This window comes from Bactrocera tryoni, chromosome 3 (genome assembly GCF_016617805.1).
Source record: "Bactrocera tryoni isolate S06 chromosome 3, CSIRO_BtryS06_freeze2, whole genome shotgun sequence".
Classification (NCBI taxonomy): domain Eukaryota; kingdom Metazoa; phylum Arthropoda; class Insecta; order Diptera; family Tephritidae; genus Bactrocera; species Bactrocera tryoni.
In genome coordinates this window covers 11,044,094-11,116,182 of record NC_052501.1, presented here as the reverse complement: position 1 = coordinate 11,116,182, position 72,089 = coordinate 11,044,094, and the positions used below count along the sequence as shown (strand labels likewise).

General features: G+C 35.7%; 2 protein-coding genes across 3 annotated transcripts; one reads left to right on the top strand and one right to left on the bottom strand.

Annotated features, from left to right (window-relative positions):
• Positions 1–26,260: 26,260 nt before the first annotated feature.
• Positions 26,261–71,041, top strand: LOC120770869 (multiple C2 and transmembrane domain-containing protein). Of its 2 annotated transcripts, XM_040098494.1 has the most exons (13): positions 26,261–26,691; positions 44,835–45,508; positions 46,887–46,995; positions 47,212–47,354; positions 52,555–52,746; positions 66,864–67,015; positions 67,123–67,638; positions 67,869–68,049; positions 68,162–68,340; positions 68,427–68,546; positions 68,615–68,821; positions 69,932–70,139; positions 70,217–71,041. In XM_040098494.1, the coding sequence occupies exons 1-13, from the start codon at positions 26,649–26,651 to the stop codon at positions 70,295–70,297; spliced, it is 2,805 nt and encodes a 934-aa protein (XP_039954428.1). In that variant the 5' UTR covers positions 26,261–26,648; the 3' UTR covers positions 70,298–71,041. The 2 variants fall into 2 exon arrangements, with proteins under 2 accessions (XP_039954428.1, XP_039954429.1); XM_040098495.1 differs by lacking the exons at positions 26,261–26,691; positions 44,835–45,508; positions 46,887–46,995; positions 47,212–47,354; positions 52,555–52,746 and adding an exon at positions 66,155–66,630.
• Positions 55,616–59,804, bottom strand: LOC120770870 (probable cytochrome P450 12b2, mitochondrial). The gene is made up of 6 exons (XM_040098496.1): positions 59,538–59,804; positions 57,395–57,521; positions 57,089–57,335; positions 56,890–57,006; positions 56,317–56,746; positions 55,616–56,232 (listed from the first exon to the last, which is right to left on the bottom strand). Exons 1-6 carry the CDS (start codon positions 59,649–59,651, stop codon positions 55,654–55,656), a joined length of 1,614 nt encoding a protein of 537 aa, XP_039954430.1. The 5' UTR covers positions 59,652–59,804; the 3' UTR covers positions 55,616–55,653.
• Positions 71,042–72,089: the final 1,048 nt, after the last annotated feature.

The following is a 72,089-nucleotide window of genomic DNA, read 5'->3' as shown; positions in this document are numbered from 1 at the left end:
AAGTGTATAAGCTCATGTTCTTGTTTGATTCTGTTTAGCAAGTAAGCGCTTTTTATTTTGGATAAAGCCACAAAAACCCATTCCATAAATCTCCACATACTCCACACAGATTTTCGGGCTACCCTCCACACGCTGGCAACACGAAGGAATACCCGCTAAATATATGTATGTCAGTGAAGTGGAAGTAAAAATGTGTGCTAAAATTGGATGCGAAAATCGAATTTATGCTCAAGCCATGCTTTTGTTGTTTTGGCGTACGATTTTCAATACTCAGCTGATTTCGGCACACAAAGAAAGTTGCTTGTATGACATATACTGAGTTGAACAGTTTTATTTTTTCATTGCGCATAAATTTGTTTAGTGAGTTTAAATACAAATAATATTTCCAAAAGAAAATTTTGTTTAGTACTTATTGCTCTCACGTTTATTCACGCTTCTCTAATCTCATTGTGAATTTTTTATATATTCATTAAGCAGAACCAAGTCTGCCTACTACTTATTTGAAGTGATGCACCTATTGTTGAAAAATATAAAAAATCGTGTAATAACTGCGTCCACCTCATACTATACATCAGGGCCACCCTTAAAACTACCAAAAATCTTCCAAAACTTAAAAATCTTCGAACAGATACTCTTCCTATTTGACTATTACTATTGCATCTGTTTACTTAAGTTTATTTTAAGAATTTTTAAGAAATATGGAGCGATGATTCCGCCGGCTCACAAACCGCACCAAACCGTTGTTTTATCCGGATGAAGTGACAGCTCTTGAAGAGATTAGGTTCTCTTCGTCCCAAATGAGCTCGAAAACGTCGGTCCTTCTTGGAACTTTTCGGGAGCCCATAGAGCGATGGAATGACGCTTGGAAAGGTCAAGCGGCTTCTGTTCTTGGACAATCAGTATTTTGTACGCTTTCAATTTAAGATCTCGCTATAAAATGAGCTAAGTTGTTCCATCCATCAGTCCGAGTTGTTGCGAACGGCGTCAAATCGACTCTCCATGGTCTTCACTCTGGTACACTCTCATATACGGCTGCCATGTTTTATTCTATGATAATGAATGCTGGGTCTCAAGATGGGTGATGGTGTTGCGAATAGTACCCTGAGTAGGCCAATTCTGTTGACCATCAGTTGAGCAAAGTACGCGAAACATTTTCTTTACAGATCGTAAATTTTCGTAATTATGTTGAACGATTAGTAAACTTTGTTCAGGCGTAAGTCTTTTCATGTTGAAATGCAAACAATACTGACAAAATATATCAGCATAGCTTGACAAAAGTACCTCTACTTAAATCACCAGCTACATGCATTTAATTCCGATCCATTAGTTTGCTTGGCAGCTATTAGCTGTAGTGGTCCGATATCGGCGGTTGAACAGATTTCTGAGGAGAAAATTACTTGTGATAAATTTCGAAATGATATCTCAAAAACTTAGGGACTAGTTTGACAGTTCGACATGTTGGTCAATTATATACATATGTATTTTATATGATCTGCGATATTTCTTTCAAGGTGTTACAAATTGGGACAATGGGCGGGGCACCACTCTCCTATACGTGAAATCCCATATCTCAGAAATTAATCCACATGTTTCAATCAATATATAATATTACGAGGAAATTCCTATATTACGATATAAAAATGGGTAAGAACGGGTCTCCCACTGTCAATTTTGTATTCCATCTGATTCTTTCGGGTACACTATATATAGAGATCAAACTTTACAAAAGTTTTTTTAAGGGATATCACTTAAGTTTCAAAATCGGTCCATCATTTTTCAATCCTTAGACAGGGATATGTGAACACCAGTGTCTATAACTGACTATTTACCGAAAATAACGATAAATCTGAGAGATATATTACTGGAATTCAGAGAGAATATTTTTCATTTAAAAATATATCCTTGTGTAAAAAATGTTGAAAATCGAGTAAATACTTTACTTAACCTCCATATACATATCTAACATAAAGATTTTCAAAAATCCGATTGACTTTTACCGTATATTTCAGTCAATATGTATATATATTAGTCGACTTTGTTGTACGGGTTCTATGGGTTTTAATACCGATTTTAATGTGAAGCTTCGAAGCCTTTAAACAATATTTTGTTTCGAGTCAAAAATATTTAATTAATATTTGATCAAAATAAAGTTAACCTTTTCCATTTTAAGCAGAAATAGCATACGCTCTGGCACTTTGAGACCAATAACTTGAGAACGATTGTATGTAATAGTTTCGGAGATACTGCTTTGAGAACTTGTGCGCTCGAGGCTAGCTAGGTTAAGTGTGCTGCCTTTAAACGCGTTTTTCTCAAAACTTTGTATTTGCAGCCAATTGGCAAGATTTCTCGAGAACTAATCAACCGATCTACATGACTACATGGGTTTTTGAGATACAATTCTTGAAGATTTGGTTGAAGGATTTTCTTAATATAAAAAAATGTTTTGAAAAAAGACTTTTTTATACCCGAAAAATCCCATGCAACCCCTTAAGACAACTTGCATATTGTCGGACCACGATATCGTGAAACATATCCCGATTACATGGCCTAAAACTTACTCTTTGGGTAGGGGACTGCGCCGAATTTTTTTAATAATCAGTAGCTGAAAAGGGAATTCGAAGGATATTGGCGCATTACCACAAAGGAATTGAAAAAAGAGCTATGACGAGCTTAAGACAAACGTCATTTCTGAAAACATCGCTATTCCACCCAAGACGGCCGAATAAATAAAGAGTAATGCTGAATAAAGAGAAAATCTTTTTCAAACACACAAAAAAACAAAGTTTTTTTTCTACAAAAAATTTTCAATGTTTCCTATAAATACCGTTCTGTTAGGCTTCACACCCTGTATATGCGTAAACACTAATAAAGTTAAACACACAACGAGCAGGCGCGCTTATGACATCTGTTCTCCGTGCATAAATTAATGAGATTTATTGAATTTCAATACCATTCTAACAAAAGGATGCGTTATATTGATTATGCCATGTCTGGGTTTCCGCTTTATTCAAACAAATTTTAACACTACTAAAAATTGTCGCAGCAATTAAATAAGTTTGTTTTAAGAATGTATTTTTTATGCTATTTATTTTATTTTCAAACATTTTTAATCTAGTCAATGACCTCTTGGCAGCATTAATATTAATTCAGAACGTGGGTTTGAATATCCAATATGTGTGGCGTCTGCAAATCCTTACGTGGGTGTCTATTTAATAATAATATCCTGTCAGTCAAGCTGCATTTCATTTACTCATTACCAACATGTTAGTTCAAAGTCAATTGCATGAGAAGTTAACGGCATCATAGTGGATAGAATGCGGTTAGTCATGTGTGCACAAGGCATGGCAAATATTAGTCCAACATCAAGTACATACATATGTATGTGCTTATGTATATATTTATGCAAAAAGACATGCAAAGTAACGAAATTGTGCATGACTTCGAGCAATTACAAGCGCCAGCCAAGTTGTGTCTCTATATAACACCATGCATGTTGGACATACTATGCATGCAAGGTGTGTTCCAAAGTAAACAGGACTTAAAAAAACAGAACAAATGGTTTTTTCGGCAAAATCAATTTATTTTATTCAAAATAGTCTCCTTCTGCTTCAACACAGCTTTTTCATGGTCCAAAAGCATGTCGAACGAGTGTTTTAGCTCGTTGGCCGGTATTGCCAAAAATATGCCGGTGCAAGCCTTTGAATGATCTCTACGTCTGAAATAACGCTTTCCTTTCATGTGCAAATGCATTTTTCCGAAGAGGAAAAAGTCGCACGGTGCCATATCAGGTGAATACGGAGAGTGGTTAATGGTTAAAATGTGATTTTTCGTCAAATAATCGGTCACAAGCGTCGATCGATCCAAGCAATTTGTGGTCGTCAGTCAATTTGTGCGGAACAAACCGTGCACACACGTAAGCCCAAATGTTCGGTCAAATTGCAATAAATCGATGTTTTGGAGATGTTCAATTCCATTTTCATTAATTTCAATGATGATTTCGACTGATTTTTGATGAATTCACGCACAGTTTCGATGGAATTTCCGGTGATCACGGATTTTGACTGACTCACATGTTGATCGTAATTTATGTCCTCACGACCACTTTGAAAACGTTGAAACCACTCGTGCATTCTGCTACGGGATAGGCAATCATCGCCATAAACTTGTTTTACCAATTTTAAAACAAAATTTAATGTTCGATCTTTGTTCGAAGCTCATTTTCGCACCGATAACACTGACACTTAAAACGCAAGAACTTCACTTCCAATCAATGAAATTTCATGAAATTCTCACTGGACAAACGATAAAGATAGCAGTTTCTAACGCCAGTTGGCATATGTATAGATAGCGCAACCGGGGGGGCTAGATTCAAAAAGTCTTGTTTACTTTGGAACGCACCTTGTAAGTACGTATATGTATGAATATGGTATATTACATGCAAGCATTGAGCAAATTCATAGTCACGAAAACATGTGTATTCTTAGCAACCGTACATATTTTATATATGTATTATACATATGTACACTGACTTTTGAAGTGACCGCACATTGCAAGCTCTTATCAAAATTTTTGTACACATGAGAATTAGTTTAATATTGCGGTACTCTGAGATACCATTTTTTTCATATGGCAAAAAATTATATGATATTCTATTTCATATCTAGGATACCGAGAAATGTATATATAAATTAAATTTCATTTGAGAATGTCTTTAAATGACTTAATTAGATATATGAAGATTGTTCAAAGTCCTTATATTATATTGTTCATCACGCGCCGTCATAACTATGCATATTTAACTATTTAGTATTCTGCGTTTTTCCATGTAAAAGAGCTTAGAAATATGTACCTTGCAGCGGGTTGATTTATAGGGAGCCAAATAATGCAAGAATCGTGAATCACACATTTCCCATACAACCAATTACTCATATTTTTTAACCTTCGTCTTAAAAATCGTTAGCTCAAACTCTGTTTTAGACACAAACTCTCTCGGGAAAAATTCTTGAGAATGATCTTTTCCCTCATACACGAATTTATAGAAAAAAATCGACCTGCTCTAATATACCTGTAAGGCCTGAATTTTATTATTAAGGGTTTACATGGGTTTCCCCGAGCAAAAAACAGCCTATTTTCAAAAATTTTTTTCTCCTATTAAAACTTAAATATTTATTGGAATTATTATTGTTACAAAAATATACTATTAACAAAGGAAAACAAAATTTTTGAACTCGGCCATTGAGACGCCATTTCCGGAGTGAAAGTGAAGTGAGTAAAGTGAAAGAAGTATTTAAGTTAAAACCTTAACTTAAAAACTGAAAATTTGATATTGGCCGACTTTTTACAAAAAAAATTTTCGGTGAAAATTTCGCGAATTTTTTTAATCAAACAGTTGTAATCGAAAAAAACCCTTCGCCCAAGTCTTTTAGAATTGTATCTCAAAGATCTGTGTAAAATTTCATGAAGGCTGATTGAGTAGTTCTCGAGATATCTTGCCAACCGACTTTAAAAAAAAAAACGAGAAAGACGCCTCACTTAGCCTCGAGCATACAAGTTCTCAAGGAATCAAGTATCTCCGAAACAATTGCTCGAATCAACTTGAAAAGTTAGGACAATATTCAAGAGCTGTTGTAGAATTTAACAAAAAAAATCGATTTATTGAAACCCGTAAACCTATATAACCCCTTAAAAAATTGCATCACAAACAGCTATTTTTGTAATTTTAGTAACTGGTAGTAGTTTTACCTCTACACCCTTGACTACAAAACAAAAAATCAGACGGAAATTTTTACTATAAATATTTTTTTAAGCAAGCCAATATTCGCAAGAAACAGCAAAAAAAGTATAACGAAAGCCAAGTGCAATTGTGGAATCATAAGACCAATGCGAAAAACTGTTGTTATTTTATAGAAGAGCAAAATATTTTGGGAGTTCTAAAAATAGTTTCCAGTCATATTAAACCGTTTTTTGTAATATGTAGCAACTGTGATAAAAATACTTCTTCTTCTTCTTCTTTACTGGCTTAGACACCGCTTACGCGATTATAGCCGAGTTAACAATAGCGCGTCAGTCGTTTCTTCTTTTCGCAAGGTGGCGCCAATTAGAGATTCCAAGCGAAGCCAGGTCCTTCTCCACCTGGTCTCTCCAACGGAATGAAGGTCTTCCTCTGCTTCCCCCGGCGGGTACTGCGTCGAATACTTTCTCTAAATGAAATGTACAACATGAGTTATTGAAAAAGACTTCGTGAATAGCTGCTGAATCGACACAATATCGAGCCATGTGTAGCATGTGTAGCTGTAGCTGTAGCACATGAAAATTTTAATTAGCTCTGGTCTACTACCACTCCCAATTTTTTGCTACCGCTACGTCAGAGCATAGCACAGCATTGTGGCTATTGCTAAAGCTATAGTTTTTTTATCTAATAAAACTCCAAGCAGAGCAGAGCTCATTCTTTTACATTATTATGCTATGGCTCCCGACAAAGTGAGAGCGGTAGCAATTGCAAAATGAAATGCTACGGGAGTAGCGTAGTTTTTCAAACGCTGAGTATGACCGTCAGTGACATCTTTTCCAAATGTAACATCAAAGTAATTATTAGTGTTTAGTATACGCTTGTCTTTCTAAAGTACATAAAGTGCTGTCGACGATTTTTGCGAACAGTGAAATTGTTCTACAAAAAACTTTCATTAAATTTTGTGTGCCGAATCAAATTTCTGGTGCCAGAATGTTTGAATAGGCCTTCGGTGATAATTGTTTGTCGCGAGCAAGTGATTTTGATTCGTACAAATTATTCAAGGAGCGTCGAGCGCTCATGAAGAATCTCGTCAAGCACGGCGGTCAACAGCAAATTATGATTAACACGTCAATAAATAAAGGAATTGGTGTTTGAAAACCAACGATTAATAGTCAGATATCTTAGTGGAATTTCGGAAGGATCCGTGAAAACCAATTTGAAAGATCATTTAGGCTTAAGAAAAGCGAAAAAATTACGTCAAAGCAGATCAAAAACCAATCATTTTCTTCGATTATCGAGGTGTTGTGCAGTCCGAATTCCATCCGAATGGCCAAAATGTCAACAAGAAATATTATTTGAGTATTATGCGTCATTTGAATGAAGCTATTTGGCAAAGAAGGCGGAATTTTATAAAGAAATTAGGTTTAAACGCAATAAAACTGTTAAAATGAGTGCTAGGTGTGGAATTTATGTGATTCATCCTCACCTATGATGCACTAGAAATGTCAAGTTTAGTTTAGAATTATAAAGACGTATTTTATAAACAAATTCAAGTATTAAATAAACAAGAGAACCCGTGAACTTTGACTTCACCGAAGCTCAAATTCTCAAATGTATTAGCTAAAAAATAAGGTACCTGAAAACTTAAACGGCCAACAGTCTGCATCTAACCGAGAACATGTTGCAATGAAACGAATCTTCAAGTCGAATTATAATAAGTTTACTTATTTTGTCAATTAGAAAATATTTTCAAACGAATTTTTGATTTTGATCGATCGGCTTGTATGACAACTTTATTATATACTGGTGGCAATTCCTACAAGTAAACAGCTTTGTGCCAAATTTCAGGCATACATACATAGTATTACTCAATAAACCGAGGGATTATTAAATCGCGCAAATTTAGACAGACAGACGGACAACTAATATTATATACATTTGTTATAGGATCTCTTAAGTTTCCTTCTGGGGGTTTAAAATTTTCGTGGCCAAACTTAATATACCCAGCTCACAGTTTATAAATATTTTAATAACATATACCCTATATTTTCATATATACTACATATGTATGTATTACAAAACACATTTAATTTCATTAAATGACTTTCCAACATTTAATTTTAACTGTGTGAAGGACTTCTTCATTATTTACTAAACAAATAGATCCATACCACTGCGGATATCCGTAAGTACTTCCAACAATTTATAAAACAAATAAAAGTGCTTAAACGTTCCTTTGATATTTATACCACATATATACATACATGTATGTATACGTAAATATGTATGTTCGTTAACTCATTTAAAAGTTATAACGGGTGCAACTATCGATGAGTGTGAGCACTAGAAAAGCTCACACACAGAGATGTCTGCACAAACACATTAATTTAATTGTGCACATAGCAAACTCTGGCTTTTAGCGAGAGCACCAATACGCACAATAATATATGTATATATACAGTATATGTAAATACTATGCCTGATTGTCTGCACATGGAAGCAAGTGAGCGAAAAATCAGTAAAACACTCATCCGGCTCGCCATCAAAGCCAATAACCTTGTTGTCGCCGTCTCCTGTCGCCTTTAAACGGTTCAAGCATTTTCGTTGCGCATAAATAAATATTCCGTTTCTTATGCGAGCGCTTTATGGATTTGTAGGCATGTCTACTTGGCATTCGTAGTATCCTTGGCCATCACACAACGAGCGATGTTGGCTTTGTGTGTGTTCGTATTTGTTTTTGTTTCTCTGTTGTCATTTAGTTGACGTCTTTTTTCGGGGTCACTATGAGAGTGATTTTGACTTCAGTGCGCTTATAATATACATATATATATTTAGTACATCTAAGGTGTATATACTCACATTCTTTCCGCTTTAATTTTGCGCAATTTTCTGGCTGCTTGAAGCCACAATAACAACAATAACGTCAGCTCGTCGCCTTTTCACAAAGGTTGTGCTCTATTAATTTCATTAAATTCGCCATCAATTTTGTTTATGCTGAGCATTTAACAGCGGCACATCAAAGTTTTATTCATGCGAAAATTTTGTAAATATGTGCTTATGTGCTTACATATTTATTTACACATAAATGGGCTATATATAAACTTGGTACTCATATCTTGTGACTTTCTTGCTGAATTTTGCTTCATAAAATATTTAATGTCTGACGATTTCATGAATTTTCCTCGAAGAAATAAAGCAATTAAGAGACAAAGGCAACAGAAAAGTATTAGAAAAGTTCAAAGAGCAAAATTAGCATTAATGTAAACATTTGAAAATTTGCGTGGGATGACAAAAGTATATACACATATTTTTACATACATACATATGTATATATCTACATTTTTAGATGCTCTTAGCTTTCGTACTTTTTCCGTGAACATTTCTTAACATTTTTGTTGAGTGGATGATTGCTTCGTTTAAGACACGCCTTAGCCCAAACTTCTGCTGACAAAGTTTTTATATTTTTGTTTTTCAAATTAAGGGTTATGAGTAAATTGACAATAAGTGAGTTGAAAATTTGTGGCAGATGCCTTGAGGCACCTATTTGGTAGCTGTTTTCCAATGTCTGATGTATTTTAGCAGTTGTTAAGCTTAGACAACCAGCTTGCGATTTGGGATATCCGAAACGCTTTTGCTTGTTCACAAAAAATGTCTTCAAAATGTTTATGAAATATATATTTGGACAACACTTTCACTTATCCGATTACAAATTATTAATATCGCTTTCAAAATAGACTCCTGCATCTATACAATGTGGCAAAAAAGTCCCCGGAGATTGTAAATAAAACGCAAAATATTTAGTTATTCATCAATATTTACTTTGTCGCCTTCAAAGTAACTCCCACCAGATGTAATACACTTATGCCTACGATTCCTCCAATCCTCGAAACACTTTTCTTAAGCACTTTTTGGGATGGCATTCAGCTACTTCAACGAATTTTTTTATCTCTTCAATCGACTGAAAAGGCGCTTCATTCCGATGAATTGTTGACATATTTTCATGTCAAACTTATTAAATGATGCCGCAGTTATGGTCTTTTTGAAGAAAATTTAGCTTGATCAAGACGAGTCGAGCAATAACGCCTTTCATTCTAAAAATATCCTCCAAAATCATTCGAACGGACTCGTAAGAGATGTCTTGCCATCTCTTAACACTTGGCTAACGATTTTCAAACACCATGTCCTTAACTTCTTTAAAATTTTTATAAGCTGAAGAGGTCAAAGATCGTCCAAAACGAGGCATGTCTTCAACGATCTCTCAATCGTCTTTGTACCACTTGTCGGCTTTTCCAACATTCGCAATGATTTCGCACACAAAATTTGGTTAAAAAAAAAAAATTTAGATAAATTCTTTGTTTAGCTGGGTCTGTCTTCCAATCAGCGGAACACAAAGGAATTTTGTATTATTTCCCATTACTTCGTAGAAGTGAGAAGACATTTTGCGTTTCCTCTATAGCTCGGAGGGACTGACGCCTATTCTGCTGGAACTGTTTTAATTTAGACATGATGGAAGTTGCTGCTTCGCGAACAGCTTTCCACTTATCAGAGGACTGACACATAAGTACAGTCAAATTTTCCACTGTTAAACTACCACCTTGTGCAGTTTCTAACTTTTCCCTTAAACTTAGGAACCGAGAGAACAAACACGTGCTTAGAGTCTTCTATGGACTCCGTACACATCGAACAATACCGACTGATGTCATTTTAAAATTTGTTTAGATAGCCTCTGTAGCACCCATGCCCACTAAATATTTGGGTCAGGTGGAAATGCAGGTCTCCATGTTGCCTAGTTATTCACCTGTGGATGTCAGGTATAAGTCTGTGGGTCCACCGTCCTTGGTTGAGGTTTGCCACCGTTGCTGCCATATATAATTATGCTCTTCTTTCCCTCCTCTCCTTTTTGATTTATGTAATTGGCGCTGATTGCTTATATAATCTCGTGAATTCGTTTCCCTGGATGTCTATGGGCGCCATACTAGTTACTACTTCAGCTGCTTCATTGAATAGATAGGAAAGCACTAGTTATTCTTATTGTTGTGAGTCTATGAACCGCATTCATTGGTCTGGCATACGCTTTGGAGTTTTACTGAGCTCTTTGGAGTATTACTGAGCTCATCGCTTTTGCGACTAGAAGTCGACGGCTGGAGCGCATACAGCCTCTATTCGCCATCATTCCTGATAAGACATGGTAAATCTTATTTGCTTTAGTTGATGTGGTCGCCAAGTGCTTCTTGAGTTTCAATTTGGAGTTCAATATTATCTCTAAATACTTCAACTGTGGCTGTTAAGTAATCGCACACTCTCCTAAGTATAGGGATATTAATTTTTTTCTCAATTGTCCTGGTGCTTATAAGCAATACTTTGAATTTTTTCTCATGGACGAAAACCATTGGCGCCCATTTATGCATTCATCAAGTTGTTCAGCTACTGTTACCACTATAATGTTTTCCGCGTAAGCGATTAGCTGTATGGATTTTGGTTGTTGCATTCTTAGCACCCTATCATACACGAGATTGCATAAAGTATGGCCTAATACTGAACCTTGTAGTACTCTACTTGAAATAGGATAGCTCTTGGTGCCTTCGTTGGTGTCGTAGATCAGCCTTCTATGTATATGGGCTATACTTCTATTATGCCGACCGACTGTTGTTGTTGCTTGACAAAGCGGAAAAAAATGAGAGTTGCTCAACATTTAGTTTCGCCTTGTTGCGTGTTGCTTCGATGTAAACTTACTCATAGTAAAGCAAACAAAGAACTTTTCTAAACCAAATGTGAGACACAAAGCGAAGCAAAAGTTCTATGTGAATTAGCCACAAATGTGCCACGCTGCCTCATATTTGTATTTTTAGTGGTTGATGTTCAAAAATCACCCAGATGTGAAAACACAACATATTAATGTATATTGATGTGAGCTTGTACGCTGCTACATATGTCTGCTCGAGCCAAAGCTGCTCTCCATTTGACAGATATTAGTTTATAGTCGAATCCTTATTGGCTATAATTTACTTGTCCATATGTACAATGCGAAAAAAAGGTGCAAAAGTCAATAAAATATAATTTCATTAACACTTTGTCCACCAAATTAGAACGACTGCGCTGAGCCATTACTGATACAATTGTTCAAGCTAATTAATATGTCATTGTAGTATTTATTAGAAGGTGTAGTACATCAATACTCATAAATTACACACATATTTACATATATGTATGCATGTGTAAAGAGAGAGTAAATTAATGTAGAATTTGTGCACGAAAGAAAATGTGTAAGCAATTTCCCGCATGCATGTATTTATGTGTGGGTGTGTGAGTGAACATATTGTAGTGCATATGTTAACAGCATGTGCGTGCCAACGATTTGACTTACTCCATATTTGTTTGAGGCATGGGCAAATATCTTGATATCAGTATAAAATCAGCTGCACACATATGCATTTTGAGAGCAATAAAAGGTTAATGTTGTTGCCATGAATAAAATAAACGAGTTGGCCATTTGTGTGCATACATAATATGCATGCATATATGTTTACGTACAGATGTTTTGATAGAGAAAAAAAATTATGGCACAATATATAAATGATTGTAGCAAAGTGATAATATCTATACACTGAACAGGGTATATTAAGTTTGTCACGAAGTTTGTAACACCCAGAAGGAAGCGAAGGAGACCCTATGTACATATATAAATGATCAGTATGTTGAGTTGAGTCGATTTAGCCATGTCCGTCTGTCTGTCTGTCCGTCCGTCTGTCCGACTGTCTGTATATATACGAACTAGTCGCTGAAGTCGAAGAAGCTGCACATTTGTCGGAACTGCCGATATCGGACCACTATAACATATAGCTGCCATACAAACTGAACGATCGGAATAAAGTTCTTGTATGGAAAACTTTCACATTTCACAACGTATCTTCACGAAATTCGGTATGAGTTATTGTTTGTAAAAACAATGTAATATCTGAAGAAATTGTTCAGATCGGCTTACTATAGCATGTAGCTGCCATACAAACTGAATGATCGGAATTAAATGCTGGTATGGAAAACGTTTGCATTTGACAAGATATATTTACGAAATTTGGTATAAATTATTTTCTAAGGCACCAATGTAATCTGTGAAGGGTATATTAGCTTCGGTGCAGCCGAAGTTAACGTTTTTTCTTGTTTTTTACACATTTCGACAGTTTTGAGCCTGTTTTTCAGTTGAAAAAAAAAGTTACTTCAAAATGGCACACCCTAATGTATATACATTCGAACATGGCTAAATCAACTCAGCTGACCATCATAATATTGGGTGGTCGAAAAAGTCTTTTCGTATTTAGTCAATAGATGTCGTTGCAGTCGTATATCTCCAGTGCTACCAATCACATGGTATCATACCATATAGTGTTGAAAAGGTAAGATTTTAAGCCTCATTTAATCAAAAAAGAATTAAATTCGGAGAAGTTTAAAAAAAAAGTAACAGCTGTTTAAAACTGAGTGAAAATAATGAAAAAATTCGTTATATTTTGAAATTTTTTGTATAAAAAAGGGAAGAACGCCACGAAGGCCAAAAATGAAATTTGTGAAGTTTACGCAGACAATGCTCTATCAGTTCGTGTAGAACAACAATGGTTCGCTCGCTTCCGTTCTGGAAATTTCGATGTGAAAGATGCACCTCGCTCTGGTCGACCTTTCGTTGAAAAAGTCAATGAAATTATGGAAAAGATTGACCAGGACCCAGACATAAGCAGCCATGACATAGCTAAGCAACATTTATCATCAAACAACTTTGAACCATTTAAAAAAGGCTGGTTTCAAAAAAAATCTCGATGTTTGGGTACCACATTAATTGTTTCTGAAAAATTGAATGGACCGAATTAACATCTGCGATTCTTTGTTGAAACGAAATGAAATCGAACCATTTCTGAATCGAATGGTAAAAGTAGACAAAAAGTGGGGCAAATAAGATAATAATGTGCGAAAAAGATCATGGTCCAAACCTGGTGAAGCTCAACAAAGGTCGCAAAGTCCGGATTGACGTCTCGAAGGGTTATGCCGAGTGTTTGGTGGGATTGGAAAGTAATCATTCACCATGAGCTGCTCTAGCCTGGTCGGACGGATTGATCTCACATTTTACTGTCCATAACTGATGAGATTGAAGCAAGCAATCGGAAAACACGGCCAAAACTGATCAACAGAAAGGGCTTTGTCTTCCAACAGAACAACGCTAGACCCAAATAGTGTAAAAACAATGTTGCTACCCGCCAAGTTTTGGGTTAAAAAACCAACTGATGAATGTCCGAAATAATATAAAGAAATAGTATACAAAAATGTTCCATAACCCCTTAACAACATTCAAATAATCACAAGTCCGATTAAAATACTCAACCCTACTCAGCAATCCATTTATTCATGTGAGGCACATATTCTCTAGATATTGCGCATGTTATATTCTCATATTTTTTTTTTGGTATCTGCAGAGTAGATTTACAGGTACAGGTATGATTTCGTAGCTGAAATCATTCATTTATTTTAACTAAAAATGACATATTAAAATCAAATAAATTGTATAAAAGCTTCTTTGGCACATTTATTATTTCACAGCGTAATAAGTAGATAATTGAAAACACTTAAGTTCTGAAATACAATTCAATTATAATTAAATTTTGACGTCAACATCGACAGACATACATGCGCCTGCATTTTCACATAATCCTATTATTTTACTCAAAAAACATTGTGCACGCATAATAAATTTCCATGCATTACTTTATTGCACTCGAGCGTTCGATATGCATCAGCAATTTACTGACCCTTGTTCAGCGTTTAGCTATAAAAATGCTATTATTCTTAGTACATACATACATGCATATGTGTATGAGTACAACAATATAATAATGATGGCAATTGTGATATTAGATTAACGACCATTTGCTGCTTTGTTGCTATGTGACCACAATTCAAAAACGGGCAGTAAGTCAATACGTTATGGAACGGTTAGCCAACAGAAAGGTTGATGATGATGTTAATCGTAAGCTTTTCTATTAACATTAACATGCATTATTTATTCTTTATTTTTCCAATGCCATAGCACCAAGTTCTTTATGTTTACATGTATCTTATTAAATATTCTAGGGTTACCTTTAACTTAATACTTTGTATAATGAATGTTTAAATAATAATAATTGCTTAATTAGAAAATTTCATTAATTTTGGAAGATCAATTTGTTCCCGAGAATCAGATGTGAGCCTGAATTGATAGCAAAAAATCTGAAGATAAATTATAAAATTGTTTTAAATTAAATGAAATCTACAGTTCTTTAATATACATATATATATATATATTATATATTGTGTATTTTGGAATAGAGTTATCAACTGCCGAAGAAAATAAAACTGACATTTCTTGGTTTTATGTAAAGGATAAACACCGAAAATATACTATTTTATGATTAAAAGATTGTTCCTCCTCTTGCATTAAAAAAAACACTAACTGAACGGTAAACATGTAAAAACGGCCTAAGTTCGGGTGCCACCGAACATTTTATAATCTTGCAATTTGCAGGAATCCAAGCCTTAAAGAGTAAAAAGTCAACCACAGGATTGGAATCCAAGCAATTTGATGTATACATATGTATACTCTATAAAATTCTTACAATCACCGAAAACCTCGGCATGACATTTGTTAGAAAAACGAGAGTCATTATATGTAGTATATGAGAGTCGACCCGATTTTATCCATTAAATATTATCATACCACATACTAAAAAAAATTTCCCTGGGTTTCATTAAGGTACTTTTCATACAATCACCAATCAAATGCAGTAAAGTCACCCAGCAGTTCGAAAATCCTGGTAATAGTTATATGGGGGCTAGATCAACTTTTCGCCCATTGTATCTTATTGTTATGAGTAAAACATGTTCTGTAACTTTCATTGAGATAACTCAAATATTGGCCGACATATCCAGTATAAAGTAATCTGAAAGTTCGAAAATCTTTATATTAAATATATGGGGGATCAAGGAAGTATTGACCCGATCCAACCCATTTTTAATACAAAAAACTATTATTGTCAGGAAAGGAATTTCTCTTAATTTCAATTGTATATCTTACACATTTACCGATATTTTTGGTCTAAAGTCAACTATAAGTACTGGGGTCCACATATTCGGTACCTAATGGCTTAGTCATAAATTGACATACTTTGAAGGCATTATCAGTGCGTAATTTTATGCCATTATATTAACTACTTTTTGATTTGTGTATTGGAATATGAAAAAATTAAATGGAATTTAATATTGTGATATATGAGATGTGGTAGTAGTCCGATTTCCAAGAATGCTAGTTCTAATTTAATTAAAATCGGTCAGTCGGGTTTCGAGATATGTGAGTTCTACAAAAAGTGGCCGGTACTACGCCCATCGTCCAATTTTCACACTGGCTAAGGACCTCTCATACCATCTCGCAGGTAAAATTTAATTTCTCTGGCGTATTTAGTTATACATTCATAGTGCTTTTGGTATTTTTTAACAGTACCCTTATATGGGGAGATTATCTTCCGACTTCTTCCATTTTCAAATTGTCGGTAGGAGTTCTTATAATATTTGTTCTGGGCGAATTTTGTTGCTGTAGTTTTATTGGTTTGGGATATATGTACAATAAACTTAATAGAGGGCGGGCCACTTCCCCTTTTTAAAAAAATTTTACCTACAGGTGCCCCTTACTACAGCGATTCCCTGTGCGAAATTACAGTTTTATATTTTACAAATTTTGGTGCTTAGTTATGGCACTTTATAAGTGTTCGGTTAATGGCGATTTGTGGGTGTGGCAGTGCTTACGCCCATTTACGAACTCAAAATATTTTTGTACTAAAGAATCCACATCCAAGTTTCATCAAGATATCATAATCAAGAATTTTTACTCAAGTTACAGCTTGCACGGACGGAAGGACGGACGAGAAAAATAGCCTAAAAACTACATATAAGCCAAAACACAGTAGTTAATGTCCAAACAAGGCAAAATATTATAGGTACGCGACAAATTGGCGGAGGGCCTTAACTATTGATAGACTCTGATGCACGTTTAATAGAATGAGAAATGTAGAAAAACAGTTCGACGGCAAAAAAAACGGCTGAAAAAATGTTTAACAAACCAGTTAGCGAACCAGCTTCAAATAGGATCGGTTCGGAATCAGCTATTAGGGAAAAAACCAGCTTTACCGACCAAAAATATTAGGTCGCGACTAGCTTTCTGCAAACAACACAAAAATTGGAGCTTAGAGGACTGGAAACGTGTGATTCGGTCGGACGAAGTGAATATTAATCGACTTCAGTCTGATAGGATAAGCTATTACGGGCGCCGTCCTAAAGAAAGTATCCAAAGCATCATGTAAAGCAAACCGTAAAATACGGAGGAGCCAATTTGATGGTATGTGGTTGCTCTATATGGTGGCATATTGGTCCTCTTGTTGAAATAACAGGAATAATGAAGAAAGCAGAATAAGTAAACATTTTGCAGTCCAATTTGCCAGACTGCGCAGATTTAAGCGCTAACACTGAAAACAAAGTGATCTTCCAACAGGTCGGTGATCTAAAAAACACCGCCAAGGTAGTTAAAAAGAGATAATCCAAGCAGCATTTTCAGCTAATGGAGTGGCCGGCACAATTCCCTGATTTCTCAATCCAATTTTTAAGCAATTTGTAGACGATAATTAAAAGACGGCTGGGAAGTTATTAAGTTATTTTAAGTTTCTTACTTTTCGGTTTATTAATTTGGCTTTGAAGTTAATTTTTAAGCAATTTTTGCATAAATGAGTTAAAGATTAGAATTCTTTTTGTTTTATTGCATTTAGTTACGTATTCATATTTGTACAGCATTTTAAAGTTCAGTTGTATATACATATATATGTACATATATAACAAATTATTTTCATTTACATGCAATACAACATCACAAGGGAGCTTTATCATGGTTGACAATCTAATTTTATGTAAACAAGCCTCACAATGATAAACTTCGTAACTTTGACGCGAAGCAATTAGTCAATAACATGTCACCGTTAGTTGAGTTTGTCAAAACTTGACACTTCGACATAAGCTGTGATGTTATTCATGCCTGCAAATCCTTTGTGTTTGCTAAAGCCTTACAAATGTATTCATGTACATACATAGACTGCTTTCGGAGATGGTTTAAAATGTGGTTTGACACAATGAAATGAGTGGTCTTCATAAGATGGAAGGTTGAGCTTTGTAAATAATGCTTTCTGCAAAAGATTATTTTCGTATATGTGCTAAAGTACTTGAAATCAGATTTTTTACCGCCCCGAGCTGGCAATATTACGGTGTAAACATAATAGCTTTTGAAGGATTTTGTTACAAAAATATCAAACTTTATAAAATTTGTGTAAATCGTCAAACTTTTCAAAAAAATATAAAAATTATTTAAAAATATTTTTTTTAGAGCTAAGCTGTGCCCCTTAATGACTATATTACGAAACTACATTACCAAATATGATAAAATATGCGCTCATTTATCTCAAAGAGAAAGCGCGCCTTACAAAATATAAATTTATGTAAATTAGCACACTTACGTCATGCTAAGTACCGCTGCTTTGTCAACACATTACATACATTAAAATATGTGTGCACTATATGTATAAGTGGACGTACATTCTACATGAATACTTGGCATTACAAAGGCATCCAACAGCTGAACTTGTTGTTTTTGTTAATAAGTGCCGACCTCGATGACGGAGTTAAGCTGCGGCGACAAAACCTTTTAATTTCATGCAAATTAATGTTTGCACGCACACACCCCCGCACTCACTTTGTGGCAGCGTGAATTCATTGTTACTTGTTGTTCTCACCGCTCAAATCCACGCCTGCAACAACATATTGCTTAAGTAATTATGTTTGCCTGCGCGGGTTGTTAGTCGTATGTAAATCTAGATAAAGCCATTTTTATGTGATTCGCGCTTTAAAACTAAATCATGCTAACAGGGTTCAAAATTATATACAATGTTATAAAATTTAAGAAATATTATACTTGAAAATATATTATTGAGTTTTATAATAAAAATTTTCAGAGCAATTGTTTCGAAGTAATGACTTGTGATACTTTAATCGAGTTTTTAATGCAATTACTTGCGGAAAATACACACAAAACACACATTTTTAACACAAAAGAGCTCCGCAAGAAGTACTCTAACATATTTAGGTCTCAAAATTATATGAGCGAAGTTATCAGCCCTTAAAGCAACAAACAAATTAAATTAGTATCCTTTGCTATTAATGATGACTTCTACTAAGAAAATTATATGCTAAGCATTGTTCTTCGTAATAACTAATTAACTTTTTAACTTGTTAGTTAAGAAACTTTGCCAAGTCTGTCAGCGCCTTGTAAATTGCTTTGGTATATTTATGCGTTATATTTGTAAGTATATAATCTATATATATTATAGGTGTATATTTATATACATAACATTATTCATTTCTTTTATTCAACGCTCAACTCGTTTTAACTTTCCAACTATGTGCGGAAGATTTCGTGAGCAGCAGCAGAAGATAGCTTCAACAAAGCTGATAATTTCACTTGAAAAGTTGTGAAATTGATGGTTGCGAAAACTTATTATTTGCATGTATTTGGTACAGGGTGATATATCCTTTGAGCTTCACAAAAAATAATTCACTTTTTGTATTTAAAATACTTTATATTATAATTTGGCTCATTTCAAAAGGAAGGATTTCGACAGATATGTAACATTAAAGGGTATAAACGTATATAAATACATATCCGTCAATTTTTATGACAGCTATTTCCTCCAGGAAAGTATGGGATTTGAGGGCAACACAAAAAGCCAACTACAGATACTTTAGTCCACATTTCCGATATTAGTGGACTTGAAAAGTTTTGTTTGGATTTGGACAATTTTCGCTTATAGGGTGACATAACATAAAGTAATTATTAGTGCAAAGTTTTATATCGAGAAGAAGAATGTCACGTACTTAATTTAGTCGAAATAGGTCTCGGGTTCGAGACATGTGATTTCACTTAAAACCGGCTACATTAAAGCACTCTCCATCAGGGGTAGAATTTTATGTCTCTGATATTACTAAGTACTGATTTATAGCGCTTTTGGTTGTTTTTAGAAGAATGGCAGAAGAAAAACCAAGAATCTGCGAGCGACAAACAAAACGCAAAAATTTCTGCGTCAGAACTTACGAAAAATACTACAAACTCATTGCAATAAGGTAGGTAGGTAGGAGTGCAGCCCTATCGGGCTCAATTAGCACTTGATGTGCCATTTTGATGCACTGTTCGTAGAACCTCCTGTATCTGCTATTATGTTTCACCTTCTCTTTCAAACCATTTTGAGGTTTCGATGAAACTACTTATGTCCGATATGCTTTTAGTGGAAATCCATTCAAGGTTTGGTGCTGGATGGATTCCAAGTGTTTTGTGTCGGATCTGTGCTAGAGCTGGGCATTCGCAGAGAAAGTGGAAGATTGTTTCCTTGTTCCGTGCTACTTCGCAGCAACGGCAGATGTCGTTGTAAGGCATACCCATTTTGGATGCGTGTTCCCCAAATGGCCAGTGCCCTGTTGTGGTAGCTATTACTCTGTAAATAATTTTCCTTGACCTATTTAATAAGTCGTTGGTTCTTTTCCTGTCATATGTTGGCCATAATTATTTAGTTATGACGCATTTTGTAATGTTTTTCGACCTGTTATTTGCAACTTGTTGAAATTGTCTATTGATCTCTTCTTTGATTGATCCTAGCGGACTTGGTATTATCTCCGCCTCGGATTCGTTAAGGAAAGTTACTGCCTTTGCCAACTCGTCTGATTTTTTGTTACCGAAAATGTTCCTGTGGCCGGGAACCCAGATCAAGTTTAGTCGGAGCTTGTCTTTTATTGAGCTTGGTGCTCCCTTGCAGCTGTGTACTATGCTGGAGTTTGTCATGGGTGAAGACAAGGCCAGGAGCGCCGCTTGGCTATCCGTAAATATAGATGCTTTATCTATATTCCCGCGGTTTTCTAATAGAGCTTCGTAGGCTTTTCCATTGCAATAAAGTATGTCACCAGTCACTATTTATTTTGTGTTTTTTTCGATTTAGTAGGATTGGTTTTTATATGTATAAAGACTTCTATATTTAATATAATAAGCTTCATGTTTTAAGTAAATGTTTTTTTCACACCCCCCAAAAAACTATTTCCGGATCCGCCCCTGACTATAATGACACCTTTAAAAGCCACTCTATATTTCGTGTTATACAGTTTTATCCGACGTGTCACACCTAAACTTGCGAAATTATCGGAAGCATAGATTCCACAATGTACACTCTCCTTTTGAAGCTTTCTTCATAACAATTTATCACAGTCGAAATTTGTGAAATCATGGAGAGTAATGCTTTGAAAAATCAAGCTCAAACCAAACTTTTTGTTGTACTTTTAACTATATCAGACATTAATATCATTCAACTTCACTTTGTCCACTCTTTGTACAACCTTAGTGTTGCGATTATTAATCTCAATAAAGCGCATAATTTCAAATTTAAGTTTATGCTATTTTTACACACCACCCCGCACATAAAAAGTATGCAAATTCGGTCACTCTAACACCGTAGCCGACCGCCAACTGCCGGCCACGGCCAAGAAATCCCAGATTCTTAGTAGCAGTTTACATATTTTTTAAACTTCTGCCACGACGCACTGGTGCACTGCGCGAAACTGATATTTTAATAAATACAAAGAAATTTATTCTGGCAAAATCTCCGAGTGTAAAGCAAAGTCTGTGGCAAAAGTGTGGAGGCAGAAGTAATTTAATATAATCAAGCATTTGAAAAATTTCCGACTGCCTTTTACTCTCATAAATAAAGAAAACTGTAATAAATCAGTATACTTACATATGTATGTGCGAAATGTTAGGGGAAAAAGGCTCATAAATTTTTAAGCAGTGCAGAGATTGCACAACCAGTTGCAAGTGTTTGTTGTAAACGCGCTCGCAACCAAAGTGCGGTTAGTTGCAAGCTATCGATTTTATGCACTCCGAAGCTTAAAAAAAGATGCATGTTAGCATGCTTTCGTACTTTGCTGTGAGGGAATTTGTGGCACACATCAAATATGGAGCGTGTTCAAAAATGGCTGCAACACGCAACATCCTTTCGACTTGCACTCAAAGCACGCTTCTAAAGACTGCACTAAGCGTTGGCAGCAGAGCGTTTTACTATTTTTATACTTTTTCATAGACACAACGTGTTTTTTAATAGTTTTCGCAAGCATCACTATGCATTAAAATTCAATTATTTAAAGTTTAGTTTGTGTTGGTTTGCCTTTATGTTTGCTAACAGCGTAGCATAACTCATACGCCGTGGCGGACACAGTGTGCAGTAATCCAAGAGGCAGCGGTGACGGCACGTCTCCAGCACGTAAACGCTATGAATAGCGGAAAGTTGCACACAAATTCAATTTAAAATGGCGTTGTCTTCGGCGCCGCCGCTCATTCTTCCTCTGCCTTTCGAGCTTCTTTGCGCTCTCCTTCCGTGACAGTTCCTTCGAGCGCGTGCTCACATTTGAAAGCTGTTAGGCATTAAAATTTAATTGGAAATTTCTGCTTCGCATTTTCATTTTATTTATATGACTGTAGCTGCAGCTTGACGGCCGTTGACGGCTATTGTTCCCATCGGTTAGTGGTTCCAGCTATCTGGCTGGCCGCAATTGCAGCAGAAAGCTGAAAATTAAATAATAAACGTCGAAGTGCAAAGCCGAGTGTAAATTAGCTTGCCAATCGGCGATTATTCTAATAGATAACAAACGCTTAAACAATAGTTAGCGCATAAGTATGTGTATGCATGTTTGAGACTCGTTGCTGCTGCTGTTTTAATTTTGTTTGTGCAGACAATTAAGCCCAAGTGTAATGCGTAAATTCAACTCAACAGTGACTATTAACGCAAGTGCTAATTAAGCCCGTCTTAATTGTAGTGGCTTGTTATGGAATAGGTTAATTAATTGTGGCAAAAGCTGGCGAAGTTAGAGAAAATTTGCAAACGAGCAATTAAGCAATGGTTTGGGACTTTTATTGAAGATATTCAATTTTTTATTTACAACTATTTTGAACATATCGATTATTACCAATATATTATCGTAAAAATGAAGCTGCTAAAACTCATCTGTTATCAGATGGAAAGAAATGTTCGAGGTCATAGCCTATTCCTAACCCCAGACTCTGCCATGGAACCACCTGAATAAGTATTACTTCGTGGGAGGGATAAGGCATTTAAGTCTCCTCGATGCCACGGACTAAGGGACGCCTAATCTGCTATCTCTCCGTTTTGTTACGATTGAGACTGCCGCTTTGCTGACAGCTTTTCAGTTCACAGTGGACTGATATATAAGTGTCAGCAAATTTTTCACGGTAAAACTACCATCGCGTGAAAGTTTAAGTTTTCCCTTCTACTTAAAAAGCGACAAGAATGCATGCTCAGAGTCTTCAAAGCACTCTGAACATGTCGTACAATCCGGACTAATGTCATGCTGGAATATGTACAGGTAGTCGTCTGTCTATCCACGAATGGATGTCTGGTATCAGTCTGTGGATCCAACGTCATTTGAGTGAGGTTTACCATCGCTACTGCTATATTGTTAAGTTATTGGCTTTCTCTTCTCTTTTGGCTTCTATACTAAGACTCTGATAACTTGTACTTGTATACCCGCTCGTATTCGTTGGATGTCAATGGATATCAAGCATTTACTTCAGAAGCATCGCTTGATATTGTTAGAAAAGCATATAACAAAGCAAGATAACTCTTTGTGCCGACAGCCTGTGCACTGTGATTGTTTGTCTGACATATGCTTTAATGACTTGCGCCTGGATTCATATTGGAGCCACTTAAAATACAACCGATCTCATTACCTTTGCGAGTAAGTAATTTGCCATCGGCCTTGATAAGGCGTTTAGGATTTGATTTGCGTTCCCTGCAGTGTATTCTACGTGATCCCTAAATTTGAGCCTTGAGTCTATTATTACTCTCAGATACTTAGGTGCGTCTGTGAATGAGTTTCACACTCCGTATGATGAGAGGTATTCTTTCCTCCACTTAGCTTGTACTTATGAGCAAGATTTTTGTCTTTTGCTCATCAAGTTCTAAACTCATTGAAGGGAACCATTGGCGCAGACCATTTATGTACTCATTTCATTTGCTCCACAGGTCATCTTGGCATAAGGTCATTTGCGTAAGCAATAAATATAACGGCTTTTAGTTCATTTAAATGTCTATCTGTCTGTAGTTGTAAAAGCAAGCTAGTCTCTCAGTTTTTGAGATATCCACCTGAAATTTTTTTAATAAAGGGCTCTTCATTTGTTGGAGTCGCCGTTGTTGGAGCACTGTAGCACATAGCTGGCATACAAAATGACCTGTCAAAATTAAGACCTCGTACGGAAATGTTTTTTATTCGACAAATTAACATCATAAAATTAAGTATGGACTACTGTTCAAGTTAACGGTACAATCTCGGAACGTATTGTTTAGATCCGAACGCTGTATCATATAGCTGTCTTACAAACTGACTGAACAAAATCAAGATAAAGATCTTCATTAAAAACAGATTAACTTTTTCTGTTCTCTCGATTGTCCATTTACTTTATTTATTGAGTGTAATTAGACATATCATAAGAGATACCCTTTAAACAACGTGTTTTTCATCTATCGAGGCATTGAGTATTAAGCTTACCACGATCTTTGTAACACCCAAATGAAAACGTCGAAGACCTTATATATATTTTTGAAAAGTTTGTTTTTGAGACGTCGGTTCGCATACGTCCTATTCATACCTACAAGCTTCCATACAAACTGAAAGATTGAACTAAAGTCCTTGTATGGAAAACTTTTTTTATTTGTCAAGGTATCTTCACGGAACTCAGTATGTATTATAATCCCAGGCATCGCTAAATCTACGAACATATTGTCTAAGTCGGGTCGCTAAACTTATAGCTGCTATTCAAGCTGACCGCTTTCAAATCAGAAAAGAGATCTTTTTATACCCTTTTATGCTGGAAAAAATGGTAACATCTCGAAATGGTATTATAACTCCGGTGCAGGCGAAGTTAACGTTAGAAGAATGTCGAGGGAAATACAAGATTTTTATTTATTGTATATAACTTTTCAACTTATTACCTTAACCCTTTGCACTACGCACGATTTTGGACATTCGCTATCAGCTAATCAGCGCCACTTTACAACAGAAAGAAATATTTACAAACTCTCGTATAATTTTAGAACGAAGTAACGTATTATAATAATATTGGATTGATATGAATTGGTTGAAATCAAGGAATGTTTACTTGACAAAAAAAAATCAATATTTTATTGTTTATAATTTTGCAGAGTACGGTGCATTTTAAAACACTCCCCAATATGTTTTATCTAATTTTTGTCCCCAGAATTTTTCTTGTACATATTTCTTAGTATTTTCACGATATTTTGATGTGATTTCTTATGCTATTTCAAGAAAAAACCTCAGAGCAACATGCACGTCTCAAAAAGTTGCGCGGAAATGACTCAATTTGCCGTAATCACTAAGAAACTTGAATGTCCCCTGAGAAAGACATCCGAGTGATATGCTAGAATTGCGTTGTCCTCTGAGAGGGACAGCGGAGTGCGCAGGGTTAATAAAAATGATTTATAAATGCAAGAAAATTGATGATATACATGCATAAATATATTGTATTAATATTTCTTCAATAAAAAAATATAATTCTCGAAAAATATTTAAAAAATTTTTACATGTTTGCTTACCTCAACACAACCCCATTTTTTTATCTATTTACAGCTATGACTTACAATTCAAGGCAATATAAAGCCTATTAAAAAATTCTTAAACTTAAGTGAAGACATTGCAACATGCAAAGTGAACGACTTGTCGATTTCTTTGACGACGCCAATGACAAATGAAAGAACAACAAACACGCAGAACTTTTCAAGGAGCCAAGATAAGTTGGACAGCATAGGCGGCGGCATTTACAGTCACAATAAAGTTTAACGACGCAGAGTCAAAGGTGAAAATGTTGATGGCCAAACTGGCATGCTTAAAAGGCAACTGAGGCAAATATTTACACAGACGAGGGTGGCTATGCTCGCCATGTTGGACTCAAGAACACGCAAGCCAATAAAAAATTATAAAAAGTGGCAATTTCATGAAAGAAAACAGGGAGAAAATAGCCTGGTTGCAGCACAAAGGCAAATGGCGCTATGAGTGGTAATTATCGCGTGTTGACAACACATCAAAGCGAAAGGCTGAATCAAAACAACGGCGAAATTGTGATAATAGTTAGAAGTGCTAATACTGGTTAGAAGTGCTGCAGCTGGTTAGTAAAGCAGTGTGTAGAAGCGCGCTAGGGAGGTTTGGCTGGAGTAAAAGTGACGAATGGGTGGTCGCACGCAGCGAGCAACATGCTGTGGCAACTGCTACTATAGCTAAAGTGACATGCAACATGTATAATAAATAATAAATTATATTTAAGTGCATAACAGTAGCTATTTTTAATATAATATTCGGTGGAAAATAAAAATAGATAATTCTAGCTAAATAAAAATGTTGGAAAAAATAAACGCCACAACACTACTAGAAAATAGCTTCAGTAGATAAAGATTCCAAAAATTAAACAATAAAATATCAGTATGTATCACAAAATAACGGCAAATATTAAAGCAGCGATTAATCAGCATTGTCACGATAACATAAAGTGAGGCCGCAAAAGCAATACCAACAAGTCATAAATGTCAGACAACAACAAATCCATGTTAGAACGTTAGCACAGTGCATTAAAATAGCATTCAACAGTAGACACAACAACAAAACAACTCCGTTGGCAACTAGAACATTTTTGCTCTTACTTACACCCTCCTAAAAAGTAAGTGTCGGCGACGTTATCGCCAACAACAAAATGTCATCGTCAGAGCAATTTGCAACACCGACTTCCTCAACAGGTGAGTTTTTGTGGCCGAATTGGCTGTCACTTCATTTTACACTTCCCTGCATACATATGTGTGCTTTTGTCTCGCATTAACTGTCAACTTCCGCCTTGTAGCTGGCTTTATTTCCGCTTCTTCATTCTGCGGAATTTGCAGCAATTTCATTTTGAATGGAAGCGCTGGCAAAGGTTATACAAGCATTTTGCATTTATGGAGACACAGCAACATCTCTTTTGTAATAATCTTTATTAGTGAGAATGGAATAGTTTGCTCTTCACAAGTTCGGGTGGTAGGTATTTAAACTTCGGACCTTAAGCTCGTTTATGGTAGTTCTGAAAGAGCTCTTTGAAATGCAGGAGATTTTTAAATGTGAGATATTTGGATAACGAAAATAAATGACTCCTGCTCACGGTCGCCTTTCACCTCTAAGTGTGTACTTCGATTTAATTCTTCAGGGATATTATCATTGACTTCTGACACACCGGTCATATTTCAAACTTTCGTTTCATCATTATTAGCGAAAAAAAATTTAAATGTCTAATCTTAATTATACTAAGGAAATATCCAAGGAATAGTGATTATGCCCTCAAGAGTATATAACAAATTTACCACGATGTTTTTAACACCCAGAAAGAAACGTCAGAGACCCTATAAAGTGTTTACCTAAATAAATCAAAAGCCTGGCGAGTTGAGTCGATTAAGAAATGTCTGCCTGCCTCTCCCTCTATATACGGGAATTATCTCTTACAGTTTTTCAGATATTGACTTGAAACTTTACGCATGTTCTTTCACCAAGAAATTGCTCATCGGATAACTATAGCGTAAAGCTGCCATACAATTGACTGATTTAATTTTAGCTTTCATATAGAAACATTTTCTGTTGAACCAGGTATCATCAAGAAATTTGATAAAATTGCTTAGATCGGACCACTATAACTTGTAATGGAAGACTCAAGGAGAGGTATTTTTTTTTAATAGCTGCTGAACGTACTATTCCCAACACCATCACCCATCTTGAGACCCAACATTAAATATTGGATAATACTTGTACTTGACTGAATAGATCACTTCCAGCACGCAGTGAATAAAATATAGCAGCCCAAGCTGAGAGTGTACACGTAGACCGTTCGCACCAACTCGGACTAGGATTGGAACGACTTGGCACATTTTACGTCGAGATATTAAATTTAAAGCATGCAAAATACAGATTATGCGAGAACTGAAGCCGCTTGATCATCTTAAGTGACATCACATCGCTTTATGGGCTCTTGAAATGTTCCAAGAAAGTCCGACGTTTTCGCGCCAAATTTTGTTCAGCGAAGAGAAACCTGATTCAAGAGCTGCATTTTCATGCAGAAAAAACAACGGTTTGGTGCGGTTTGGGGGTCGGTGGAATCATCGGTGAAAATTTCTTCAAAAACTATGCCGGTGAGAACATGAACGTCAATGGCAACCCTTATCGCGCCGTAATAACCGACTATTTGGTACGTGGAATTGAAGCTCATGATCTCGGCAACATTTGATTTCAACAAGCCAGCACCACTTCGCACTAATTGCTTCCATCAATGAATTTATTGAGATAACACTTCGGTGAGCAGATATTTTCACGTTTCGGACCAGTCGATTGGTCACTAAGTTAGTGTGGAATCACACTTTTAGACTTTTTCCTGTGGGAAGTCCAAATATATGCGGAGATTCCCGCTTCGAAGCAACCCTTGGAGCAAACCATCACGCGTCTAAATATCGAGAACTCCCTCGTTTTATGGTATGAACGATAGTGTTTACAACGGAGTACTTTTCTATTCATAAATCCGATTCTTACTTTTTTATATCACTTCGTGTCCATGACTCAACATGGTCAGGGTTTGATCTGCTCGAGTGAATCTGTGCATTTTTCCATCATACCTCTGCACTGATTGCTCCCACTGCAATATGCGAAGCTAAAATGGTTTATATGTGAAAAGGCTTAGAGCTTGGACTACATGCCAGCAGAAGCACTCTAAGTCAAAAAAAATTTCATTCGATATATTGATAGACTTTATTATATTCGACATGACTGTTATCAAAAACGCCTCCTAATAAATTGAACTAATATTAAATATGTATATATGATGTCAAATGAAAGAAATGACTTAATAATTTGAAAAATAAAGTGGTTGAAATTGCAAGTATTCTTAAAATTCAAAGGACCTAGCTGGTAGCCATATGCCATGCTGGCTTTTAAATTCTGTAGTCCGTAATACTGTAATTTTATCAAACGACTTTTATTTTATTTTAAACTTCAGAAAGAAGTACTTAAAAATGAGGTCAAGGATTTTTAAGAGTTTCCGCAACACTTAAGAGCATTTCAGGCAGCCGACTCAACGCAACTACAAATATTTCCAAATATTTCCAGTAACACCTACCGCTTTCTGTGGTGAAAACACTTTCATATGCGTAGCACATACTAGGTGAGCCGTTATGTATACGACAGAAGGATAACAAAACGCAGAAAATAACAATTTGTGTCAAATTTCTCCCAAAGGAGTTGGTTGCCGCTAAAAATGCATAAGCACATATTAAATTACGGGCATTCAAATATGCACATGCTATATATGGTAATAACACATATGAATACGCACTTGCATGTATGTGTATGCACGAGCACATCAGCGGCAACAAGCTGCTCTCGTCGTTTATCCTTTGCAATGCATGGCCTGGATAACAAATAACAAGCCAAGCAGCAGCTGAGTATACAAATGACTGCGTACTCATTCACCAAACCCACTCCGCTGACATTAACTATTAATGTTCGTGTGTGTATGTGCGTGGAAGTTGCTGAATTGCCGGTAATTTGCCAGAAAGATAACAGAGAATTGAAAAGCGGAAACAGAAGGGTAATCGCATGCTATCGACGTAAGACCGTTAAGACTTACGTGCGCACGTAAGATAAGTTCACGCAAATAAAGCTGGTGGAAGTTAACAACAAAAACGGAAAACAAGAAAACCGTTAACTTCGGCCTCAACGAAGCTACATACCCATTCAAGTACAAATTGCCGCACATAATTTCATATTTCCATTAAATTTTTTTGTTTACTTTCCCCAACGCAATCGAGTGACAAGCGATGTATTTTTGTCTCTGTCGCGTATAAAAATGATGTAACGGTACTCGTAGAGTTAATTAAAATTTGTCACAGTTAATTTGCCAAAGTGCTTTTATGTCCGCTTCCAGGTGTTGTCTAGGTCATTACTATATATGGCGTGCAGTACATGAATGCATGCGCATTGGCTGGTTATAGCTGGCAGGTGCCTCATTTTGACTGAAGCGGCTAATTTGCAGGTTGACATTCCACTACCTTAATATTGAGGATGACACACAGTTATTGCCTGGCTATGGCATGCAGCCAAGCCTAAATGACATTATGAAACGCATAAATATTTTATTATGATAATCAAGTGAACTGCTGGTAATATGATACTATGCCGAAATAGTTGTCTCACTTGCTGTTGCAGGAGTTCAGGTGTAGAATTAGAGCTTTCTCTAGCAATTTGTGGAAAAAAGTAAGTAATTATTTACATAATAGTTCTTTTCGCTTTTTGATGCAATTATTCTCATAATTTCGGTATCGCAAGTGAGAATTTTTCGTATTTTGGCATTTTATATATGCAGTGAAGGCTAAAAATTAGTACAACAAATATATCACATTGTAACATTAATTTAGGCCAATTTGCTTTGTGTCTATCAAATTCTATGACAAATTACAAATTAGTTAAATTGACAAACATTTAACTTTGACTACCAAAATATTATTTTATATCGCCCAAATATTCAATTGTGGTGATATTTGCATACTAAATTAAGTTTATGCACGATATTGGAAGCATTTTACCTTGAATTTCTATAAAAATTCAATGTCAATCTTTGCTATCGGCTTAACTAAAACTAGCAGTGAGTTAGGGGTACTGTAAACCGCACATAAACTATTTTTAAGTTCGTCTTACGATAAGTGCTGCTCTCTGTACGAACAATATCTTCCACTCAGTAAATTTTGTTTTCGATTTCATCCATGCAGAAGGCTGAAATCACTGCAGCTATGGATCAGCTCTTGCTTTGAATCATCGTAGAACGCGTTTAACTCAAAAATTACTTAATTTTTTTTATTGTGGAGTGACAGAATGATGTCAAGATCACTAAGTCTACTTCGCGGTTTAGACTCGTCAGTAGAGAATTAGAAATTGTCGCTCATAAATCACTATTGACACCTAAGCATGAGAGGGTCTGATTTCCTTATGTGTAGGTGGTTCGGGATGGCACTGTGTCCAAATATTTCCTGTTCTAAGCTCTTAATTCCTTTATCCTTATTCATTTCGACGTTTCCTACTTTTTTCAACAAAAAACACAGAATGTTCAGATTTTATGAAGAATGTTTATTATTATTATTCGAAAGAACATTCTTGGAATTTATTTTTTGAAAATTTACTCTTTCATATGTTGACAGCGGCTATGTCTCAAATGATACATCCGTTGAGCCCAATTTTCAATGACTCGTTCGAATATTTCGATTGGTAACTGGCAAATGACAAGCGTAATGATTTCCTCCAAGACCTGAATCAAAGTGGAATTGTCCGCATAGACACTAGACTTTACACATTTCCATAAGAAAAAGTCTAGCGGTGTGATATCACACTGTCTTGGTGACCAATCGACCGGACCAAAACGTGAAACGCTCTTGAATTTCTTCAGGTTGCTCGTTTTATTGCGAACAAAACTACAGTACTTGGAAATATATAATATAATAATAGTATTAAAAATGTATTCAAAAAGACACAATCCAACCCACTCGAAAGACTTTAGGCCTATAAGCCTCCTTCCTGCTGAAAACATCAGTGACAACCTTTGGTACATTGCCACATATACGATACGGCAGATCAGTCGAGACTGCACTCCATTTAATATTGAATGAGCTCTTGATCCTTCTATACAAAGCTGGATCCGAAGACAATTGACCTCTAGAAGGACAAGAGCAGAATGAAACGACGCTGGAATGACGAAGGAAGTATGTAGAGGTATTACGCTATGCGGAGTGAGTGCTATTTCCGCTTCTATGGACACTAGTGAGGAATAAATTGCAAAGGAACTTGGACGGCAAAACCCGTCTGCTTTACGGTGTATGGTGGATAGGCATACAGAAACCCACCTTCTGGAAGCCAACAGAAAGGATTTAGATACCCGCTGCGCTGTGCAAAACAGGAGTTTTAAGAAAAACTCCATCGGTGGTTATTGAACTGGTACTAAACCTCCCACCTATAGACCTCTTCGCTGAAAACTGCGCAGCAAAATCGGAGGGACGATTACTGGCTGCAGGAGAATTTCCATATAGCACCTTCGGGCATTGTTCAGCGGGAATGGCGGTTTGGCAAGCACCGACTACATGATCCCACTTTCCAACTAGAAAGAAGATTCAAAGTAAACATAGGAAAGTATGGTTGGCGCAAAGGTATGTTAGCTACGCTCAACACTCTAAACATCCCGGATGGCACAAAAATGAACGGTGGAGTTGCATATACTGTTCAGAATTAGGCATAAGGTAGCCTTTTATGTTGTGGGACCACTGCCGTATAATTCAAGCTGAGGTCTTTGCTATTTCGAATGCCGCCGAGCTGAACTCTAATGCACCTGCAGGCAATTCCAAAGTCAAAATCATTGTAGACAGCCAAGCGGCAATAAAAGGAATAACCTCGTATCGCATATCGGCCTGAAGTGTCTTGGGAAGCAGTGCAGTAGTGAAGAGTGTTACCAGAAGCAAACAATTTCACTTTTACTGGATACCAGGTCACAAAGACATCGAGGACAATGAAATAATAGACGAGGATGCCAAGAATGGTGTACGGCTAACACCCGAAAACGTGATCAACATTGGGAAGCTCATGCATTGTCTATACGACGATCTGAACAAGCTCAAGCATCCTATAGAATGACTACTCCTAAGGGACTTAGTAACTGAACTCCAACTGGTATCGCAAAGTACCAAAATTGGTCTATGTGTGGCTTATTGGCCTACCAGATCTAATTTTTATCTAATTTTTATTAAATTTAGTCACATAATTTCATTCAGAAAGTTCTATCGGGTCAAAGTATATGTAGAAACTGCACGCGTTTATTGTTCACCTATGTATAAACAAATTTTCACTAAACATTTTTTCTCAGAAAAAGTGAAAACAGGTGTCTCATCAATTAGTTCACGTGGTGTTTAGACACGAAATATGCATTTATGTATACACATATATATAAACACGTAAATTGATTTTTACATATGTACAAATAAATCACTTGGAAGCGAAAAATTCAGTTTAGATAATAAACTTGCCGTTCTATGACCATGAGTTGGCGCATGTATTCGAATCTTATATGTATATGGGTCATGCCATATACATACATACATATAGACTGCCAAAGTAAACAGACAGTGAGACAATGCTTGCCACCTTTGCTCTGGTCGGAGTGAAACCAAACAATAAACAAACAACACCTGCTACAACTTGAACTGTCCCATTTCCATTTTGCCAAGAACTATTTGCATACGTAGCATACATATCTACATACATATTTATGTAGAATGCTTATGTGAGCTTACATAAATGTTAAATATCTGCATATTCATGATTGAGAACATAGCAGGGGTACTTGTATAATATGTTTTGGTTGCCTTTGCGGTCAGGTGGAGAGCTTTTGACTTTAGCTTTGATACATTGCCATATGGTGAGCGCAAACCTCAACGAACTAGCGGTAGTTGGCACATCGCAGCATTTAATTAATTTTCTTTTTATAAAAAGGAAATAAAATTCATAATTTTTACTGCAGAAAAAGTAGAGCTTTATTTTCGAATAAAAAAACACCACTTTTTCTAACGAGTGATCCAAGTAAAGGTACCATTTTCTATACCATTTTTTTGACAGATTGAAGAAAATACATAAAATACCAGAAATATGGACTATAAATTATGTACAAAATTTGCTAAATGGTTGTCTAGGGGGATGGCTTGATCAAAATCTGATTCGATAAGATCCAGACTGAAAAAAAAAATTAAAACATTCTTATTATCGCCTTCAAAATAGGCTTCATTTTAGACAATTCAAGCATGACAATTCTTAATTCATTTATTCATATACTTGTTATAGGTCTGGGATGACCTTCAGTGTCGCCAGCGAATTTTGGTGTTTTCGGTTTCGGCTAATTTTTGAAGCGCAATTCGTTGAATTGTTCAGCAGTTCCGATGTCATACTACCATCCGCCTTTCTTCACCATTTATGATAAGTGTGATGTATATAAGGTCCTCAGCTATGTTGTCAAGCATCCCTTTTGGGATATCTACTCGCCATCGTTTTTGCAAAAGATATGAGTCTCTTATTACGAGTTTAATATTGAGATGCTGCATATCTAAAATATTACCCAAAAGGTAACCCTAAAAAATACCCGAAATATTGACCAAAATGTGTTGGAAACAAAAAAATTTTAAACAAACGCGTCGTTAAAAATTTTACAAGCCAAAAGTCAACTGAAAAACTTAAAACAATGGTTTACCAATACTGAAAAAAAATCGATCCGGGTCAAATTTGAGCCGACACCATATGAAGGAATACTAATATTGTGATTTATGAATAATTTTCCCGCCGGGTTTTAGATACCATCTACTTGCTTATATAGTTCAAAATGACACATGTATGCATTTATGACTTCTCACGCCTACACGAGGCCAGCTCCTTTAATATTTGAAAAGCGAAATTGACGCAAAAATTTCTCACATCCGCTACCATTTCCCACTCAAGCGAGCGCGGTTGTAAGTACATGCCACGATTTCTATGTACTTAGCATACATTTGCTCATACATACAGGCAGCCAAGGCGTACGTGAGATGGCAGAGCATAAACAGTTATTCAAAATTGGTTCACCTAGTCAACGGTGAATGCACTCACCAAACAACAACGCCACATGCATACCAAAGCAAGTCACAACATGTAATCTCGGTAACCCACATCAACACGAACAACAACAACAGCAACTGCAGCACCCGCGAACCGCATTATGAGCAGCAGCTTCCATTGTGTTAAGGACATACATACATATATACCCACTACATGCATATCTTTATATGTACCTACATACATACATATATGTAAGTGTATTTGTTTGTGCCTGCTTATGTGGGTGTGTACTTGCATTCGTTGTATTTGCCACTCGAAACAATTTTCACTACATCGACGCGCGCTAAAAACCACCCACACACACACATAAACAAATGTGCCTACATACTTGTCTATATGCAGCGCCTGGGGATATGCTACACGTTTGTTTGTCGCCAAGTATGCATGAGTACATCTGTAATAAAAATATTTACAAATTATTGTCGGTACGCAGGTGCTGCTCAGCGCATCATATTACACAGCAGATAACATTCAACATTCGCGCTGTCAGACAGTCGGGCGAGGCGTTTATTTTGAAGCGCAGCTGGTGTCCAATGTCACATTCCGATGCCAGCATGCGCATCCCCCCTGTCGCTGTCACTGTCACTTTCCTCGTGGCCGCTGTCGTTGTCGTAAGCGTCATCGTCGTCACCGTCGTCGTCATCGCAGCTGTCGTCTCATCACGTCACTTGTGTGTTCACACGGTTGGCAGTCTTTTAGGCGCTCGGCACACAACCGGTTCGAAATAGTTTTGCACAGTGCGTGCGATGCGTTGCACATATCCAAACTTAGCGCGCTTATTAACTTGTAATGAGTTTCACCTTTGGCAATTTGTGACTTTAATCGTTGAAATAGTTCGTGTGAAAAACTCGTGCGGAAAATTTGACAGTAAAAATTTTTACCGTTAGCAAGTGTTTACATTGTTTATGTTGCTGTGTGCTGCAGTTTTGTTTTTTACTCTGCTATGGTGTTGTGTTGTACAGTGCGTATGAGCAATATTCTGTGAGAGTTTATTTTAATTGATAATATTGTGATAACATCAACTTGGAGTTACAAATAAAAAATGTAAAATAAAAAAAAAATTTAAATTTGAAATCAATAATTAAATTGCAAAAATATAATAATTTGAAACTAATCTAACTAAATCATTTGAGTTTTTTGGAATGCGCTTTGAATTATAAAATTTTGAAACAATTGTTTTATATTTGGTATACGATTGATTGAAATGATTCGAAGTTTTTTGAATGGAAAAGTAAATTATGAGCATGTATAACAATGATGCCTCTATAAGATTTTATTTCTTGATATTAAAAGAATTAATTGTCTTACATGTTCTATACCCATGCCTCACGATTTTCTGAGAACAGCTTGCGCAGTTTTTTGTTAATAAAATTTTTAGAAATAGTAAATAATATAAGTATAGAGCTATTCATAAATTATAGCATTATTGAATTGCATCTTGAGAATTCAATTTATATATGATACTGATGTGATGTCAATTATCTCTTTTTAAATGTGATGATAATAGCAATCTCGTACAGTGAATATCTCAGGAAAAATTTTAGTGATCTTCAATAGTGCTCAACAAAATGGCTATCATACTGGGTTTTTTCTTACAAAAAAATTAAAAGAATCAAAAATAGCGTAAGCTTCCAGTTCAGCTTTTTCATACTCCCTTTGAACACCTCTCTTTCGTAAATTAAAAAAAAAAAAAAATCTAAGTTAGATGTTAGAAATGACGTTTCTATGACTCCGTGAAAAACGTCACGATAACATCAAATAAAATTTTATTAAACCATTAAAAATTTCGCACGAAAACCGAATCTTAAAAAAAAAAACCGAAATTGATCTTCATATGTCAAATGGTTTGTGTTTCGCAGCTGTTTATTTTGATACGACAAATTTGGAATCGCTGATTAAATTAAAAAAATGTTTCAGTGAGTCTACTTTACCACGAACTAAAGTATTTGAATGGCTCAAAGCACTTAGTGAAACGAAAACTTGCCTCATGCTTTCATGATTCGTTCAGGCACCTCTGTTAAGGACGATAAATGGAAGCAATTAAAAAAGAAATGGATAGATTGGAGAGACTCAACATATTGTGTTTAATATTTGGTGTATAAAGCGTTTTAATGATACACCTGAATCTTTAAAAAAAAAAACGACGTCGAGTAGAGCTCGCAAATGAGGTGCTTGAGGTCGTAGCTGAGATCCCCCCATTCATCAAGCGACTTATTACTGGTGGCGAGAAGTGGGTTTATGAATCTGGTATCAAAACTGTTCGACAGTATAGCGAATGGCATTCCAAAAGTGAAAGAAAGCAAAAGCAAACAAGAAAGAAAGAGCTAAGTTCGGGTGCAACCGAACATTTTATACTCCTGCAGAAATCGAAGCCAGCGAAATACCTTACGATGGTTATATGGGGGCTAGGTCAAGTTTTCATCCAATTGCATCAATTTTAGGCACAAATATACACTGTTATGAGCAAAATATACTTTCTTATTTACATTAGGATAACTCACATGTTGACCGATATAGCACACATAAAGGCACCGGGAAGTTCGAAAATCTTTATATTAGGTATATGGGGGTTAAGTATTGATCCGATTCGTGCAAAGTTTTATTCCGTTATATTAATTGCTTCCTGAATTGTGTTCTGGAAACTGAACGAATGAAGTGGAATTTAAAGTTGTGCTATATAGGAAGTAGGCGTGTTTATTGTCCGATTTTATCCATTTTCACAATAGGACATAAGAAAGTGAAAAAAATGCTACGTTCTAAATTTTGTCGAAATCGATTGTACAGGTCCCGAGATATGGGATTTCACCAAAAAGTGGGCGGTGCCACCCAATTTTCCAATAGTCGAATTTATACACCGGCTCCCATAAACCCCTCTCATACCATCTCGGTGTTAAAATTTAATGTTTCTGACGTATTTAGTTAGTGACTTATCGGGCTTTTAGTAGTTTAAATTGTTTATAAAAAAATATGTATCGGTGAGAACAATTCTTCATTTAATTACAAAAATATATATTTAAGAAGCTCAATTTGAGACTAATCGGTTTAACCCTTTTCGAGTAATGTCACCGATTTAAAAAAAGAAAACATTTTAAGCAAGATTTGAATGCACTTCGAAACACTTTGAAACGCCTTTTCAAATTTGCGTGTAACATCGAAAATATTCACCGGAACGATTTGAAATTTCCTGTGTGTATACTTAAACACACATATATGCATTAAGATAATAAAATAAAATAAGAAAATAAAATTCTAACTCTAAAATTTAACTCAAAGGCCTATTTTGAAGGCTTTAACAAATTTGTATTAAAAACGTAAAAAGAAATTTGTCTGTCCGTATCAAATTTGATCTGTTAGTACAACAAATAATTATGTATATTTGAGACTCCCCCCGTTTACAAATGCTTACAGTTTGTTATTTAATAAATAGATAGCACTAACTCCTTAGCTTATTTTATCCTACTGCTTTTATTTAATTAAAGTCATACTCCCTTGAGGTTTTGTTATACTCCTTAACATTATGATTAAATTATTTGTTATTATTATTTATTTCCACCGAATGTCACACAGTTATTTAATTGAAACATCGTGGCAATTCTGCTACATATAATATTTGCTAGGGCACCATGGCGTATAAGTGACAATTTCCGTACTTCAGTGAGTAGCGTTTGCAACAAATTTCAAATGCATTGCAATAAAAACAAGTGTGCAGTGAAATAAAATTATCTAAATGAAATTTATGTACCCAACATAACAGTGCAACAGAATATATATGCGCCGTAAATGCACGGAAGTGCCAAATGCAACTCCTCGGAGAATCCACATAAAACCACAACAGCAGCAACTGCAAACTGCACATGTACATATTTCGGTGGATTGTAAATAATGCGGATAAGTGCAATTTACCAGCGTATAAGCAAACAAATAATAAAGTGTGTTATGCGGGGAACGACGCGCAAGCTTGTTTATGTACAGACAGACATATAGACATAGTATATCATGTAAACCAACGCACTCTTGTGGATAAAATGGAATTTGAAAATTTATAGGCAAACTTTGACATTACAAACACAATAAAACATTGCAAATAAACTTTGCCGTTAATTGAATAACAAAATCGAAATACAATTTAGCGGTATAATAAAGTCAGAAACTTTTATCGACAACAATGCGCCAAAAATAACGGCTCAGCACAATTGTCGAGTTGCCATGAAAGCATAAAAAACACAATATAATATTGTTAAATTATTTTCCTTTTTATGGCAGACGGCGTCTCGAGCAAAAAGTATAAGAAAAGCTTCAAATGCCCAGCGGCGCTTTGTGCTTGCTGCCGACCGAACAAAATTCACCCAGGTAATTAAAGAGCGTAATGCTCATCAAACAAAATTAGCATAATTTGTCACTTTAAAGCAGTTGTAACCGTTATCATATTTCTTACGTCAGTTTAAGCCACGTCTCTATGTAAATGCCAAGCCTGTCTCCAACCCTCGCACTTCGGCAACCTTGAAAATATTGAGACCAGCTACACAAATATATATTGTTTGTGTCGCCCGTTTTTATTCGCCGCTTTGGCCTTGTCAACTTTGCTCTTTTGACATTATTCGAGCTAATAAATATGCCAATTTAATTTGTCTGCAATATTATTTGCGTAAGTCGCTGTCATAATATTTGTTTATATTTATACTTCTTCTGATAGCTAGTTTACTACTTCAAGCACTGAAATAGAGCTTATAGAGATGTCTGGAGCTCTATTTTTAATTTATAACTTTTTGCATTACTTTTTATTTATGGATATTGGTTTGTTCAGGTTAAAACTAAATTTATATGCATTTTAGGTATGAGAAAAGTACATTTACTTATTAAATTTATTTGACTAAGTGGTTTATACATATACGTGGAAATTTCAAAAACTCAATTTTTCTTTGCATATTCATATCGAATAATCGATGGTATTATATATTGTCTACATCTCCGAAACTTTTAAATTGATTCGACGAATCGACCTGGAAATATAAGCAAAATTGAGTATAATGTAATCGCTTTTCAAAACTTTAAACCGGTTTTTTTCGAAACGCAGTTTTCAAAGTCGACGATCTTAAGGATCGAAAGAATAAGAGGCAATAAGAATAAGCCACTGTGAGGTGTACTTTTTTCACAAAAGAACCTTTTTGGGTCAAAATGGTAGCTTGCCAAAAGTTGTAAATTCTTTCTTCCGTTATCTATACTCATTTATTGTAATAAAAATTATGTTTGGCTGGTGAATTTGAGATAATTGTATGCAGAAAAATCTTCCTCACTGCCAAACTTTTTTTTGGAGGATATCCGACGTTTTCCATTTTTTATTTAATAGAAAAGGCTCTTCATAAGAAACGCTAATTGACAAAAAGCACATTTTTTGTGACTTTCAAATGGATATGACCCCTTAGGTTGACACCAAGTCCAATAACATATACTGCTTTAATTGAAATAGCATTATTTGGGATGTTATTATTGTTTCAGAGAACTTTAAACATTTTTTCAGTATACTACTACTACTACTATATTCATAATTTTAAAAGTCTTAATTTATTCTTTAAAATATATGTCGTCCCTCTCAAAGTAATCCCTTTTTGCCCAATCCTCGAAACAGTTTTTAAAGTCTTCAATTAACTCAAAACGTTTTCCCGGCAACGATCGTTTGAGTTTTCTGGATAGCACACGGAGCTTAAGAAGGCCAAATAGGTAACTATGGCAGGATTTTGGTTGAAAATTTGGCGAAAAACTCATGCAGTATGCGACGGTGCGTTATCGTAGTGCAAAAGCCAAGATGTGTCTGCCCATTCAGGTCTCTTTTGCGAATACCTTCGCGCAAACAATTCATAACACTCAAATAGTATTCCTTGTCCGTGCTCCCAATTGTCTTAGATCCATTTTTTTTTTCTTTTTATTACAAACATTTTTAAAACTATGACAATGTTTGATATCACTACAAGTAATTTTAAAAGCTAACGAGCAGTTTGATTTTAATAACTTAAAACGAATTTCATAGAAATTAAAAATAATTTTCTTACATATTTGGTATATAATTAATTCCTTTATATTTTAGCTTCCTACTAACCTATGTGGTTTTTTCGACATAACCGACTAGAGAAGGATGTGTCTAAGAGAAGATTTCTCGCCTTCTTGTTCACATTTGCATTAAGCCTTTTGTAGTGGGCATCTTCCTGACTCCTTATTTCATCCGCGACTGTATTCACCCTTAGGAATGTCGGCATTTCTGCAGTACAAAGGAGCATTTACAAAGCCTCTTAGCACCTTGTTTTGAAAACGTCCTAAATGATCTTTCCGATATTCCAATGATGCCAGTAAGATCTTTGACTATTATTCGTTCATTATCAAACACCAATTCCTTTACTTTATTGACGTGCTCATCATCAGTTGATGCTGATGTCAGCGAAGTCCTTTTCCAAAATTATGAACTTATCGGCAACAGAAATTTCCTTCCTCACACAAAATTAGATGGAACTTCTTTGTTGAATAATTTCACTCGTCTTAAAATCGCCAAACGCACTTTATATACTTCAGAAATAGAAGCTTGTACTAAATACTAATGATTATTAAGATGTTAAATTTGGCGAAGATATCACTGAAAGGCATGCCAACCTAAAAAAAAAATATTTTTACTAATGGGTTTTCGCGCGAAATTTAAATTGAAGAGTCTTTCTATATTTCGGTCACAGTAGTATTTAAAGAATATATTGAGAAAATTTATGAGAAAATGTCACTGCCGGAATTAATCAAATCGATGGAAACTATAAATCATTATACAATTACATTTTTAGAAATAAATACATTTCATTACAACTAAGCTTAAATTTTTCTTCCAGTAATTGTTTACTTTCACATCTTCACTTATCACATACATAGTCTTGGGAGTTCAGAAAAATATTTTGAATTCTTTTAAGTTCATTCGCGGTTCCTAGGGATTTCAAATTTAACTTCTCAAAATAAAGGTTTGTTTTGCAGTTTATAACACTGATCAAAAGTTCAATCTGGTTTATTTCAAGTTTTCTGTAATAAAATTATCTAAAGTAGCAGCAAATTGCTATTATGTCTTCAATCACAAATTTCATAACTAATTTCTAAATTCTCGCAAGTTAGTTGTCACGGTTGTAGTTTGTAGAAATATCGCAAAGAAACCAATAACTAAGAAGTTTTATAACACAGTTTTCATTTATATACAAAAAATTTACGATTTTTTAAAAAGTTAAGTATTCCAAATTAAAAAGTTTAATAATTTTTATTTTATTTAGTATTTTCTTAATAATATTAATGCGTATTAATTGTATGAAAGAAGTCTTCCACATCCTACAATATTATTATACTTATTTTTAAAGAAGTTTATACCTTTTATGGTTAAATTATTGTCAAAATATTTTCAACTAAAAATAAATAAAAAATCTTTAAAGAGTCTTTGCCAAAATTTTTTATCATAGAGAAACGTGCCGGAGACAAAGACTTGTGTAATTTAAATAATAAATCTTGAAAATGCACTATGTGCTCATTATGCCCAAGCTACAGTAAAGCAAAAGTGTTGAAGTGTCACGAAAATATAATTTGGCGCAAAGCCAAAATAAAGAACGAACAACTGAGCTTTGATTTTCTAAGAATGCAGTAAGATTAACTACGAAACTGTATCATATATCGATTTTCCCCTAGTTTGCTGGAAGACGAAATATGTAAACTAAACATAGAATATATTAAAAAAGCACAATTATTTTAGAAATTTATTTAAAATTTAAACTTTTAAAATTAAAAAAAAGCTATGATATTATGCAAACTTATTACACTGTGGAACATTTTTGGGATTATTGCCTGGGGGGTGAGAAATTCCAAGTCAGGGTGATGGTACTAGGTCAGTATAGTAAAACCCTCAAAGGGTTTGGCGTTCGTATCTGTCAGTTTTTTTTTATGACCTTTTAAATTTTTTCCTTATCTTGATGTTTTTTCGCTCAGTTGTAACATTTTGGCAAAAACGTAGTTTAAGATAACTCGCGAACCACTTGTCCGATTTTGATGAAACAAATTTAGAAAAATTAAGAATTACAATTTCTATTTGTTTTTATTCAAAAAAGTTTCATTTATCGCCTTTTTTATAAATTTTCCCCAATAACTCCAGACTTCTGGCCATAAACTACTAAAAAAATAAAGTAAACATTTTTATTTTTTGTTTTTTTCGTTTTTGCCAAAATGTTACAACTAAGCGAAAAAATTTAAAAGGTCATAAAAAAAAACTGACAGATACGAACGCCGAACCCTTTGAGGGTTTTACTATACTGACCTAGTACCATCACCCTGACTTGGAATTTCTCACCCCCCAGATTAGCTGTTGTGCTGTGTTACTAATATCACACTATGCTTCTAAGCATACATTTGTATTAACAGAAATATACATAAGGGTGTCTTGGGAATTAATTTTTTTTACGCTCCTAAAGTTTCAATTTTTACTCTAAAAGCAAGGATACAAAGACAATAATATATGTATGTATAAATGAGAGAACATAAAAGTATTGAGAACATGTCATTATAACCTCAAGAACACACCTGTGTGTTTTCTTGCAAGACTCACGCAAGCACACAAAGCTAATCTGCAATGTTGTTATTCAGTTGTGGAAGAAAGCCCATGCGAGGCATAGCCAAATGAATGAAATTCCTGCAGATGAATTTTTAAAAACATCAAGGGGCGCAGCGATTGTTTTGCGCTTTTCATGGGCAATGAATAGAATTCGCATGTACACATGTATACCTTTGTAAGCAAATGGTGTATATTATAGATACAATGGCATATATTATAGATATACATATAATATATTGCATATAAAAGAATATTCTTACAATAATAAATGTTTAGTACCGGCGCAGGCATACACGTAGCTGGCTAAGTGCACTCGAATATCAAAAACACTCAATTGAAAAGGCATAAAAGTATTCCCAAGTGGAAGATTGTTGCTTTGCTTTTGTTGGATAGGCTTATAGAGTAAATATCACAGTGGAGGTGATGCGGCAGCCTTAGCAAGTGTGCAAGATATCTCTGTGTTTAGGGAATTGTGTTAGACGTGGCATGTGAGTTTAGCACAACAGTAGTAGTTTATGCTGAGCTACTCGTTTGAAGTATATAATCACAATTACATTATCTTTAAAAATATGTTTGTATGTATTTTAGTGGGTTCTCAACACCTTCTGGGTGTTACAAATTTATACATATATGTTCTGAATCGAGCAAAGTCTCTTAAGACTTGTGAGATATAAGAGAGCACATTTTCTAAACTTTTGAAATTGGAAATTCAGTATAACCCAGAAGCTTTAGCGAGATATCAACGTGGGCGAAAGAATCATCGTGACTGAAATTTAAAATATAAACACGTAATAAAATTATCTGAAGAAAATTGTATATTTTTGTCATCAGCATCTTCGCAATATGGAGAAATTTTTCCACCGGCCCATAAGCCACACCAAATCGTTGTTTTCTTTTTTGAATGAAATGACAGCTCTTGAATCTCGGTATAACCCACAAATTCGTCACAAATGCGACAACTTTGCTAGTTTACATACCCATTGAGCCAGAAATGAGCCTCATAGCTGAACACAAATTGGCTCGAAAACGACTTATCTTCTTAGAACTTTTCCAGAGCCCATAGAGCGAAACGATGTCGCTTGGAAAGTGGAGCGGTTTGAGTTCTTGCACAAGCTGATTTCGAAATCCGGCTGGCTTTACTCCATGCGATTGGTGATTGCATGTGCGATACCTTAATTTAATCCATGGGCACTTTGTTTAGTATTTGTCAAGTTATTAGTTAGTAGGTAAGATAGGGTCAAAACAACCCCAACTCACATATATTACATATAATGATTTTCGTTTCTTAACAAACCTTAAGTCAAAACATGTCGATTAGTGTAAAATATATGTGAACACCTTATCAGATGACCTGCCGTTTTTTATGCGCTACATTTCTCCTGCACTGAGATTTGTTTCATTGATTGTCGGGTACCACAAAATCCCTTACGGATTTATTACCAATACTGTCAATACAGACGTCAGTTGGTTGTACAGCAACAACGCGGAAGGACGCTATTTAAGCAAAAATAAAGCCTTTCAACTTGTGTACACTTATCGACAACTTTCTTACAATTCATTTTCTTTTCCCATTCGTATTTTCAGCGCGAATCCATTACAGCGAAGACTTGCCGAGCGTCAGTGGAGGCGGCCAATACACGCAGCACTACAGCAACAACGGCGGTCAGGCATCACAGGGTGCTACACCGCATGGCTCGCCGCAGCTCACGCAACGACTGGGCCGCCATTTAAGTAAATCCGCATCGGAATTGAACGGACACGACTGCCATAGTGAGCGTGATTCGCCACGTACATCGCCGAAACGTGCCAAAAGTGCTGCGACAGCGCATAGTGGTAGTAGTGGTGGCGCCGGCGGTTCGGGGCACAGCGGTACCGGTGGTGTCTTCCAAAAGACGCACGGCTTTTTCAATACGTTGAAGCATCGTTGGAATCGTGCGAAAAGTAAGGATCGTACGGGTCGTAAGTCGCCGAGTGATTTCCTCGAAGAGAGCACGGATTATGCAGCCGATTATAGTTCCGAGAGTAGTTCGGTTACACAAAGTCCACGTCATCGTGCTACAACGATAGGCGGGTCACCATTGGCGAAGGAATTTAGCGCTTCCGTGAGAATGGCGCAAATGATACATCGTTTTGGTGGCTCCATGGAGGGACGCATCGAAGAGCATCCAGAAAATGGTAGCGGTAATGGCAGTGCTGTTGGCAGCAGTGGCACGACGATGGAGGATTATGTGTCATCGAAGCAAATCGAAGTGCTGCAGGTGAGAAGACAGTCAGAATTGGAATCCTAAAATAAAATTGAAGAAAATATTTCAACCTTTGAAATATAGAGCTTCGACACAGAAAGTTTTCAGTTGACGCGAATATATTTTCACAAACTATACTGTAGGAATTTATTCTTTTTTGCAAATCTTCCGATACTGATTTAAATAAATAGTTTGAAATTCGAAAAAACTTACAGCTCTTAAGACCAATGACTGGTTTTTATTTGCTGTGAATAAGTTCTACACTACACATTTACGAAGGCGGGAAAACAAATTAAATTTCTTCTCAGCATCTGGGTTACATGAAGCTCTCACGAGAGGACTTCGACTTCTTTTTAGTAGAATAGTTTAAATTTTGTCTAGAGAGAGCAGTAGATTATGTTAGGTTAAGTTGTGGAGATGTTACTAACCGGTAGATCTCATTAGGATAGCTGTGAATATAGTTCTCTGATCTTTTCTAAAGATGGATCACCAGATCTTCATAGATAAACGAAGCCCCGAAGCTGTGTTTATCTTGATATTTCCGTCTCTGTCTGGCTAAAGCCGAGCAAAGAACGATAATATGGCAAGTTAAATCGTTTCCCTGCTTGCAATTTTTGCAAAGAGTGTCTGAAAAAATCATTGGCACCACCTGTGAACCGTTTGGATTACGTTTTGTCAAATTCTTACAATTGTGTCAAGCTTGTCTTTGCTAAGTGCAAGTAAATCAGAGGACCCTCCACGGTTCACGCTGAGCCAAATAGATCTCGCAGTCCCACAAGTTCTTGTTGTTGACCAGCGCTTGATTCACAGGAGATCCAGCTAGAAAGCAAGAATACAACGGAGTACCGATTCGCTTGCAATCGTATGAAAACGGGCTAAAGATGCTCCCCCCAGCAAGCTCATCGACTCTACTATGATCTGGTAGCCTTAAGCTAGAGTAAGTGACAAGCTTTAGAGAGAAGACTCCATCTCCTAAGTAAGCGCTATGGAAATTATTTTTATGACTTAAATGAACAAAGCAATTATCGAAAACGCAGAAACTTTAATTTCATTTGAATATAGCAATGATCTAAATAAGTTTTCCTTTTCGCATTCAATTATATCAACTTTCTCAAATGCTCTCTTCCTTGCATTAAGGCATTAGCATCCACTTCTACTATTTCTTTCCAACTTTCGTTCATTCCATTCCATCCAAAGCTCTATTGCAGCTATGCAGCTGGCATTAACTCACGTTTAATCTGCTTTGCATTCATGCGACACTCGCAATTTTATATCCTTTCTTCTCGGTTGATTTTCACTACTTTAGCTAAACTAATTTCATTTGTAACTTTCGCCATCGTTGTGTCCTCCTCACTAATTTCGCATGTAAAATACTAACGTTCTCATTTGCTAGGTTGAAGAGTTGCGCCGCAAAAAGGAAGCGCATTTACGACAGTACGTCTTCTTTCAGCTGCGCGTGCATCTGAAGAGCGGCAGCGATTTGATGGCCATGGATAAAAACGGTGAGTAGCACGCTCTGTTCGTGTGCATATATGTGTGTGTGTGTTTGGGTGCCATTAAAGGGCCGCCAACAATATTTTTTAAATTATCCAATTTATCTTCTAAATTACTTGTGCAAGCGCTTTATTTCAACGCAGCGCTGCAACCCAAATTTAATTTCACTCATTTACATGCTTCCTTTCATTCTTTTTATATTTCTTATTTGTGCACTTATGCAGGCCTAAGTGATCCTTATGTGAAATTCAAGGTTGGCGGTCGCCTGCTGCATAAATCACGCACAATTCATCGAGACCTGAATCCGGTGTGGGATGAAGTGTTCATTGTGCCCATCGAAGATCCGTTTCTGCCCATTAATGTTAAGGTGAGTAGGCTCATATTTTAGCTTTGTGTGTGGCCAGTCTGAGTGTGTTGAGAGAGGAAGTAATAAAATGAATTTTAATCTGCAAATAAAGGTATTTTTTTGTCATGGAAAACCACACGGTCATACTCATTTTATTTATATCTTTTTATATATTTTATCCTGTGTGAAAGTTGAATCTTTAAAAACATCCTTTTTTATAAATTTGTGCAACCATTTCATCACTTTTTCATACTTGAACCAGTTTCAAATTAAACTAATGCTATAAGGCGACGATTATGTGGTAATAAAATGTGGATAATCGGTTAATATTTTCCGCTAGCCCGATGTCTTAAATGTATATAAAAATTAGTTGGGTTTTTGTCTGTTCGCTATAGCAGACAAAATTGTTGCATGAAATGAAAAATGGCCTAAACCACTTTGAAGGTAATTCAATGAGAATGGTTTGTAAAAAAAAAATCAGAAAATGTTCATTTCTAAACGACTTACGAGCGTAAGTTCAAAAAAATGCATTACTTACTTATAACAGAGAATGTTAAAATTAGACAGGGAATGTTATTTAACATTTAGCTAACGTGCGACATACTGATAAGGGCGAGTTATAGCCTAAATAATAATAGAAACAACATTTTTTTTCGATGCGCCTTGGCACTGACTAGACGTTTCTGGCAAATTTAAAACTTCCTAAAATAAGACAATCAGCAAAGAAAGCGATAGCAGTTGATTCGTCAGGAATTGCTACAACTCTTCTAACGGATGGAAAACCTATTCATTAATCTCTTAAGCTGCCGTTATACATAAATCTTGAACGACAATCAATGTGTTGTATCCGCAAAAATGCGTCGCTTGGTTAACTATTGCAGGATGCCTCATTGCTTATGTGGGATGAATGCACCATGAGCCGTAAAGCACATATAAAGAACATTAAGTACCTTCGAAACATCTTTGCTCTCACAGGCGGGATAACTTTTGTATTTGCTGGAGATTTCCGACAGACCTTTGCTGTCATTAACAGAGGTACGCCAGCAGATGTTATCAAAACATGCTTAATATCGTCGCCCTTATGGACTTCGGACTGCTTAAATATGGGAAAGGAATTTTTCCCACTTAAAATTTTAGCAGTAATTGTAATTTTCTTGACATCGAGAATTTGCTCGAAAAGGTCTTTCATTGGTTGTGGTCTAGGGCAATAGTGTCATCCTGGAATGACAGTGTCAGCGAAAGAAACGATTTAATTATTCAAAAAGTTCCCGGAAAAATAACTAATATCGAAGACGCAATCCATTATGCCCAGGAGTTTTTAAATTCATTAAACCCTTCTGGACTGCCACCATATGAATTGGCTTTAAAAATTGGAGTTCCAATTATGCTTTTGAGCAATTTAAGCCCTCCAAGCATGTACAATGAGACGAAGCTGCTTTTTAAGGAACTGAAGGTCGATTTAATTCTAGCAACCATTATCATTGGCCCAGCAGCTGGTCAACTAGCTTATATACCGAGGATTCCGATGATCCCAAGTGATCTGCCAATCCCATTTAAATGGCTTCAATTTTCGTTGAAAACATATTTCGCTCTAACTATATACAAGTCCCAAGGCCCAACTTTCGAATTAGTGGCGATTGACCTACAAACTGTATGTTGGTCTATCGTGGGTCGAAGGTCCTGAAAATCAATTTATATTGCTGTCACAAAATAAATTAACATCATTATCTTTTACAGGGAAGCTCTAACTCAATAAATTAGTAAAATGCTGGTAGAGAAAGTAAAATATATTTACTATACAAAACTTAAAAAAAAATAATAATACTAAAAGATATGCTTTCATGTTTGAATTTCCTTCATTCAGCTAATTTTTAATGACCCTACGCATCTGTGGGAGAGTGTGTACAAAGTTATAACTTTTGAAATGATTGTTTAATACCCGTGTGAAGCCGGGGTGGGCTGCTAGTAAAAATATAAAAACAAAGAAGCTCATATACAAATAAATAGATTTCAACTTGTCTGCTTGGCATTATTTTGGGATCAAGCAAGATATTACTCAACCAAGCTATCCGGATCACACGGCAAGCTACTAAGATTATATGTTAATTTGCTATCAAAAATGGACACAATATTTTATTTTGCCAAATAATTAATATCTTTATAAATTCTCATTGAGTTTAACGTAAATGCTCTCAAAAAAAACATGAAAAATACTTTGTAAAAATATGCCGGTCTGTAACTTAATCCCCATCGGAAGTACATGAGTCAGTGTCACAGTAAAGGGTTTAACCTCCCATACTATTTTCCATCAATTACTCATGCATGTAAATTCGTCGAACGACAACCACAGGTAAAAACTTTTTTATGTTTATTCAATGATGTGCCACGAACGTATATATGTACACATGCATGCATATGTATGTGGTACTAAAATAAATTTTTGATGTGAAAAACTTTTGGAACCAAAAGTCATGTCTGTCAGTTTCACACTTGATTTTTATGGCTTGTATGCCACATGTGGAAATTTGCGTTTTTGCATACACATTCTTTATTTTATATAAGTATATAGATATATACAAGAGAAGTATATATACATGCATATACAAATATGGAAATGCTTACATATATATTTCGTATATGAAATGCTTAAGCCAAAACTACTTAAATTTTAATATTTTTATTGAAAATCATTTGGGGTTAAGAGAATAGTCCCACTGCGCTGCTCAACCGCGAAACTGTGAAACTGCTCAATTAGTTTTTGTTAATTTTTAATGCAAGCAATTAATAACGGTATGGTACTTGTGGTACTTAAACTAAATAACAAATACATCTAATGACACCAGCCAAATTCCATAGTCGAGTTTGCTCTAAATATTTACGATGTCTACGGTAATGTCTTAACATCCACATTTATTTGTCAATATTTGATATTTCGTCTACAGTTTATTGATGCAGACATTTAAAACTTTGCTTCTGCAAACACTTGTCTTCTCTAAATGATAGCACTTGCTTAAAAAGAACCGTTGCATATTGTATGTGCATACTTATATACATCCGAATATGCACGATTACAGACAAGAGCGCAAACGATAGAGCAGCACTGCTGGAAAATCAAAATATTCAAATACGCCAATGTATGTATGTATACATGTGTGCATATATGTACATACATATATCTAGTGTCGGGAAAATAAACAGACAAAACACGCTTTTCACTGGAAATTAAACGATAAACAGCACGAGAAACGGATGTGCCAACTTGGTGCTAATGCTTCAGCCAAAATGTAATAAGAAAGTTTGGCAAATGTTTCTGGTTTTTTTCGAAGAAACTTTTTTGTACAAGTCTTCTTAAATTCATAGGTATATGAAGATAGAAGAAATGAAGAAATATCATAAAACAAAAAAATTGTCCAACTGGCGGACTGACTTTTGAACATCAACTGGTATCAAATTCCCATATAAATTTTAGGAGCTCTAATTGGATACTATTTTCGAATATGCTGGAGTTAGTTTTGTATACTCTCAGTTACCATCCGTTAACTTCAGGTTCAGGCTTCCTGACCATTGCAACATCTTCCAAGCAGAAGTGGCTGCACTAAATGTAGCAGTGGATGTACCACTTCGGAGCGCTATACTTTTCAGTGTGTTGTCCATCACTTCGATAGTACACCGGGTATACTAAACTCGCTAACCGTATACTCGAGACTAGTGAAGGGAGTTCTCGGCTCCTAACCTTTGGCATTGTATACCTTAGTCTTATTAGTCTTGTTTGGTGTCTGGCCAAAGCCGAACCTCAAGTAAATACGTTCTACGGAACTGGAACCAACCCGTGTTCGCCCGTGTTCGCCCGTATTCTGTCACTACGATAACAACAAGAAAAACAAAGTTGAGCTTACTAGTTTAGGTACTTCTTTCTCACTGGTTATAGAATGGACTCGGGTAAGAGCACCACTGTAGGATGGTTGGACCTCAGCGAACTGGTCGTATACTAGTAATTGTGCGCTAACAAGCTCATTCTGGGTCAGGTAAAATCATGAAAAGTCTAGGTAGCTCCTAGCTCTCAGCAAAGTTTACATTTCGACAGTTGTAGTACTTCTAACGGGACACAGCCCAATCGAGATCCATGTGATATGCCAGTTGATAAGTTGTTTAGAAGAAGATGATATATAATCATCTCAATGCTTTCTTACCGAATATCCGGCCTTTGCTAGATCAAGGCCAAAATACTTCAGATCTCAAAGCGGTAGACATCCAACTGAAATGATGGGAATATGAGTAAAATATCTGGGATGATTGTGATAGCTCAAAGTGCTTTGTCGAGAATTAATATCTAAAGACTAATATCCAAAGAATTAATATCCAAGACTATTTACCTGATTTCACAAAGGAATCCAGAAATTAATCCAAATGTGATTCCCAGCCACTTAACCAATACACACCTAGCCGCAAAATACCCTTCATTACTTAAACAAGTGTTTATTTTTACCAAAGTACTTCCCAAAATCAAGCCAAAAATAGCGATTTTCTGATTTTTCGATATTGTTATAGCAAATGAATGGCTTCCTCAAAGACTTCACACACTCTCGAACACTATCTCTTCATTGTAGGTAAAATTTCTTACCCAGCGTTCTATTTAGGTTTGAGATTCAGTAGAGGTCACATGGCCTTGATAAAATAGTATATTATTCTTACTCAAATAGGAACGGGCTTCCTCGATTTGATACTTTAAACATTTCAAAATGCTTTTTAATAGATGAAACGCCTAGTTTTAAGTAGGCATCACAAACTATAGACCATAGCTCGCTGTCTCTTTCCAGGTTTTTAATTTGGTTCATCGAGTTTTCACTCACTAGAGTATTGATATCTTGATCGGCTGCATTTTAGGCTTATCAAAATATTTTTTAGGGTTTTAGGGTTTTTGTTGTTTTTATTGTAAGAGTTTCGCATTTTCGATTTTTTTTAAATTTTCAAATATTTTACAAAATATTAAATTTTTCGTTTGTGTGAAATTTTTTTTTTAATTAAATACCACAGGTACTCTGCATATCTATTTTTTTCTTCATTTTGCTCATCATTTACTCCTACTAAATAAGTCATCATAATTTCACAACTCACAAGCCCACCATCATTATTTATGCAAATTAAAGCACAAGAAATGATTAAAAGTTCAAATAATACACACCGTTATACATACCTTACTCAATTAAGAATTTCCCCTTAGGTATTCGATTATGACTGGGGACTGCAGGATGATTTCATGGGTTCCGCACAAATCGATTTGACGACATTAGAGTTGGGCAAAGCGGAGGACCTCTGCCTGCCATTGCATGACTTAAATCATCCAGAGCGTCAAATGGGTGAAATACTCGTAAATCTAACGCTTTGGCCGCGCAGTCAAGAGGATAAGGAAATGGTGAGTTAACAGCAATTAAAACCATATTTAATTTGTCTTTAAGCGCACGCAGCGAGGACGCAATAAAAGCAAAGCAAACGGCGAAAACGTGCAATATTTAAACGATTTAATTATGTTATGTGAGTAGTGAACTCAGTGTTACGGCAACTCATTGGTGCAATACGCTAGCGTAGTTTAGAGTTCAGGCAACATGAGTGACACCTCTGCTAGTCATTTATCACTTTTGTGCTGCTTTGCGACTGCTTTGTTTTATGTGCTGCTCGTGTGAGAATAAAATTCGTTGAGTAGCGGAAAAGTGCGTGAAAATTGAATATGGAAGTAGCAGAGCTGTCAGAAAACATAAACCGTTAGTTTAGCAAATATGATCTGTTTGCTGTGGAAGCGACTTGCTGACTTGTAGATGTTGTTGGTTCGGTGCGGGTGATTTGTATTGTTTTCATTTTTCATTAGTATGAAATTAATTCATGATTTCTTTTACTTTTTGCACAAAAATAAATTTAATTCACTTTAGATCGCAATATTTGTATTTTTTAGGTTGGACCACCTACCCTTTTTTCGTTTTCAATTCCCTTGAAATGAATTACGTGCGTAGTTAATGCTTGAAGTGCTTTGGGAATGTGGTTTCGAATAAATTCCCACCGCAATAAAATTTATAGGTCTTTTGAGATATGCGGTTTATAGCAATACGTTCTGCTTCGTCAAACAAATGTTACAATAAATAAGTTACTCATAATAGGAAGTGAAAGCTTACACTCATTAATAACTCTTTGTGGCAGAGTTGCCTTTAAAAAAAATGTAATTTTTTTTTGTTTTTATGCCCAAAGTAGTGAAAAAATTCTAGAACAGTATTACCGCTTAATTGGTGTTTTAAAATTATTTTCGTGGCCTTTTTACTGATCCGAAAAAAATGATTTCTTGTAGCTTTTAGTGTTGACGACCAGTTTTCCAACTTACTTCACTAACATGATGACTCTGAATCAGAGTCTGTTTTGAGTTGAGATAATAAGATTAAACTACTCAATGAAGTTAAATTTTTTTCATATAATCGAACTGAAGACTTTAGGAAAATAAAACGTCTTATTAATAAAGTTGCTAGATCTACATAAAATGCACGAAAAATTATTAAATTTCGGAGGAAAAATTCACAGAATCCAATCCTCAATTTGGTTGGACACTTAACGTCAAGTAATCATCTAACCATGTAATCATTGAAAACGACAGTCTTTGTGGTGGAATACTTCATGCTGGAGCACGTTAGATAGATAGATAGAAAATAATTGAGGTTTTGCATAGCGACCTATGGTCTGTTAAGACTTCTCTTATATCACATATGGTGACAAGGTCCGGCACTCTGAACAATTCCAGGAGCTTGCTTGGCGGGACTGAGGTGATGTGATCCTTGCTCACATAGATGTATCCTAGAGACTTGAGCCGTCTTCTACAAATTGTTGTCTATAATCAGGTGTTCTGGATTTTCCTGTTCCATATCGCAAAACTAGCAGTCTTCGCAAGAGACTATGCCCATGTTGGACAAGAGCTTTCTGAGCCTGTATAGAGCTCGACAAGGAGATGGAATTTGTCTAGAGGAAGATTGGTTATATCTTTGAAAATTGCCAGGTTGTAGCCCACCAGTAGTAACTTGGCACCCAGATCACGTGTACACGATTGCAAACTGATAGGCAATTCAGCCTCCACAAATAGCGATTTGACCACATAGGCTGAGATCGCTTTTAGTGTCGCTTGACTATCGCTGATTAGAGCGATACGCTGGTTGCGATGGAGATTGATTACTGCACACTTACTTCTAGCAAAGACTTCTGCTGGAAAGATGCCCGGAAAACATCCCATTGGTAGGGTAGTTTGGTATGCGGTCCCGCAGTTCCTGCTAAAATGCCTTCCAGTGTTCTGTTGAATGTCTCAACCAGCTCACAGTTCTCTCAACCTATTTTCTGGTCACCAAAATATGTACAGTTAGGAAAAACAGATTGGAAGTCGCTTGGGTGAGCACCGCTACTTCGCTGAAGATGAAAAAAATGGACGCGAAAAGTTTGCCAGGCGATTTTTTCAATGAAAATGAACTGTACAGCGAGTTTTCTCATTATTTTTATTCAATGGAATCACAGCAACGAAATCGTTAAAGTACTTTGAGGAGTCTGCTTTATCACGAATACAATTATTTGAGCGGCACGAAGCATTCAGTGAAGGGAGTAGAAACATCGAAAACTTATCCCATGCGAGTCGTCCATCTATCTCTCTTAACGACGATTACATGGAATAATGATAAGGAAGAGTGCTTGAAAATCGTGATGTTGCCTTTAGAGAGCTAGCAGAGGATCTTTACATCTCTTATGGCTTGACTAAAGGTATTTTGGTTAAGATTTAGTGTATGAAGCATGTGAATACTAGACTCGTAGTAAACGTCCTGATTCTTTTGCAAAAACGAGGTCGAGTAGAAGCCGCTAATCGGAGGCTCGGTAGCTGATGATGAATGTGATGTCGAAACTATCCAACATTCTAGCAAATATCGCTCCAAAAATGCGACGAAACCGAAAAACCAAAATTCTCTGACCTTCTCCCAGCCGAGGCTTAGTAAGTGTATAATGTGTGTAGCAAAATTGTCGTTGGCATGCTGATTTTGGTTTTCGAGCTATTACGTCTTTAGAGACCCTTAGCTTAGCTATAAAGTAAACAAAATATGTTTTATGTTTGCTATTTGGAGACACTCAAACATAACTAAGAATATATTTTGCCTTTTCTTTACAAAATATCAATAGTATTATTCACAATTAGTTTTCATTTGAAAATCAAATATTATTCTCCCATAAAATAAAATATTATTTCTAGTTTTAAAAATCGTAACACACATATATAAACATATATACTTGTATATTATTTCCAAAATAATGCTTATAACTTCTCAAACTTGAACTTCATTTCTCCAGCTGGGCGCAAAATCAAATCGTTTACATATTCTAGCGGCTTCTCTCCCACCCAAGTCACACGATAATTGCGAATCAATCTCACTAAAAGCGTTTCCATCTCCAGCTCGGCAAGCCGTTTGCCAATGCATGTGCGTGGACCAAAGCCAAATGGCAAATAAACAAACGGGTTGTGTTTCTGTGATACTGGGCAGGTGGCTTTGGCTGCCTTAATCCAACGTTCTGGCAAGAATTCTGCACTTCTTTCGAAGTACTCATCACTATTGGAAAGTGACATGGTAGCCATGTAAATGCCAACGCCTTTGGGCACCTTATAGCCGGAGAGCACAATATCGCGACCGGCCAGGCGGAAGTTACCGTTGGCGATAGGCTTTAGGCGTAGCGATTCTTTTATACAAGCGCGCAAATAAGGCATATTTTTGGTATTCTCCTCAGTTAATGGCATTTTTGGATCAGGCAGCAGCTTGAAAAGCTCTTTACGCAGTTCTTCCTGCTTTTCGGGGTTTTGACCCAAAAAGTGTAGCACCGAAATAACTGTGGCGGAGGTCTAGAGGTGAATGTGGGCGATATAGAATAGAAAAATAATAATAAGTTTGTAATGATCTACTAGCTTATCGCCTGTTATACATACCGTATCCAAACCGGCCATCAGCATGTCGATAGCCATCACCACAGCCACATTCTTATTGATGCGATAAAGTTTCTCCAGCACACTTCGCGCTTCGTCATTTTGCTCATTTTTGAACTTCTCCATCGCCTTTTCAATATAGAATTTGGTGGCGTCGGTTACATCGTCATAAGCTTTCATCAGCTCTTTAAAGCCGGGTGTTTCAACGTACTTCCAAAAGGACGGTGACACATCGTATGTATTGGCCTTATCGAAAAATGTATTCATACCGTCGACAATTTTTAAGACATTAGCATCTGGTTTGTCGCGCGCTAAGAGACCCAAGCGCGTGTTGAGCGCGACCACCGCGACAGACTCGAAAGCCCACATTTTAATTTCCTCGGTAAAATCGGTGGTCAGTTTGCCGGTGTTGTGGTCCAACTTTGAGTCCAATCTGTTTAAGAGTGTAGAAATTTTAAAAGTTTTGACAAGGAAATATGATATCTTATCATCCACTTTTTTGATCACTTTATTAGTAAACTTAAATCAGAGCCCCAAAACTAAATTAGAAACTCATAAATTTACTCCCCAACTTACCTATCCAAAAAATCTTGCGCAATATTGTCGACTGCTGGCAAGTTCTGGCGAATATTCTGTACCTTCATCATAACGGGATTAACTTTATTGCGTATATCGCCCCAAGCTCTGCCTTGTCTGCAAAAAGTTTAAGTAAATAAATAGTATTTTCTGTAGACTAAATATAATTTCTTATAATTGCACTAGATCTCCAACTTACGACGTCACTAAACCAGCTACGCCTTGAAAAACATCCGGTCGCTTCTTAAGCCGATAATGTCCCAAACTGTCCAAACCTACCCTTACCGGCCAGATGGTTTCATTGCGGTAGACTGTTTCAAAATCTGTCGGATTGAACGTGAACACAGTGTCGGGTTTACCCAAAATTCCATTTATACGGAATATATCGCCATAACGTTCGCGATAATGTCTTTCCAATATATGCATGTTAGTTTTATGTAGATGGCCTAGGTAGAATATAGTTATTTAATACATTTGAGTAACGGTGTTGAATCATACTTGGTACCTCCTGGTAATTGATCTCGCAACATCCGAAAGCTGCTAGGGCCAGGAATCTGCTTGTAATCTTTCGCATTTACCCATTCGGGGTCCTCACGCGTTTCCTCCTTTGTTTCGAAATGCTCAAGAACCACCTTAAATGGTTATAATAGTAATAAATATGCTTTAAATATAGCTTTCGTGTTTTTAAAAGGTTCTTTTCACTATTGAGTAGCAAATATAAGAAAACGAAAAGAAGATGAAAGATATTAATTACTCTTTCTCGCTAAAATTCCTGTACAGTAAGTAACACGATTGTGTTTTTTATATTATTTTGAAAGATAATTATATTTGGGTTTGAAAAGAGAATCAGTACATGGATTGTGTTCCAACAGGGCAATGTCAGGCCATGTACATATATCGATTGTGACTCGGTGTGTTCTAGGAGCTTGATTGAGAAATTCATACTCATCCAACTTATAGCTTGGACCTGGCTTAAAGTAATTACTACTTGTTTCCTTCTATGGCGAAAGATTTTGCTGGTAGAACATTTGCCTCAAGAGAAGCTAATGAATATTTATTGACCCAATATTTTGCAATAGGAGCAAGGGTTTTTATGAGAGTAGCCTTTTGAATATACTTTGTTAACATCGAACAAAACGCTGTATATTTCATCTAAATCGAATAATTTTAACTATGCTAAGTAAAACTTTCAGCAGAGAACGTACATATGTTATAGAGAAGGCAGAGAATATATAACAATATTTTAAATAAAACAATATTTTATGTTCTCTCTCTCATTGTTATTTGCTCTCTGGCTAATATTGTCTGAGTCGTGAACCTTCTCTATGAGACACGTTCTTTGCCTTCAGTTTAGCACGATGTGAGTTCAGAAGTGCTAGTCTTATTTAGCTATGCCCAAACAGTTCACATACTATAGCATTTACTATATGTGGGTATATAAATTCCCTACAGGGCGTTCAATCTTTTCGAGTTGTTTGTAAACAAACGCCGCTGAGTACTCGCATTAATGTATAATTTAGTAAGAGAAACTGGGAGGTGTGGAAAGCACAACTTGTTATTCTCTAATTTGCGAGTATGAGATTTACACAGGTAATATTGTTGTAAGCATAAGCATAAAAGATCAAAGCAAACAAATCTATTAAAAATAGTTTACTATAATTATTGTTTTTGTGAACACGATACATTACTCATGTGGTGGTAAACTCATTATCTTGCATGACCGCGCAAAATATTTGTTATCATTTAAGCTTTATCAGCCTCTATCAAAATATATTTTTATACCCTGAACAGGAAACATAAAGTTTAGCACCAAATTTGTAGCACACAGAAGAATAAACCAAATATCTACAAATATAAATACGTAAATATATATACTTGTATATATACATATATGATCAGTTGAGTCGATTAAGCTAACCAGCCAACACAGATGCCTCTCTTTCTGTCTGTATATACGCAAACTAGTCCCTCAGTTATTGAGATATCGATCAGAAATTTTTCATACATCCTTTTCTCCTCAATTAACCGCTCATTTGTCGGAATCGTCGATATTAAACAACTATAACATACAACTGCCATACAAACTCAAAGAATTCAGAACTTGTATGGAAAACTTTTTTATTCCACGAAATACCTTTACGAAATTCGGCATGGATTATTGTCTAAAGCAATGGTACATATTCAGATCGAATCCGTATAGCTTCTATACAAAATGTTAGGGTAAAATGGCGTTCATTAAGAAATCTTCTGTGTAGGTATAGGGTATTTTATCTTCGGTGCAAGCAAACTTAATGTTTTCCTTGTTTTATACCTAAATATTTTTAATGGTAATGATGACTCTGCAAAAATAACGAACTGCGTATTTTTTTTTTACTGTGGTTGTGATAGAAATTGGTAAATAAAAACTAAAATGATTTCTCAAATCACTATACATATGTATATACTCGTAAAATTTGGACTAATATCATTTGGATGAAGAAAAGTTAAAAGTTTAGTACTACGTGACTCACTAGCCTGTTACTACTTGTACAATACAAAGCTAACCTAAGCTAACCCTTTAGTAAACAAAATCCCATTAATACCTAAAATTTAATGAAGAGAGCTTTATTTTACTTCTTTAAAAGTAAATAATATAAATAATCACTTACATGTTGAGCGCGCGGCAAACTATTAGACAGCTGACGCACCAACAGCTGATCCATTACGCATTTTGTCGCCTGCTGGCTACTGCCGGCGTACAAAAGTGTAAACTTTGATATCATTACTGTTGATTACTTTTAAATAATACTCGTAATAAAGGTAAAAAATGGTTTTAAAAAGTTTAAGCACAAGACAAAAAAACTAAAATTATGTTCTATATCACAGAATTATGCGCAGCAATATTTAAAATTATTTAGATATTTGTGACTGATTAAGTTTATTTATTAACTGAATGTGTTGGCTAGTAGCGAAGAGTAAAGCTAAACTAAGCAGCAAATATAATTTTAGCAATGCAAAACCAAAAAGAAAACATTAATAGTTGGAAGCTTTCACTCTATCAAATACAGGGTGGGAAACAAAAGTTATTAGTTCGCTTGAAAGTTGTTGTTGTTAGAAAGTTTAACTTAATTTTATTATGAGAACGCTTAAATAGTTTAATTTATTGTTAGTATGAGGTAGAATTATATTTTTATTAAATTTTTGTTTTTAATACTCATTTCAATTGAGTTGTAGTAACATAAGAAAAATTTACTTAACTCAAAAACCATAAAAAGTAGTGATAGAACCGCTAAATTGGAAATTTTAACTAAAAGTTAAAAAATAAAAATAAAAAAATGCTTAAAATATTTTCACTGCCTTCACTGTTGTACCCTGTATTATAAGCGCACCTAATTTCCGTGTTATTATAAAAGCTTCAATCAAAAGCTCTTCAACGTAGCTCAGCTAACGCACATTTACGTATAGCATATAGTTTATTAATCTTGCTAACAAAATTCGCTTGTACTTTACATAAACAAGTTGTGCTTTTGCGAGCCTGTAGGTAGCCGGTTCGGTTCCTACGTCTGACTTTTAGCATCCGAAATTTACTATTAAAATTGGATATGTTTAGTTATTTACATAAAAAGGTTTTATACAAGTTTCTTTAACGAATTTTTGTATTTTGAAGTTTTCATAGAGCATTTTGTATGTAAATTACCATATATTCGTATACCCATTATACGTGAAAAGTCGGGCCCTCAGTTTTGTATGCGCTGTATGATTAATTTAACCGTAGTACGAATGTATACTAGAACCCTATGTGTTATTTTAAATTTAATAATATACATATTTGTATACTATTCCTGTTTATATTACATTCATGATACATATTTGTACACAACTCGTCAGCAAATTGGTTGCACAAGACTTTTACTTGACTTTTTATATTCTGTAAAAGTTGCATTTTAACTTTTTCAAAGGATTATCAGCCATTTGGATAACAATATTAAGCTCAAAAACCTATATTTAGCCGTAAACTAATTCATCTCGGTCACATTAGTTTGTATTGTGCTACCTAAATACTCCTCAGTATTGATCAAAAAGACTCTCAAAAGCTCACGCGGAGTCCAGAGATACAGGCTAAAGTGCAAGGGAATAACAGGATCCAATTCATTCCCAATCTGACACAGGTGCCCGCTATCCGCACTACACTCTGTGACGCAGTTATCTAAATTTTCTGGAATGCTGTAAGGAAAAGGAGAATCGCAGCATGTACCAGTAGGGAGGCTATTACCCAGTGTTTTATGACGATCTGCGAAGCAATGCCGGCTGTATTGACAGGTGCTATATAAGAAATGGCATTCATCGCAATTGTTGGTGCTGTTCATAGTGCACCACAGATACCAAAGAGAGCCGGTCTTGGGACACATTCAAGCTTTTTAGTGCCGAACTCGTTGAATTTATATTATTATTTTTCGCTCAAAGAAACTATAACTTTCTTTCATATTACCATTTAAGGGTCATCCACTTTGAGGTTCCCTACTGTTTAATGAAGCAGAAACTTCAAATTTAATAGGGAAGAGATCTAACGGTGTGATATCACACGATCTTGGTGGCCAATCGACAGGCCCCAAACGTGAAATTATCTGCTCCCCGAAGTGTTCTCTCAATAAATCCATTGACTGATGCGATGTGTGGGAAGTGGTGCCGTCTTGCTGAAACCAAATAACGGTCGTAATAGACAGTTACTTTCTCACTGGCATCATTTTTGAAAAAAATATGAACCGATGACTCGACCGATCTATGAACCACACCAAACCGTTGTTTTTTTCTGGATGAAAAGGTATTTTTTGTATCTCCTCAGGTTGCTTTTCATCCCAAAAGTGGCAATTTTACTTGTTTACATACCCATTGAGCTAGAAGTGGTCCTTATCGCTGAACAAAATTTGGCTCGAAAACGTCGGATCTTCCTGGCACTTTTCAAGAGTTCATAGAACGAAGCGATATCGCTTTGGAAGATCAAGCAGCTTCAGTTCGTACACAATCTGTATTTTGTACGCTTTTAATTTAAGATGTCGATGAAAAAGCGCCAAGTCGTTCCATACGTCAGTCCGAGTTGATGTTTTTACCAATTCTGTGAAAGGAGCTATAATGAAGAGTTTAGTTTAAGTGATTACATGGTTTTCCTCGAACATAAAACGGCCTATTTTCCATAATTTTTCTTTTTTCAAATAAAAAATTAAATATTTTATTCAAGATTTTTACTATTTCAAAGAACGATATATTCAGACTATTTTGGGAATTTTTGAAATAAAAATATTCAAAACTCGACCATTAGGGCGAATACGTTGACATCAGAACTTCTTACAGAATCAGTAAAAGTAAAATGTCAAAAGTACCTACCTTAATTATGTCCGTAAACTAAGTATTGGATAAACTAAAACCAAATAAGGCGAAAATTGTTTTTTTTGCTTACGTTTAAAAAAAAATGCAAATTTTGGTGATCATTTCTGGAGGTTTTTACTTTTAAATGGATGTAATTGAAAAAAAAATTGTACAATCAAGACCTTGTAAATAATATTTCGAAGACCTGTGTACAATTACATAGAAATCGTTTCAGTACTTCACGAAATTTTGACCATCGTCTTTAAAAAATCAGTTTCGAGAAAAACGAGTTCAAAGTTTTTAGTGACTAAACCATGGCTGACCTCAGACCCACTACTTTTCTAGGCTGTATCTCAAAAACTAGTATTTGAATCGACTTGAGGCTAATAATCTGGAGACGTTTTAGCATGAAATAAGAACATAAAAACTTTTTTTAAGCTATTAAACCAACTTCAGGGGTTACAGTAGAAGTAGACGTGATTCCTCGAACTGTTACTCATAGCATCGCGTGTATAATAACTTCAACCACAAGGACAGCTTTTACGTAGCAGTATTAATTAACCGCATCATATTTGCATATACGCCACTGTTTTTAAGTGTAAGTAAATAGTCAGGCAAAAATTTATAGCACTCATGCGTTCATATAGGAATATAGCAATTACAGGTGTTCATGTGAAAAATTACAAAAGATATTGCATACATTTATCACTTTTTTCACAAATGCAAGCACTAATGTAACGAATACCTGTGGATACTAAAAAGCGAAAGTAAATTAGTTTATTATATACGATCATAACCGTGGATAAAATGTTCCTGCTAGAAATTGGTGTTGAAACACTGTGAATGGCATACCTCTAAGCAACAACACAGGTTACTGTAACAGCATGAGATCATTTATGAAAAAGCAAATTTCGATTTACTGAGGAAAGAAACTACACAAATAAAGCCGATTGTAGGGAGTAATAATCACCAGTAAACTTCGGCGACTGCTTTCAAGACTACATCAATGTTTCCTCTCATACAAAAAACAGACGAAAAATAAAAGATGAGTCACCTAATGTTGAGTGCTGCTGGGGTAATAGTCTATAGTCTGTTAAAAATACGAGTCCATCAGGGTAACGTTGAAGCGACTCGAGGGAAGTGGTATCAAATTGGAGAATTTTTCCACCAAATATGATGAATTAGAAGATTTTATTATCCTTTGAAAAATAGTATTAGTCTCTTCCCTCGTTTAACTATAAAGCCTTCAGTGAAGATTGGAAATAAGCAATACTTCTATAACTCATATTTGCCCCAATGGTATAGTAAAGTCTATTTTAATGTACTAATAAGCCCAATATCTGTACAAGCATAAACTCTGGGAGCGATGCTATCTCACGTTCATATATAACGGCAATGCCGATAGTGCCCGTGATGCTAACGTGCGTACTTATCGGCAACCATGGCAATGTAGTTATAATTAAAAGTTTAAACAAATCCACAAATGCCAAATGACATGGTTAAATATTGACATTCCATAAACATAAATATGTACAGGTGAAACTCCAAGTTTAGGGTCAACCCACGCACACACAAGAAATACAAATAAACATAACAAATCATTTGCATAGTAAGACGACCACAGGTGGAACAAACAAACAAACATTGTATCGGAGATTGCAAAATTAAAGCTTAAAACGCCAACAAATATTGCCTTTATGCTACGATCGCTGCTCGCTGAATATCGGCAATTATTTACATATGTACATATATTGAAAAAGAGAAAATAAAAACAGCTCAATTTGAGTACATATTTACATGTAGATATTGGCACTTAGTGTTTCTATAGAGAGGAGCGCATTCAAGCAAAACATCAGCGAGGCCGCGTAAGAAAGGGGCGATGCAAAGAGTAATACAGTTCCACTTGAGTCAATTTGTATGTTTTGAAATTACAAGTAATTTAATTCGAGTACGAGTTGAGTAAGTTCTCCTATCGAATCACTCAAAATATATTTTTTATCACTTCACCGAAATGATAGCGCCCCAAAATCAGCTCGTACTTCATTTTGTGTATTAAATACGACCATGTTCTGATGTCTCAACAATACTCGCAACGACAATTTAGTTTAATTTTGCATAGCTTTTGAAACCGAGGGCAAAGGTTCAGTTATAGTTGGAGCAATTTTCAACTCTTTCCTGCATATATTTTTTTATGTCGCCTCATAAAAGACGCACGATGTTTGTATCTGTAATTTTTCAAAAATCCCAAGTATGACTCCTCGCTTCCATTGTGCGAGCTCGTAATGACTCCGCTAGTCATTGTTCTTCGTTTATTTACTTACATACGAGTGCGTATATGCATGCTCACATGCTGAAATAGTAATTACCCTGAAGGAAAGCAATAGACGAAATGACTTATATATGTATGAGATGAAATATTAATTCTTCTTTTCGGAGACTAATCGTTATTTTTAACAGAACCGAAGCTGTAATACAGGCACTTTTCGAAAATAAATACGTTTCCTTACAGCTGCTGATTTTGCTTAGTTAGTTTGTTGTTTCAACAGTTACCTAGTTCCCATTAGGGTTTTAAAGATTAGCTAAGTTTTCGTCGACGTCATCCAACGTGCTGTTTCGACGGGGTCGGACCAAAGGTGGAGTGGTGTCAGATGAGTGGGGTTGGTGGGGCATGCTAAGAGGTGGCCATTGTCATGCGGAGACTCATTGCACGCTGGACATATGTTGGATATGGCGGGGTCTATGCTGGATAACGTCCGGTGTGTTTAACGTGGGTACCAGCTGACCACAGCCGTACCCCAAGGCGCTCTCTATTCTGGATAAGTAGGAGTTTAACCTGCTACAGTATCCACGAACGACACCCACAACAGCCGGTTCTACGCACCGGAATTGGCCCAGATTTTATTCGGCCAAAGACTGTTATTTCAGAGATCTGACCCCTTTTAGATGGGTAAGTCTTATTGGTCAGTTTGTATGGCAGTTTTACGATATAGTGATCCGATTAAAAATATAGAGTCGGAGCTTATTGAGTTGCTCCGACGTGTCTTTCTGGATGCTACAATCGTCATTTCAGTTTCCTCTACCCCACTATTCTTCATATTGGATAATCATCTGTTATCTTTGAAATATGCATGAGAGAACCTTAAATTATAAATTCAGAAATTAAAAAAAAAAAAATATACATACCAGGTGCTTTCCAAAGTAAAAAGGAGTTTAAAAAAACAGAACAAATGGTTTTTCGGCAAAATAAATTTATTTTATTCAAAATAGTCTCCTTTTACTTCACAGCTTTTCGCTCCTTGTTCGAAGCTCATTTTTGCACCGATAACACAAACATACTGACACTTAAAACGCAAAAACCTCTTTTCCAATCAATGAAATCTCATGAAATTCTCATTGGGCTATCAATAAAGATAGCAGATTCTAACGCACCAGTCGGCATATAGATGGCGCTACCAGGGGGCGCTATATTTCTGTTTACTTTGGAACGCACCTTGTGACCTAAAATGCAAAACAACGTAACAACATTTTTCAAAAGTTTACGGGCGAAGGAAAAACGATATAATTGAAGCCACTCATATTGAAACAAAATTTGAGTTTTGGTTATAAAATAGTTATATATTGGTTAAATATTGGTTATATCTGACAGCGGAAGCTGAAAATTTTATGCTACGTATATGTAATATTATATGATGTAGTGAATCGTAATAAAACAAACTCTGTTTCAATTATTTTAATAATACGTTGTTTTGTATTTAGCATTCATTTCCAACAGGGCACGCATACATTATTGTAATATAGTAGTTGTATTATCGACAGAGCGTGAATTAGCCGCTGTTGCAAGCTAAAGCTTTATCTACAGCGCTCCAGTAGTTGAGTAAGCAAGCAAATGGGTTCGACTTGAAATTAGTATTGCGCGAAAAGATTCAGGCGGCGGTAATAAATTTGTGACGGGTACATTACTAAACAAGCTCAAACCAAAAGTGAAGAAAACAACTAGCGAAATTTGTTTCTAAAACAATTTCCAGTCGGAGCGGTTCAAAACTGTAGTGCAAAAGCAAAAAAAAAAATATTTTTTTTTTCATTTGAAATCTTGAAATCAACTTGCTGTCTCCTCAGGCTTCCGCCATGGAGAGCTATGCAACAGGCAGCAGTGATAATAGCAACGAAAAGACGTGCGCCAAAAATAGCGTCGTATTTTACGCCAATTCAAATAGCATTAAAATCACAGACAACTCAAATCGGACGATGGATAAAACCAAGAAAAGCAGCAGTCTGCAAGTGGCTGGCAGCAGCAGGCCGTTGGGTAAATGCACATCGGAATTGTTGATGCAACGGCTGCGACGCAAACGCTCCGTCGTGCGGCAACGACTGCAAATGGAGTTCACTGAGTTAATGGAGGTATGAGAGCGGTTGCGGTGGGGTCGAGGCGCTCTAAAGTGAGAGACAGCTGGCTAGTTAAGTTTTTAGTGGGTTAGTTGGTCGAATTGGACATGGCAGATTCATTTGATTTTTTTCAATTACTTCCTGCTCCGTCTGACCTTGTTGGCGCACGGTTTCATTAAACTTGGTTAAATAATATAGTTGACTTTTGATGTCTAACGAATTTTTGCAATGTCTACTTTTATTCACAGCACTTTCAGCGCAACACTAAATTGGCCGAATCATCGAAGCGTCTGAAATCACAGATCTGGAGCTCGGTCGTCACGATATTGTTGGTCAAAGCCAAAGATCTGCCATTGGCCGACGATGGCAGCAAACTTACCGATATACATATTAAATTCAGGTGGGTTCAATTTAGACCACAAAAAGTCGCATTTTTAGTAACCAAAAACTGAAAATTTTCTTCGCAAATTTACACTCCACCTTCTTTCTCTCTTTTTCATATGCCAGACTCGGCAATGAGAAGTACAAAAGTAAGTCTTCCTGGACCGAACGTTGGCTGGAGCAATTCGATTTGCATCTCTTCGATGATGACCAAAATCTGGAAATCTCGCTTTGGAATCGCAATGCGCTCTACGGCAAAGCCAACATCGATTTGAGCGTGTTCCAACGTGAGACCACACATGGCATTTGGCGTGCCTTTGAAGACTGTTCCGGTGAAGTGTTTCTTATGTTGACCATAAGCGGCACTACCGCTCTAGAAACAATTACCGATCTCAAAGCGTACAAGGAGGATCCACGTGAGATGAAAATCATGCGCGATCGTTATCGTTGGCATCGTTGTTTTCAGAATTTACGCGATGTCGGACATCTGACAGTAAAAGTGTTCGGTGCGACGGGTTTGGCGGCAGCAGACATCGGCGGCAAGTCCGACCCATTTTGTGTGCTTGAGTTGGGTAATGCGCGTTTGCAGACACAAACCGAATACAAGACGCTAACGCCGACGTGGAATAAAATTTTTACCTTGTAAGTGGAAATATGTGTGAAGAGAGGCTATGATTTTTGAGTTTCACAGAGATAAAAAAAATTGAAAATTAGGTATGGTTTCTTAGAGTTAATTTGTGTTTCCAAAACTTATATTCTTCGAATTTATACATCTAAATAGTGGTAAAAATTCGGCAAGGCTTACAATAAAGAAACTCAGTTCTATAATTTATGATCTCAAAACATACTTTCATATCTCTTTTATCCGTCAGTAATGTCAAGGACGTCACGCAAGTACTTGAGATAACTGTCTATGACGAGGATCGTGATCATCGTGTCGAATTTTTGGGGAAGCTGGCAATTCCACTGCTGCGCATCAAAAATGGTGTCAAACGCTGGTATACTCTAAAAGACAAAAATCTTTGCGCGCGGGCCAAAGGATTATCGCCACAGGTAAGTTCCGATTACGAACATTTTAGATTTTAGCGGACCTCGCGAACCTACTGATTTCCACAGAACTTTTCCTGAAGTATAACTAAATTATTTTTCTTCTCTCAAACCACAGATCTGTCTTGAGATGACCGTACTTTGGAATGATGTGCGCGCCATTTGTCGTATATTACAGCCGAAAGAGGAGAAACTGATACAGCAGGAAGCGAAATTCAAGCGTCAACTCTTTCTACGAAACGTCAATAGACTGAAAGTGATAATTATGTATATCTTGGATGCGGCGCGTTACGTACAGTAAGTAATAAACTGAAATTAAGAAGTTAAGCACATCGCGTGTTTTACGTATTAATTGCTTTCTTTCTTTCACTTTGCATTCGCAGAAGTTGCTTTGAATGGGAGTCACCGTTGCGCTCAGCCATTGCTTTTGCACTGTGGATATTGGCCTGCGTCTATGGCAATTTGGCGACTGTGCCATTAGTCTTGCTGCTAATCATAATCAAGTGCGTTGCCGTGTTTGCAATATTTTATGTATTCGCAAGTATTTACTTCAATATTTATGCTCTTACAGAAACTGGTTGGTGCGCATGATTACCGGTACGAGTAATGATCCTGCCGCTGGCTACTATGACTATGACTACGATGAGGATGACGATGATGATAAGGAGAAGGAGGAGAAGAAATCGATTAAAGAGCGTCTACAAACCATACAGGAAGTCTCACAAACGGTGCAAAACACGATTGGCTATCTGGCGTCGCTAGGCGAAAGCACTAAAAAGTAAGTGCGAATCACCTGTGCAGGTCTGAGTGGGGGGAAGTTAGAGTGGCTTGGTATTTAGGCAAGTTTTCGATTAGTCATGGAGTTCAAAATTTGCAAAATTGCCATCCTATTCTTAAAGTCCAGATTGTATAAGACTGCTAGGTTGAGCTATTTGGGACAAATATTGAACTTAAAGAATCGAAAAATATTGATCTTTCGATAAACGGTTCGAAGAGCCATTGCAAAATCTTTTGATTGCACGAACAAGCTAAAGAATAGTTAAATTGGAAGCTATACTTAAGCTTTCAAAAGCTCTGTATTTTAGAAAATGTCTCTATATTACCTTGCACTTTGTCATATTATTTAAAATTAAATTGTTATACAAAATTTTAATTTTAGTTATAACTGGAAACATCATAAAGGCTTTCTTAACTAGCAGCGTTGCCACCTTTTGTATCCTAATTTTTCACAGATTCAATTTATAATTATATTTATGCCAAAAACTTATTGAAATTAAAATTAGGTGGCAACTCCAAAATAATAATAACTAATAATAATTTTTCACAATATTATTTTCATATATTAACTCATTTTCAAAGAATTTGAGTTTTCAAACAGGTGGCAGCTCTAAAAATTATAACTAACAATACTTGCTCACCCAATAAACAAAGATCAAGTTTTTCATATTTTATATTTTTTTAGAATTAAATTTTAAATAAGGTGTCTATAATTCCAACAATTTGAATTTTAAAACAGGTGGCAACTCTAAAAATTACTACTAAAAATATTTGGGCACTCAACAATCAAAAATCAGGTTTTTCTTATCTTTTGTTTTTTTTATTACATTTAGGTGGCAACTCTAAAATTATAATATATTTTATCTAGTTTCTCACAATAAAATTTTCTAATTGTATTATAATTTTCAACAATTTGAAAGTTTAACCAGGTGGTAACCCTACAAGTTATTAATAAAATTATTATCTCACCCAATAACTAAAAATCCAAGTTTTCTTATTTCATATTTTTTTTATTAAATTTTAAATAAGTGGCAGCTCTAGAAATAGTATTTCTGTCTAAGTTTTTTGAATTGAATTTGCTAAATTTTTTTTACGCCGCTATGCATTCTAGCACTTTTAATTTTTCCGTCCCGGAACTGACGTGGCTCGCAGTGGCGCTGCTAGTTGGCGGTATTGTGGTCTTGCACTTCATACCCATACGCTTTCTGCTACTCTTCTGGGGCATTATGAAGTTCTCGCGACGCATTCTACGCCCGAACACGATACCGAATAATGAGCTCTTGGACTTCCTATCACGTGTGCCAGACGATGAACAAATCGTGAGTATCTCAGTTTTAGTTTTATATAGATTTTTTCATGGTTTGAAGCTTTTTTATGCGACACCTTATATTTTCAGAATCAATTCCGTGAACTGCCACCCACAGCGCCCACCGATCAGTCGCGCAATAATCCTAAGAAAAAATTCAAAGCTTCATAGTCCATTGCCAATTTAGATGCCACTGGCGCGCTGCAAAAATTCCAGAGCACGACCGTGTCGCAGCAGATTGGTTTCAATGATGCTGGCGCCGACGCTGGCATGTTGCCGCAACATGTTGGCAGCACAAGAACACGCTCCGTGCGCAACATATTCAAAGCAAGTCGTGACAACTTGAAGCAGCAGCTGAATAAAGCTTACGGTAAAAGCGTAAAAAAATCGAATTAGCGGAAATTGTGTAAATAACAAGTGATCCATACATACTTTAGCATAGAATCTCATCAAAAAAAAAAAAAACAAAAAAACAACAAAAGAATAGTACTACTTATGACTTTATTAAACTAAACTTAATGATTGACTTAAATGTGAACTTTCGAAAACTTAAGCAATTTATTGAAAACACATACAAACAAGGCACTTCCAAGTTCCAAAGCTTACACAATTAATAATATATGATATTCAAACTTATGCAATTAACTGTTGATTACTGATGAAATTAACTGATAATTAATATTTTTACTTACAAATATACACTCATACAATCATTCATATAAGTATTTACGGAATTTATTAAAAAGAGCAAACTACACTATTTACAAAAAACCACTTCTTAGCACTTTACTAAAACTATTTCATTCGAAAATTTAATTAGTATAACTGTAAATACAAATATAGTTGCTTAAGTACTTATTAATTCCACTTAAGTCATACCCAAATATTTTTCACAAAATAAATAAATAATTTTTTTAAACAACTAATAGCATAATATTCAAATTGTCAAATTAAAATTGTATTAACAAATACCAAAAACAACAAAAAAAATGCTAGCACATACCTAATTATATTGAAATTTATACTTAGCTTAGATATTCAAATATTATTTAAGCGATTTGTTACAAGATTTGTGATATTTTCTAAGAGATATATTTATTAGACTCATATTTAATAGGCGCACGAATTTAGTTAACAAATTTTCTAAGCTTAATGAAAGTCAGTATTCCTGCTAATTGTCCCAGCAGTGTAGAAATCTATTATTTAGTTATGATAGTTATGTACAGTTTAATTCATTTGTTCAGGTACAATTTTTATTAGCGAGTAAGAAAACATTTATTTTAACCGCACACGAAGCTTATGCACCATTAAACTATTAACAACAACAGTATTCTAAAAGAAAAATTTTATTTTATTTTATTTTTTTTTATTTTACTGCAAAGTAAAATTAGAACCCGAATATTAGATTTTACTAAACTTTTATCAAAAAAATCCATTCCGCTTATTAAAGAAATTTTAATTATTTGAATTAAATATCACAAACGAAATCCTGCCATGAAAAAAACTTTTAAGCTTTAAGCTTTTCATTTACATCTCCTTTGTTATGTTTTTCAACCTCCATATTTTAAAAATTGTTTCCCAACTTTCGGAGGTATCAACAGAATATATAAGCTTCAAAGCTCTATACAAAATGAGTGAAAGCTTTGGGAAAGCTAACATACACTTTTTTTAAGGCATCGTCTGTGTGTGAAATTTTAGAAAAATCTAATTTTTTTGTTGCGTTACAGAATAGTACAGAAATGTAATAAACATTTTCTTTTGAAATCGAAATTCAAATCGAATGTAGAAATCGAAGAGAGTGGGAAACACTATAGTTGACTTTTTACCGAAAATATCGCTCAATGTGTTTGATATATAAATGAAATTCAGGGATAATCCTTTCCTGAAAGTAGTATATATGTATATGTGTTAAAAATGTCGCTTCGATTTCATCGAATTCAGTGAAAGGAGGTCGGGCAACATC

What these genes read in the sequence shown, in the direction of transcription:
- LOC120770869 (XM_040098494.1), top strand. Translation starts at nt 26,649, where the DNA reads ATGTCATCGTCAGAGCAATTTGCAACACCGACTTCCTCAACAG. An exon ending in AACACCGACTTCCTCAACAG is followed by an intron (nt 26,692 to 44,834) that starts GTGAGTTTTTGT and finishes TCGTATTTTCAG; the next exon opens with CGCGAATCCATTACAGCGAA. An exon ending in GATGGCCATGGATAAAAACG is followed by an intron (nt 46,996 to 47,211) that starts GTGAGTAGCACG and finishes GCACTTATGCAG; the next exon opens with GCCTAAGTGATCCTTATGTG.
- LOC120770870 (XM_040098496.1), bottom strand. Translation starts at nt 59,651, where the DNA reads ATGATATCAAAGTTTACACTTTTGTACGCCGGCAGTAGCCAGCAGGCG. An exon ending in GTTTGCCGCGCGCTCAACAT is followed by an intron (nt 57,522 to 59,537) that starts GTAAGTGATTAT and finishes TAACCATTTAAG; the next exon opens with GTGGTTCTTGAGCATTTCGA. An exon ending in GCGAGATCAATTACCAGGAG is followed by an intron (nt 57,336 to 57,394) that starts GTACCAAGTATG and finishes TATTCTACCTAG; the next exon opens with GCCATCTACATAAAACTAAC.